This window comes from Brachypodium distachyon, chromosome 2 (genome assembly GCF_000005505.3).
Source record: "Brachypodium distachyon strain Bd21 chromosome 2, Brachypodium_distachyon_v3.0, whole genome shotgun sequence".
Lineage (NCBI taxonomy): Eukaryota > Viridiplantae > Streptophyta > Magnoliopsida > Poales > Poaceae > Brachypodium > Brachypodium distachyon.
The window spans coordinates 4,532,203-4,602,922 of NC_016132.3; the positions used below are offsets into that span (position 1 = coordinate 4,532,203).

Consider the following 70,720-nt stretch of genomic DNA (forward strand, 5'->3'; position numbering starts at 1 on the left):
GCGCCGGCCGGCCGGAGAGGATTCCCCGTCGCATCCCATCAAACTAAAGCTTTGTTGCTAGCTAGTACGCGACGCGCGCGCCGGCCGGTGCAGGTAGAGAAAGGCGTCGTGTACGTGATTCAACCCGTTCGTACTTAAATTTGGGGATGCATCGCTCGATCCATGCGCAGATGAAATTTGGAGGTCGGCCGGCTGTACGTGTACGATGATGATGCAACCATGCATGTGTGTGCTACCCAACGTAATACAGTACGAAAGAGAAAGTGGTTTGATGCCATCGGCGAAATGGGGTCATCGATCTCTTCTTTACATATATGCCACGTGCGTGGATGCAACACCACCTATATATATACTGTTGGTCGGGAAAAGTGCTACACTGTGCTAGTATGAGCTACGTTGGCCTAGGCTATTCTAACTCTACTCTCTACTGTAGTTCATATTGTATTTATGCGCTTGTTTATGTTACAAGAGTTTTTTTTCATCTTAAACTCTTATACCGTGTCGCTCCAATTAATTAATGAGGCCCGCTTCGGTGTGTCCCCAAATTCAAATGGGTATTATAGATTTTTTACGTTGGTAAAAAATTAGAAAAATAGTTTTTTCTGATCTTCCACCAGCGCTGCCCTCGCCACGCCTCCGGCTCCCTCTTTGCCGCGACACCGCCGCCTCCCTCATTAGCCACGGGCACTCTTGGGAAAAATTTTAAAAAAGTTTTTTCTCATCTCGCTCTCCTCTTGAATCACAATGTTGTTCAATATTGGTATAAGTACGCCTTAATTTCTTACGAACTGGACTATGTCCGTCGCTAGACCGCTGCAGTCAATTCAACTATTCTCTCCGATCCATATTAATTGTCGAAATATACATGTATCTAGACGTATATTTTTTAGACATAGATACATCCATTTTTGACAAATTTGAGACAATTAATATGGATTGGAGGAGTAGATCCTTTCTCAGATTCGCTCGAGTCGGATCGATTTTAATTTGTCTACTCCCTCCGTCCAATAAAAGATGTCTCAAAACTTTGATTAAATTTGAATGTATCTATACACTAAATCATGTCTAGATACATTCAAATTTTGACAAACTTGAGACATCTTCTGTCGGACGGAGTCACAGTTAATTACATTTCTTTCTGTCGATGAAGCAAACCAAGTATGTAGTAGTACCCTAAATATGCACCGGTCGTCCTCGATCTTGCCCGAATCTTATCACCCTGACCATTTTGGCACACCAGTCGATAGAGACTCTGCCACTCTGGCTAGCTAGCCAGTGACCCAGAGGTCAACGTACGTGTCAACAATCAAGTGGCTTCTCTAGCTAAGATGATATGCATGCATCGTCTCGATCAGGTTGCAGAGCTGGTATATATACACATATACACATGTACACATATCCAAGATCTGGACGAAATCTCCATGCAGATCGACCGACGTGAGCGGACGTCCGATTGCTTCATCGATCGATCAGTTCGTGAGATCTTCATGAGATCATGCACGAATGAATCTTGATACATATAGAAATGTAGGCCAGCATGGTGAGGATTCTGATGACGATTGGTGATCTCTTTTGCACTCTTTCCGCTCCGACCTCCGAGCATTATAAGTTTACATGTATCTGGGTCGAACAGCAAGTCTCTCACAAGTCTTAATCAAATACCAATTCTAGGGTCCATGCACATGCCGCGCAGGTGTGTGATCTCAAAGGATCTTTGGAACTTGACTCAAGGTTGAGGAGTATGTATATATTATACATCCATTGGATTTAACACGACACCAGTGACAACATGCAGCACTAGTCTTGGTCTAAAGCCAGCTGCTGCCTATGCAGGAGATCGGCATCAGATATGTCAGGATCTTCAAGCAAGCTAAGGTAATTAAGCCCCAGTCCATCAGTCAAGTCCTCGTGATATCTCAAGGAGATCATGCATGCGTCTCGATGAGATGAAATCTCTGTCAAAAGGCAAATTAACCACTGCATGCTCGATACGTTCTAGATGGGGACCGACCGTCCGCTACAATAAAAATTGGGAGAAAAACGGGACCATGTACCCGGCCTAGCGCTAGCTACACCACTGGTGTAACACCAGGGGACATTGCACCTGGGCGTGGAGGGCAAAACATGCATCCACGCTATCGATACGTTCCTTAATTTCCTTTCCTCCCTGTCTGCTGTCTGTCAACGTTACGTCTTCAGCTGGGTCGCGATCGAGCAGCAGCAGTCCAGCAAATGCAGGTGAATCTAAGCTAACCATAAGTCCACAACTAACCAACTTGACTTGACGCGGCCTTATATAATACGGCGACGGCGACCGGTTGGTTCAATTTCATCAAATCCGTGAGATTCCGTGCGTGCCATTCTATCTCCTGTGGATGAGATCCCATGCATGACAGGATCAAGATCCCGGGAGATCTGTAGCAGATCACGCAGGATCTCTGGTGTGTTCTTCTCCCTTCTCCCAGCTGATCGATCACCATCTCCGGTGACTGAGTGTTTCTTTTCTTTGCCTCAGACTAACTGCGCAGTACAAGTGACTTTTGATGAGAAAAATATATTTTTCGTTTCTCAACTTGTCGAAAATTACACGAATGGTCTCTCAATTTCTTTTCGTCCTCCAACTGTTGAAATCAGACATCAATGGTCTCTCACCCCATTCTAAAACGGTTTTGGTGCCAACTTGTCATTGTTTTCTCTCACCAAATTGCCATGTTCGCATTAGGTCTCCTTTTAGCACCGAACTCATTTATTTTTGTCTCAAAATCCAAGAAAAGACTCAAGTAGGCATCTTCGGTTAGCTTTCCAAGATTCAGATCCAACCAAATAGTTAACCACGCCAACGTGGCATGCTGACATGGCAAGTCTGGCAGGCAAAACCATGACACCTTGGCACCGAAACCGCTTCAGACGTGGTGAGGGACCAGTGATGTCCGGTTTCGAAAGTTGAGGGACTAAAAATATACGAAAAAAAGTTAAGGCACTATAATTTGTATACTTTTCAACAAGTTGAGAGATGAAAAATATACTTTGATCGCAACTGCGTTCTTTTCAGTTTCTACGATATATATCAGCTTCTCCGAGAAGCTGCGTGCCTTCCCCATCATGGCTAATCGGAGAGCTTCTTGTGGTTAATGGACTATTTGTATTAGTTCTCAACAAGTAGAGAAAATTGCTATGAGGTGGAAATATATAGGGTGACTCAGAAAACCACACTTCTTGTGGTTAGGTAGAACGAGGTTCCCTACCGAGCATGGCTGATTAGAGGCTTCGGACTGAGTCAAGCTCCTCCTGGGAGGAGGCATACGATCTGCCAACACCAGAAAATTGGTATGAGATGGGAATATCTAGGGTGATGCAACGTATAAAACACATCTAGATAGTAGCAGATGTTTGGCAAACCAAACATCCCGAAGGTAAATAGCCGATGGATCACTCATTTAGACTGATATGTGGCAATTATCTTTACTACTCTCACAGAACCATAGTTTTTGGGACAAACTTTCTCAGAAACCCCAAATCTCACTGATTAGTTCGTTTGACAGGAACCCCAATATGCGGAATTAGTTTGTTTGACAGGAATCGTAGTATGTGGGACCCACATGTCATAAGACGGGTCGGGCGGGTTGAACCGTTTTTTTTTTGCCACATCTTAACTGGTCGGGATACATGGTAACGAAACAGTTCAACCCGTCCGACATGCAGGCCCTTTCGAAAATAACGTCAAACGTCATGATCTGCCTGATTTGGGTCCTATGAGAAAGATTGTCCAAAAGTTACGGTTTTGTAAGACTATAATGTTAATTCACTCAACTGTGGCTCGTTAAAATTATGGCTTGTTAAAAATCATAACCAAATAAGAAGTGTGCTTTTATGAAATTTGCTATATATATATATGGTTTTCCGAACAAACCGTCTAAAATGATAATATAGTAAAAACGTCTCTGATGTATCCATACAATTCGGTTTTCTAGAACAGTCTTGAGGTTTCTATACGTGCCCAGAGGTGATCAGTAATAAAGTTCTGTTTCCGTAGCGAAAAGAAAAATACCAGCAGTTGTCCCACCTGTCAGTCCTTCACTCTCGGATTGAAGGAGTATAGCACCAACAAATCCAGCATTGACGTACAGGAGCCGACCGAGAAAAGATAAGAAACTCGATGTCTAGCTGCGTCGTACTAGCTGCGAAGAGAAAGATTCGATCGGGCCGCAGATCAGCACGTCTAGCTAGCTGCAGGCCGGTGCCGCGCGGTATTGAACAGTTGATGTACGCGAGTTCAACTTGTATTTGTCCTGTTCCTTTCCCGGCCGGCCTCGCAGTACAACACTTTTGCGGACCCGTCCCGGATCTAGCTAGCCAGCTACCGTATCCGTAATTGAACAGTGAGAGATCGGACTATTCTGTGCAAGTGTGCCTACTGGAATATTGGTAGATGCAGGACCGATCTACATGCACAGGTTAATTAGTAGGTTAATTATCATACCTTGCGTGCATGCATAAAACTGTACGGCAAAGTTTTTTCGAAACAAAAAGTTAAAGCTTTTCTTTAAGAAAAAATGCAAGGCTGGACGACCAGATCGACCATATATCGACCATATAGCCACCTTGAGAGTTGAGACAAGCTAGTTAGCTGGCAACGTTACGCAGGGCGGGTATGCACAGGCTGACAGCAGGCACATACCGCAAGGCTAGCTAATTTTTTTAAGAAAAACGGGCAGAAGACCGGATTCGGAATACATAGTTTACCCACGCATTTAAAAAAAAATGCAAGGCTAGCTAAATAGCTTCGCGCCTGGCCGGTCTCTTGATTTGGATCAGCTAGCAAAGCTGGCTGGCTACAGTTCGTCCTGTTGCTTTCAGAGGTGACACGCGAGATCTTGGTGGGATCCAGCGATATCCATCGATCGAGCAAACTGACAAGCGATGGCAGTACAGTGGCCAGTGGCTGTCGCATGAACGGTTCGATCCTTTGTCCGAACTACGTCAACTCGACATCCCAACGTACGCACGCACAATTAATTCCAGGACGATCCATGCCTGCGTCCTTTCAGACGTTATTTTAGGATCGATCGAGCTGTTTTAATTTCTTTTGCCTTTCCTGACAATTTGGTACTGTACCGTGTAGAATCAAATTTGAGCGTACGTCGATCCCATCTTGCTTGCACAAGCTAGCGCACCGGCGGGTTGTGCGTGTATAAAAAGTAACCACGTTGACGCTTCAAACGTATAGCATCGACCGATCGAGGACAATGATTATTCTATATTTGCATGCATGGTCCAGCGGTACAGTAGTACTGTAACTTTAAATACAACGTACGTACAAGAAAATCACTTTAATTCGATCCTTGCCAAGACGATATGTCCCCATATATATCTATATGTGGACGGACTGCATCTATATCGATCCTCCGACGGGCCCATGTATGCATGCACCCCTAGCTAGCTAGCTAGGGAGAATATGGATCAAGCCAGCGGGGACGTGAAAATTCTCTGGCCACGGGACAGGATGGCCTTGGGGTCATACTGACGCTTCCTCTCCACGAACCTTGCCCACCTGGCCGGACCGAAGTGCTTCTTCTCCCACCCGTCCTGCCCGGCGTAGTACGACAGGTACTGCACGCAGGGTATCCCGGCCGCCTCGCAGAACCGCATGATCTCTTCGTTCTGCTCCTCCATGCGCCGCAGCTCGTCGCCACCATCGGTCGACGTCGCTGGCGGCGCCGACGGGAGGATCCCCACCGTGTAGAACACCTCCTCCTCTTCCGGGAACACCGCCGACATCTTTTCGTCCCACTTGTCCCGGTTCATGGGGTAGATGAGCACGGGGCCTCCAGCGCCGGTGATGTGGTTGTCGTTGTCACGTCGGAGGATGCCGTGGAAGACGCCGGCAGCGAAGTCGAGGATGTGGGAGCGCGGGAGGAAGAGGTTGAGCCACGGGTGCGGCACGTCCCAGAGCCCCTTGGCTCGGAGACTGAGCTCGCCGCTGTGGACACGGTCCAGGAACCCCGAGTACGGCACGTCATGCACAAACGCGAACCCCCGCTCGTACCGCAGCTCACGAAGAAGCACCTCCAGCCTCTGCAAATTAAGAATAGTTCACCACACTTGAAAATTGAGTGAATTCGATCATGACACTTTGGCACACAAATTTGCACGATTTTATTTCCTTTATTGGCTGAAAAATATGTGCTCGTAAGTGACTGAAGTAATCATTGGGACCTTTTCAGCGATCTGTATTTCACAAAGAGACCAGGACAAAGTCACAAAGGCTTGTAGGGCTAGCTAGGCCAGTACAACTGAGGAAAGGTGACCGAAGCTAGCTAGTTGCTTTTCCGACAAGTGGCGGGCACGATGACGTGTGTGTATACACGGAACTAGTATAGCGTAGGCCAGGGGAGGGATCGGAGTGTTTGGCTGCTTGCATGCATGAAATTAATTAAGACCGGCCGCTCTCCGACAAAAACTTGGCTGTACTGCTAACATCAGATCTTGTTGGTGTGCTAGCTAGGTACTACTGCTAGATTGTACCGACCGACTGGCCGGACTGGCTGCGAACAAAACCATATTTCTCGAGTGTTGCTTTCCTGCCTGCGTGCAGGATGACTTAACTCGAGAAAGTCATAGTTTCCAGATTTGTAAGCCTTATAAGGCCGGTCATAGCGAGAGTAACAAAAGTGGTTACATAAGTGACAACTAAACAAATTTGGTGACGTGGCATGTTATTAATGAGGAAAGGAAGGTTTGTGGTAACTAGATATGTTACCATAACATCACACAAACCAAAGCAAAATGAGTCTACAACCTAATAAATAACACAATGCATAACACCATATATATGTACTACCCACTGTGAAGGTAGTAACTTAGAGTAGTAACAAAGATATGTTACTGCTCTAAATTACCATGCGCTATGACCAGCCTAAGGTAATATACCGTATGATCCATTATGGGACTGTTCAAATTAAATTGATTTAATTCAATCGCCTACTCGATCCCTCGTCCCTAAGTACTTGTAAGTACTCTACGTATTAATTTCCGCAACCTATGCGGTTCTATCAGTGCATGCTTTCCTTTACAATTCTACTTCGTAGGAGATTTTACTCTTTATTAGGACTTGTATGAATTTCCCCCCTTTTTTTCTAACAGCGTAGGAGATTTTGTTTTACTCCACTCCGAACTGATTTTTTTTCAAATGATTCCACTTTATTGAGCTTCATGATCGACCTGCTGGACTCAATTGGTGACCACTAACAAAATCTAGTGAAAAATAATTATTTTCCCGGGAAGGAAGAAAAATGAAAGAGTGGCGTGCAGTTAGGTGGGCAACAGGGGGAGAGAGATGAGAGCTGCATCTCGGGGTCAGACAAGGCTATCAGGGCCAAGTACGACGTTGACGCTTTTGCACGATCTGTCTCGCTCGAGCTTTCCATCATTTTGGAGCCATGCATGCATGCAGCAACGCACGCATCCTCCGCGTCTGATCGAGGCCGCCAAAACTCGCGATCTCACTGGGCCCCGGGCCCACGCACGCTGGATTAATTAAAACCAGCAGCGCGCGGCTACACGACAAACGCACGTACGGCCGGCTGCATGCACCGACAATTCAACCCCAAGTTAATTAAGCAGGTTTTACACTTGATTACCTTGGCAACGTCGGACTCGCCGTCGGCGGAGGCGCCGCCGTAGTAGAGCGCGCCCTCGAGGCAGTAGAGCACGCCGCCGGCCTCCCGTGCGAGCGCCTGGACGCGGGCCCCGCTGTCAGCGTCGGAGGAGAAGGACGACCCCGGCGAGCGCCAGCTCCCGGCAAGCTGGTCCGCGAGGAGCACGGAGCCCTCGACGTAGTCCAAGAGCCCCGACACGCCGCCACCGTCGGCGATGAGCCGCTCCTGGTCGCCCGTCAGGGACGCGGCTGTCGTGTAGAGCAGGCGCACCCAGCGCGCCCTGGCCGGCGCCGGTGCCAGGCGGATGCGCGCCCGCGTGATCACCCCGAACTGCCCCAGCCCGCCCAGCACCGCCTCGAACAGGTCCGCGCGCTCCTCCTTCGAACACGTCACCATCTCCCCCACCCCTACGTAAACACGACAAAAATTTAGGAACGAAACGAGTACCTGACATAACGTTTGTACTACTCAGTATTCCCTCCGTTCCTGATTAAATACTTATCACTGTTTTGCACTAAAACAGCGACAAGTATTTAGGAACGGAGGAAGTAGGTACGAGCAGCTCTGCACGTTTTTATGTACCGGTGATGACGTCGAGCTGTAGGACGTTGGAGATCTGGGGGCCGTGGCGGAAGGCCTGGCCGCTGATGCCGGCGTTGGAGAGCGTGCCGCCGACGGTGAGGTGCAGGTAGTCGGTCCAGGAGCGCGGGGTGAGCCCGTGCGCCAGGGCCGCGTGCAGCACGTCCACCCACAGCTGCTCGCCCCCGGCGTCCACGTACCCGCCGTCCGCGGACACGGACAGCCGCTCGGCGGTTCCGCCGGGGCCGCGGCCGAGCGAGGGCATGTCCACGACGACGCCGCCGGGCGCCGCGGCCTGGCCCCGGGTCGAGTGGCCGCGGCCCCGGGCGGACACCGGGAACGGGGATGCCGGCGCGCGCGCCCAGGACGCGCGCACCAGCGCCGCGATGTCGCCCGGGCTCGACGGGTACAGCACGGCTTGAGGCGCCGCGAACACGGGCGAAGACACGTTGCCGAAGTCGGCGGACGCGCGCGCCGTGGCCTCGGCGTCGTCCCGGAGGACGAGTGCCGGCGCGTCGTCGCCCAGGGCGTCGCGGAGCTCGTCAAGGAAGGAGGAGCCTCCTCCTGCTGCTGCTTCTGGGATGGCCGACTTCGTGAGAAAACTGCTAAGCAGGAAGACAGCAACCATCGTCACTAGCGCTTGTGCTTCGACTGCCATGGCGATGTGTTAGCGAGCTTATCGAGTGATCTATTTGGCTACGTCTTTGTTGGGAGTGTCTTCGAGCGGAGAGCGGCCTATAAATAAGCAAGCCCGGGGCTAGCTAGCTTGCCATTGCCTTGCATGTTTTAGGTCTGGTCCGTATGCCAGGCGCGCATGCAGGCACACAGTGACATGTACAGCTGCAAACCGTACGTCGACGACTTGGGAGTCTTTGCATGAGATCTCGGCTAGATTCTTTGGTTGATTTTGCCGTACGTGTTTCGTGATCATGGCATGTACGCGCGGTACAGTGAGAGCACGAACAGTGGGGAAAAAAAAGGGGGCACAAGGTACGTGCGTATCACAGAGATCTTGCGGTCTGTTGTGATATATCGATTGAAACCTTTCGTACGTAAATGGAATCGAACGACCAGGTGCATATCGCCGGCAAGAGCTAGCTGTACGTGTACGTTCGCAGCCTTGCATTAATGGGCGTGCGGCCAATGCCAATACTAGTTCTAGCTGGCCCATCCGTCCGCTTCTCTGCATGCGCGCTCCCACTACTACGGCAGCCGGCCGCACTGGTCGAATCAGCAGAGGATTTTTGCAGGATTTTTATTCTAACATAAGTTTTTGCCTCTCAAAAGTTTCTTTCGAATTCTCGTCTTCCCCGAACATTCTGGAGGCTTTGCTCAAAACTTCTCCGGGACAAAACATACGTACCGTTAGGCTCTAATGTAGAAAATTGGACTTTTATCATTTCTAAATCGTTTTAGAAGCTGTTATTTCTCGGCCAAACATGTTGCACATCGATCGTATAGCAAGCCTAACAGTGCGGTTGCATTTCTCTAGAGCTAAAATTACGCATAATTTACAGTATATGCATGAGACTACTCAATTAGCAGTTCCATTAGAAAATTCACAAAATTTGGGCCACACGTCAATTTCCATAACTCTGTCGCTCCACCACCAATTGGCGGTTCTGTACTTTCAATGGGAACGAACGCCAAAACTTCGGTGCAATTATCTGTTCGACAACGAACACCAATTTAAGTAGAGACGGCTCGACCGTATCGGGCAGCATAATGAATGAGGCGGACAGAGCCAAACGAGAATCATGATGAAGTAGCGGCACGAACGATCGATATGATACGCGTATGCATGTACGTATTTGGGCCACGTTGATGGGGATGCCGACGACTTCACGACACAAACCGCATGCATGTGTACTGCAGATTTGAATGCATTAAGTGTGAACCGCAAGATCAACGACTTCCATTGAGAATCCTACGAATGATGGAACAGAGGTGAGCCCAACCCTAATCGCAATAAAAAAGCTAGCACCCCCACCTCAATAGACCCATCTGTCGGCTTGTGTTGGCTTGGTTAAACCTAGATTTCTTTTGTTCCAGTTTAAATGCCATGCATATTTGAGCTATGTATATCCCAATTCAATTTTTTATTATATATACCTTAGTAAACAGAAAGGACTGTAGGGAGTATGTATCAGCAAAGCTAGTAGCGGAAGTATATCGGAAATAAGGACATCTCTAAGGGTGAGCTTCCATTTGTCCATTTGAGAGGGTTTTGGACAAATGTGGGTGTGAAAAATATCAAGTTGTCCAATGGTAACCACCATTTATCTCTTCATGGGCCAGAAAGACAAGTGGACAAGATTTCATGTGTTTTGCACAAATAGGGAGTCTCCATACTCTCCCTAAATTTGGGAAAAAATGGGGGTGTGGACCATTTTTGGACAAATGATGGTTCTCATTAGGTTGTGTATTTTGCTCATGAATCTCCGTATGAACAGATTTGGACAAATGAAAATGATTTGAGGGTTTCCTGCCCTGGGATACATAGGCGGTCTCGCATGGTTTTAGTACTCCCTAACTTTTTAGGAAAAATGGTGGTAGCATTTTGTCGCATGCTTGTAAATTAAAAGGATGGAATAATTCCAAGAAAGACGGCACGGGCGTACTACGATGGAGGACGGAAGTGACCACCGGCGCCGGTGACAGAAATGGAACGCACGTACCAGTACATTACAATTTACAGATCGAGGCCGGCCGGCCGGATTCCCCCGTCGCATCAAATCTCACCCCTCCAATTAATCCAGGCCCAAGGCTGGCTAGCTTTAGCTAGCTGCCGCTCGTTGCTACGCGCCGACGAAATTCGGTGGTTCGACCCCGTGTGCGTTCGTACTTGGGCGTGCATGCGTCCCTGTACATGCACATACGTGAGCAGATGGAATTTCGTGGTTCGTACGACGATGCAATGATGGATGTGTGATTAGTGCGAAAGAGAACGCGCGCGGTAGATCGACGGCCGGCGCCCGATGTGCCACCGGAGGGGGCTAACTTATGACATAACTAAATTTTTTGCTAGATCACATGAAATTTGCTATAGCAAAAGCATGTAATAATAGGCCCAAACACCATTTTAGTCTCTAAAGAAATAAAAAACATTTTTCTTAGATAAATATCATTCAAAAAGTCTTGGATTGAACCTTTTGTTCTAAATTAAACTTACCAAACTGTAAGCACTTGAATATATTCTAAGTAGGTCTCAACACCGACCGATCATGGATCACTCAAAATTAAGAAAGAATTTTAAATAACACAAACCAAAATTAGGGCCAAGCTGTGCGAAAACGGACAATCGGCGATCGCCGAGAGTCGAGTAGAATTAGGTTATCCGCGTCCGTCAGCGTACCGCGAGCGGTACCGCCAGGTGCCAATCGATGTGGTGTGTGGAGAATTTATATTTTTCTCGGACCTACCGATCAAGCTATAGCTAGGGTTTTGGGTGGCGTCCGATCTGTAACCTGCTCGTTATCAACTTTTTTTTTGAGAGCATGTTCGTTAACAAAAGTTTTTTTGAGAGGATGTTCGTTAACCAGACGAACTACCCGCGTGACTCAGCATCGATGAATACGCGTAGGCGGCTGACCGACCGAGACACCGAGCCGACACCGAGCCAGGCCCGTCGACGGGCAGGAGCAAGGTGCACGACCGCTCAGGACCGCCAAAAACGTTAGGCCCCGTGCCGCTAGTTAGTTAGGAAAGATAACGTGAAAAAAGGGAAATTAATCGCTAACAGTGCGGGCTGACGGGCGCACACCTGCGGGATATGTGCACGTACGACCCCTCGATTTCCTGTTCGACACCTCACGAGGACTCCACCCAAACCCAATCGCCTGCCGCCCGTCGACGATCGATTGCTTTTAATCGGCTACTCAGCCTCGGACTGAATTATCGACGACGCCCTCCAGCCTCCGCTCCGTCCGTTCGCGTCAGGACTGCACGCCTCCGGCTCTGTGCGCCCTGGTGCTGCTGGCCGCTACTCCTAATCAATCATGATTGATCACTGCTCTTCATTGAGGTTAATATTGTAACATATTCTTCATTGAGTAAAAACTTTTAGGATTATAAGTGCATCCCAAGTTCTTGGATCAAATAGCTGCTAGTCAAGCTATTGAGGTATACTTTTGGCATTAGTTTTTGCATAAATAAAACTACTCTATCAGTCCTATAATTCTTGTCGTTTGTTTTAGTACAAATTTGAACTAAAACAACAACACTAATTATGGGACTGAAGGAGTATACTTTAGTTATACGAAGTTATCCAAATTTTAGAAAAAAAGTTATAATTTTGCTCAGGGGCCTCCCATTCTTAGAGACGGCCTTGCACCGAGCAATCATGATTCACTATTTCAAAGCGATGGTGCTGGCCGGCTGGGATGGCTGGGCCTTGGGGGGCTGCCGGGCTAGGCTTCTCATACATGCTGTGTTCTTCGCTCGGGCCGGACCCGTGCTACAGCCCGGGTAGCACGGGCCGTAGGCCCGCCCCTGGCTCAGGGATTTACAGGTTGTGGCCAGATGTATGTTATGTTAGAGCATCTCTAGCATATCCTATGAAAACCCTGCCTTCCAAAACATATAAGTTACACCCCTATTCCGTATTAATTTGCACGGCTTTAGTACGAGTTGTATTAAATTCGTGCCGGTTAATGTGGCACATTGGGAGTGGATCTTAAAATTGTTTTAAGTTATCGTTTTGGGTCGTCCAAAATAGATCTTAAAATTCGTGCCGATTAATATGGAACAGAGGGGAGTATTACGGTACCATGCGGGTTGACCGGATTTGCTGGTGGCCCACACATGAGGGAGGCGGAAGAAATGAGGAGTTGTGTCCTTAAACGGTTGCAGAGCGCTAGATGTAGTGTGCGACGAAAGTTCTTACGGCAACCCATAAAAGTTTTTGCATGACGGCTGTTTTAAGGAGCCATTCAAATGGTCTGGACTGTATAAGGGATCTGCTAGAGATGCTCTTACCCATTCAACACCCTTGAGCTCTCGCGGTCCCATTCGTCTTCGTTTCACTATCTTTCTTTTTCTTCGTCCTTCTTCCTGGCGCGCATGCTTACCATACTTTTTGTTCCTCAATTGTTGAAAATCGGACATCGGACAACAATGGTCCCTCTCTCCATTCGAAGTGGTATTAGTGGGGATAGAACGAAAATTGATGCCTATTTGACAGGGTAATATGACAATTATTGGGCCAAAACTATGATATGATGACACTAGCTAGTACCGTTTTGGAGGAGCGAGGGACCTTTGGTGTCCGGTTTTTCACCATTAGAGGACGAAAAATATACGGAATTTTTTTTGAGAAACCATTTACTTATTTCTCGACAAGTTGAGGATGAAAAAAATTTAATTTTATCAATGCCAAATGGGATGGATCAGATCAAGGGCGAAATAAGATGCCAAATGTGGTGCAGTGCGTGATTTGGTGGTCACAATATATATCCCCGCCCAGTTAATCTCTAGACTCTAGGTACGTACGCACAGTGTTGTTCAATAGTGTGGTATGCACTACGTTTTAGTTTCTCTTCCTATGAAACACATCCGGCCGTCTGCTAGACCCGCTACGCGGCTACAGTCAAGTCAATTCAACTGCTAGCGCCTTTCCTAGATTCGCCCGTACGTGTCAGATCGATCTTAATTAATTTGTCTACCACAATTACGTTTCTCTCCGTCGATCACATGCATCATCGTCGTCGCGAGATCTTGCCCGGATCTATATCTCCCGGGGATACAGGCAAGTTAGTAGCCTCTAGCTACTTCTTGGAGACTCCAGCCGGATCTAATTGGCTACTAAATTCTCCCCGGCCAATTTTGCACACTAGCAACTTCTCTAGCTCTATCTAGTCTCTCTCTATATGCATATGCATGCATGCATACATGGTGTCTCGTCTCGATCAGATTGGGGATCTAGCTAGCTAGTTGGTACGCATTTATCCAAGATCCGGACGAAAGCCGCAGAGACCCTTCGATCGACGTGAACAAGATCGATGTACAATTTTCTTCACCACTTCGGTCGTGAGATCTCCATGAGATCATGCATGGATATGAATGTTGATATTGATATGAATGTAGACCAGCTTCATCTCGAGGATCCTGACATCGTATGCTCTTCCCTCTCGATCGATATATCGGACCATGACATGAACTTTACAATAAACATGCAGGTCAAGCAGAAGTCTCTATCAAATACCAATTCTTGGATCCATGCACATCGATCGATCCTGAGCAGATATGATCTCAAAGGATCTTTGGAATGTAGACTTAAGGAGCACTCCTACATATATACACTTCTTTCTATTGGATTTAACACGACAGCACATGCAGCTGTCTTGGCGTAAAGCTAGCTCATGTATGCAGTAGATCGAATCAGATATGTCAGGACGGAGGATCTTCGAGCGAGCTAAGCTAGTCCATCAGTCACGTCTCGACGTCTCGTCATATCCCTCGTCAAGATCATGAGACGAAATCTCCGTCAAAAAGGCAAAACAACTGTGTACTCGAAGTGGAGACGGACTGTCAGGTGGTTGTGTGCGTCTGGGACAGGACGCAGGTCCCTGTGTGGACAGATTATCAGGAAGATGAAGTCATGGGTTTCCTCCTTCCAGGGTTTTAGATTACGCTTTTCTAGAAAAGCTGCTAATCGGGCCGCACATTGTTGTGCTCGTGCCGCTCTTTCGTTTGATACTTCTCATATTTATTTTGCTAATATTCCTGTTTTTTTGATTGAGCATGTTCAATCGGATTTGTTCGATGGAATAAGCCTCGAGCGATGTTCTAATTTTTTTTTTCTATGTTCCGTACTAATCAACTGAACTGTTTGGTTCGTGCTTGCAGAGTTTTTATTTAATTTTCTGTGGTTACTGCGCACGACACACACACACGAGGAATTTTGAAAATCTACGAAAATTGAACCGTTCATTCCTGTAAAATAATACTCCTACTGCCACGAGTAAGTATATTCCAGGGAGACATGGCACGTGGGTGTGGAAGCAGAATTAGCATGCATGCGTCAAGACTCTGGATATATACGTTCACACGCGCGCATATAGCCATATATCCACTCCCGATTCCTCAGAGCGTATCCATGTGAATCTAGCGCTGTCTGTCGACGTTTACGTGTTCAGCTGAGCAGCTAGCGGCGCAAGTGAATCTGTCTACCGAAAAGAGCCGAGTCACACACGGGCACGGCACTGAGCTTTCCTTGTCTAACCATAACTAACCAAGTTGATTTGACGCGCGCGGCCAACAGATTTATTGTTTATTACTACTCCGTACTACTATTACCATATGTGTGTGTTGCCGCCTAAAAACACGTGGATGCAGGTGTCGAAAAACAGCGGCGGCGGCGGCCGGTTCCATCCATCCGTCCGTGATCCCATCCGTTGTTCCTGGCCGTGGTCTGGGATAGATCCCGTGAGGATCCCGGGAGATCTGTAGCAGATCCACGCAGGATCTCCAGTGTTCTTGTATGTCTCCCTCGTCCAATATATGATGGATCGATCCCTGGTGATGTTCTTTTCTCAGTGGAACTGTCAGCTGATAGCTCGATCGGTTGCATGCGTGTCAAATGGTGGGCTTGGATTGCAGTGTTGCGTGTCATGCGCAAAAAGATTGGGAATGCAGACTTATCTGGCGCGGACCGGGACCGGCCGTCCGGTAGAGACTCAAGTTAGATGTGCAGCAGGAAACTTATCCTGGTGGAGAACACTAATTTTGAGTTCCCAATTGTTTTGAGTTCTAGTTGTTTTATGTATTTGTACATTTTCGTTTTTTGAAAATGATCGTTTTTTGGGACCATAGAAAAGAGTTAAGTGCTTTAAAAAAGTGGTCTAGATCACTGAAAATTGTTTTTATTTGCTGAGGGCACTAAAAAGTAATTACAAACCATATACTCCCCCGATCCATAATAAGCGGTGCTTATTTATTTCAACTTACAACTTTGTACGAAAATCAGTGACGCTTATTATGCATTGGAGGTAGTTGAAGACTAACTTCTCATTTTTATTTACCGTTCATCCTTAGCATGTGCCCTAGGCGCCGTGTCGTCTTTATCGTTGCATTCGTTCTTGTTTTTCCAGTCAGTTAAGGTTTTTTTTTATGGAATCGGTTCAGTCTTGTTGGAGGGAAACGTGCTCAGCAGGGCCGAGGAGTTCTCGCCTAACTTCGCATTCCTTTTCCTCGTGTGAGGTAAAATATGGGACACATTTGGCTCAATACCGTGGGTAATTTCTTTTCATTTCTCCCTGAACCCAAACCGGCAACACATACACCGGCTTATTACAGTCTCTCCGAAAATAGGTTACCGTCCGATTTCATGACAAACGGAAGCATAAAATCCACATTTTAAGTTCATTATCAGGATGGCCTCCGTAGTAACGAGATAGTTAAACTAAACAGCAAGTCACCCTAATAAATAAAGAGTACTATCTCCTATCTTAAATTGTTGACAAAATATTACATGTATCTAAACGCTTTTTGAGAATAGATTCGTTCATATTTGGACAAATTTGAGACAAGAATTTAGAATCGGAAGGAAGTACATAGTAGTGAGAGAACGAATGCACTGGAATACTGGATTGCGATTAAATAGCGGTTCGGAACCTTATACAGATGATACACAGTGAATTCGCAGCTCCGGTTACAACTTTACAAGTGCTAACTGCGAACGCACCGTAGTAAGTACATGCATCAACAGGCACTTCGAGGGCTTTACATAACCCGCTTGAAGCAGGTATAGCCTACAGTTAACTCATCAACTTAAATGTCCTCCTAATACTACTGTCACAATAGATACCTACTTATCCTACAACATGTAGACATTAGCTGCTACCTGCGGCGTTTCGTAAGAAGATTCTGAGCAACCGGCAACGGGACAAGCACCTTGTCGCCCTCGCTCCCGAGGGAATAGAAATGGCATAGTGCACGCCCAGCAACATTCCACACAAAGGCACAACTCCCGGCTTTTTTAGTAGCCTGCACCCTCTTATACACGATTTGGTAAATCACGCAGGCTTCATCGAACACATCATTAAGGTCCCTTGGGCTTTGTTCAAATTCAGCGGCATGGTACAGCACCTGCAGGACAACAGGTCGTTTCAGAATGTTGGTAGGAGCCTCGATCAGGTATACACTGCTTATCCGCAGAAAATTGGGACTTACATGCTTGTACTTTTGGTACAGTTCTTGAAACTTTAAGTCCTTGTCCTGTACGTCAATGAGCATCCCGCTTTCTGTCAAGTATTCCTGGTAAAGGCATGCCCAGAATTGCTCGAGTTCTGAAGCTATTGCTCTCTCCATGAAACACTGATCCAACTGTATTTCTGATCATAAGAAAAGGAAAATAGAAACAAGAAAACAAACAATTGTTTCAAGTACTGTCATGTCATATTATTAACGGAAATATGCTGCCCAACTATCGACAAAATAAAAAGTGGGAGCTGCATGCTAATGAACCAAATATTGTTGTGTAAGATAGCAAAAATAGACACATTATCAGTTGATCCATTTATCTAATTTGTTTTGGTGTAGAACAGTTGAGTAAACTAAATGATGTCCCGCATGTTGTTGCGGAATTTTTTTAGTTAACATAAAGAGTATTCAAAATTGAAAACATATAATAAAATTGTACATTTTTCACTTAGTGGGAATTACTTGATGGAAGTAACATGCATGCATGTGCAAAAGTAGTTTTCCACTAAATAGATGTGAACAAATTAATTATGTGATGATGTGGCATGCTTGCATGTTTAAAGAAATCAAGTAGTGGGTTGCTTCTACTTAGATATAGAAAATTCTTTTATTAATTCAGTGGGATAATACATTCGCTAAACCTGATATTGCGTGGTACAGCATTTGACTATAGGTAAAAAGGTACTGTTCCTAATTAACCAGTCGAGGCAGTCAGCTTCCCTCTATGTGGATTGGATGAGACCCAATTTGGCCGGTGGGTTAGGGTACGGCAGGCCAAAACAAAGGGTTTGTTCCGAGTATTCTTTGTCCAACAGCACTATCCCCGGATTTTCTCTCACTCCGGCTCTGCCTCACCAAGTCCACATCAGAGTCTCCATGCACCATAGTTTCTCCTACATGCTGCACGTTCCCACATGTGCACCCAAGATAATGTGAAAAAGACTGCATTTAGCACTCATGTTGGGCATTATGAATTTGTGGTAATGACATTTGGTTTAACCAGTGCCCCTGCTACCTTCCAGTCATTAATGAACAACTTGCTAGCTCCACTGATGAGGAAGTTTGGGTTGGTCTTCTTTGATGATATACTAGTTTACAGTAAGAACATGGCAGAACATGTGTTACATCTGAAACATATTGAATATCTGGGACATGTGATAAGCAGAGAAGGTTTGGCTATAGACCCTGGAAAAATATAAGCTATGCTTTTTTTTTTGGGTGAAGAATAGAAGCTATGATTAAGTGGCCTGAGCCTGTCAATGTGACTAAATTAAGGGGGTTTCTGGGATCGACAGGAGGTTCATACAAAATTATGGACTGATATGTAAGCCATTGTTCAATGCACTGAAGAAGAATGGTTTTTGTTGGGCCAACGAGCAGCAAGAGGCTCTTGAGAAACTGAAATATATTGGGTTAACTTTTTTATACCAGCAAATATGTTTACTTTAGATTTAGTAACCACTAACCACTTTAAAGCCATCGGGGTTTGGGCTCTGAACTGGGTACATAATAGATGAACTCTGAACTAGGTCCAATCTTGCAGAAAGCACATTGACCATTGGTAGAGGCCTAAGCCCGTTTCGGTTTTATGCCCGAACCTTCGGTGCACAGACATTCAATTGTTCTCTAAATGAACTAGAGTTGATACTTATGTTAAATAAAGATTTATTTTTTTGTGTTAAAGGAGACTTTTATTTGTTCCTTGGTCCAGTGGTCCACATGAATATTTGCATGGATTGTATTATAACGAATATGTCTTGTATATGAAATCATTTTTATTTGTGTAGTGAAATTGTTTTATCGGGCGAGAAATGTAAGGTGCATGATGTGTAAATAAGGTTAGACTCTTCCCTGCCTCGGCATTGTGCACACATTTTCAAGTGATAGTGTGTTTGATTTATTTTTTTATGTTTGTTCGTTGTAACACTCCGTCTCTAGATGGCTGTCAGATTGATATCTAATGTGTGTTTGTTGTTTTTCCGATTGTTATTATGTTTGTCCGCAGTGAGCTGTTTGTAGTCAAGAAACGCAAGTGTTCCATACGTTGGAAATATTATGATATTTTCATCAATGTTTTTGTGGATGAGTTTGTCGATCTATAACCACGCATGCGCACATGTGAAAGTGAAAAGAAAAAAGCCGTGGCAAGGCACGGACATTATACTGGTAGATGTATAATAATAAGTAAAAGTACCGGACGAAGTAGAAGGAGGAAAACAGTTTGAGGACGAAGCGGCAAAAGGCAATGCACGATTACGTCGATCCTTTCTCGAACTGTATTTGCTACCCAACACGTCACATGATCTCCTCGCAGAAAGGGAAACACGTCACACAGCCAAGTTCCAGCCAACACGTCACAGACCCCCTCGCAGCCGCCCGATCAGCGGAGCGGACGGCCCAGATCGCCTCGCCAGCGTGTCGCCACGGCAGCTGCCGGACCTGAAGTCCTGAACGGACACAGCATCGGGCAGAACACCGCCTTCGATTCGCCCACGCGACGTCATCGGTGCTACCTTGCTTGCCGCGATAAATAGCCGCGTCTTCCGCCTCGTCCTGCCTCGATCGATCGTCAACTAGTTGCACACACAAACAACGACGACAACAACTTCGATAAACTAGCAGGCAAAAGCAGCTAGTTTCGACGGCATGGCCCGAGGGACGTCGACGACGGCGTTGCTTCTGGGGCTGTTCCTCGTGGGGTTTCTGGTGGCTCCGTCGGCCGCGGCGGCGGACTCGAAGGGGGATCAGCAGCCGGCGAACAAGGCGTCTGGCGGTCCGGTGATCGGCATCGACCTGGGCACGACCTACTCGTGCGTGGGCGTGTACCGGAACGGCCACGTGGAGATCATTGCCAACGACCAAGGCAACCGCATCACCCCCTCCTGGGTCGCCTTCACCGACTCCGGCGAGCGCCTCATCGGCGAGGCCGCCAAGAACCAGGCCGCCTCCAACCCCCTCCGCACCATCTACGACGCCAAGCGCCTCATCGGCCGACAGTACGGCGACGCGGAGGTGCACAAGGACATGAAGCACCTGCCGTACAAGATCGTGGAGAAGCGCGGGAAGCCGCACATGGAGGTTGAGGTGAAGGACGGCGACGTGCGGACGCTGAGCCCGGAGGAGGTGAGCGCCATGGTGCTGACGCGGATGAAGGAGACGGCGGAGGCGTTCCTGGGGGAACCGGTGAAGGACGCCGTGATCACCATCCCGGCCTACTTCAACGACGCGCAGCGCCAGGCCACCAAGGACGCCGGCGCCATCGCCGGCCTCAACGTCGTCCGCCTCATCAACGAGCCCACCGCCGCCGCCATCGCCTACGGCCTCGACAACAAGGCCAAGGACGCCAAGGAGGAGAGGAACGTGCTCGTCTTCGACCTCGGCGGCGGCACCTTCGACGTCAGCGTGCTCACCATCGACAACGGCGTCTTCGAGGTGCTGGCCACCAACGGCGACACCCACCTCGGCGGCGAGGACTTCGACCACCGCCTCATGGACTACCTCGTCAAGCTTGTCAAGCGCAAGCACGGCAAGGACGTCTCCCACGACGCCCGCGCGCTGGGGAAGCTCCGGCGCGAGTGCGAGCGCGCCAAGCGCGCGCTCAGCAGCCAGCACCAGGTCCGGGTGGAGATCGAGTCGCTCTTCGACGGCGTCGACCTGTCGGAGCCGCTCACCAGGGCCCGGTTCGAGGAGCTCAACTCGGACCTCTTCCGCAAGACGATGACCCCCGTCAAGAAGGCCATGGCGGACGCCGGGCTCGCCAAGGGCGACATCCACGAGGTCGTGTTAGTCGGCGGCAGCACCCGGATCCCCAAGATCCAGCAGTTCCTCAAGGACTACTTCGACGGCAAGGAGCCCAGCAAAGGCGTCAACCCTGACGAGGCCGTGGCGTACGGCGCGGCCGTGCAGGGGAGCATCGTGCGTGGGGACAACGCCGAGAAGCTCGTGGTGCTCGACGTGACGCCGCTCACGCTCGGCATCGAGACGGCCGGCGGCGTCATGACGCCCCTGATCCCGCGCGGCACGGTGATCCCCACGAGGAAGACCAAGACGTTCACCACGTACCAGGACCGGCAGACCACGGTGAGCGTCGTGGTGTTCGAGGGCGAGCGGAGCATGACCAAGGACAACAAGCAGCTCGGCAAGTTCGACCTGACCGGCATCGCGCCGGCGCCCCGGGGCACGCCGCAGATCGAGGTCACCTTCGAGGTGGACGTCAATGGCATCCTCCATGTTAAGGCGGCGGACAAGGGCACGGGTAAGTCGGAGAAGATCCAGATCACGAGCGCCGCCGACCGCCGGATCACGCAGGAGGAGATCGACCGGATGGTGCGCGAGGCGGAGGAGTTCGCCGAGGAGGACAGGAAGGTGAGGGAGAGGGTCGACGCGAGGAACAGGATGGAGGCGTACGTGTACCACGTCCGGACCACGGTGGACGGCGAGGCTGGGCAAGGGATGGACGGCGGGGATAAGGAGAGGGTCCGGGAGGCGGCCAGGGAGGCCAGCGAGTGGATCGACGAGAACCCGGAAGCGGATAAGGATGAGTACGTGGAGAAGCTCAAGGAGCTCGAGGACCTCTGCAACCCTGTCTTCGCCGCCGCGGACTCCCACAAGTCCGGTGGCGGGCATGACGAAGCCGAGGAAGACGACCACGACGAGCTTTAGTTTTTTTTCCCTGTTCTTATATATTTGTAGCTTAGTAATAACATTAGATTTGAATTACGTACTGGACTGACCAATGCCCAAGGTCACTCTTAGTGTCAAGTGTTTGGCTGCCTGACTTATATAGACGGTATTCATGCACACTACCTGGTATATCGCGTTGAACACGTCGAACCGGTTCTTCTGGCTCCCTTCGAGCTCCGCGGCGTCATACAGCATCCGCAACCACGTCAGAGTTTTCACGAGCCATCTCGTAGTAGGTGCTCGTGCTCGAGGAATCGGTGGAAGGCACTTGCGCTCTTCAGTTACTACTTCCTCCTCGGTGAAGCATGCTGCATGTCAAGGCAATCTGAAAAACTGAATGGAAGAAGAAAACAAGACGACCAGAATTTGTTCAAAGTTGCAAACCGTGACGCAGGAGTCCTATATTTTCCCTATCCCCGCAATTTCAGAATTTTACGTTCTGGGTCTCTGAATTGGAACAGGTGGCAGGAGAGTACGCCTAACAATTCCTGAAATTTCGCCTCTGATTCTACTGCAAAGAGCAAGTTCCGGGCGCCCCTTCGAGTCATCTGCAATAAGTATCAGTATTTTGTCGTCTGAACCTCGCAGTGTCGAATTGGGTGTGTTCTGCTAGCTTAGAGGCACGTTCATGTAAAATTTACAGAGCGAAGTACACGTTGTAAATGAAAGTATTGTTCCGAAAATTTCAATCCAGCGGCAACAGTTGCATAAACAGCGAAATCAGCACAATGTTCCGGAGCCAATACTGTTCCAGTCTTGTACTACAATACTGTGATACTTTTTCTCAAGGAACAGACTAAAACTTCATAGAGATGACAGTTAATGAAATACAATTTTACCTTTACAACATTACACTATGATAATTTATACACAACATAACCACAGCAACAAAGCACAAGGCTTCTTAATCTTGGTACATCCTCTTTCGTCACAGGTTACCTTTGGTTAGTTATGGTAAGTAAATTAGTATTGTTCGCATTTCAAAATTCCCCTTGTCATCGGCGGTTCATATTAGTAGATCTTACCAAGAACCAAATCACAAAAACAGGCTTCATGAAACTGCTCTTCCATAGCAGATGGATGCTAGGTAAAGATTTTTTGACCATTTTTCCTGCAAATAGATTCCAGCTGTAAGAAACATGCATCCCTTATCTGGAGTTTAGACTTTACATAATAAGTAGCAAAGGTCGAGTCACCTTCACATGCTGGCTTGGGAAAGCAGATGTTCTTAGGGTCTCCTGAGTTTCATCGTTAGGCTTTCGTCTAGGGATGCTCAAGATAAACGCTGCCTGGTCCAATGTGGCGGCTGTTGCAGTGATGCGATAACCATTATCCCAACGATGATGGATACCCTCGCTCGGATATAAGAAATCAAGCTCCACTACCTGCAAAAAAAAAGGTTTATTTAGATTCTCATAACTCGTGGTTATGTTCATAAAGAAATTCTTTCCCGATGTGCCACTAGAAATATCTCCCCAAATTTACTTCACAACCACATCTGCCTCTAAAATTCATTGCAACTTAAAGTCTTGGGAACACTAAGAATAAAATGACACACATACCTGATCAGAGAAACCAGCATTTCGGGACATGACGATTGCCCATCGACTTCCAGCTGTAGCCATGGCGGTGACATAGAAGCCCTCCTTCCACTTTTTGTTTATCCATTTGAAGGGAAAAGAATCACTTACTTTGTAGGATTGCTGTGCATACTGTGTTCCTGGAGATATACTTGAAAATTAGCTCTTGCCCATAGATACAAACAGACATTATTCCAAGATTCAAATCCAAAAACATACGAAGTTTCTTGTAGATCTCACTAGATGTAGTGAGCTAAAATCTAAAAATAGGTGTAGCTCCTCCTGAATGCCTAAATGCATCAATATAGGCACATCTCAGCTCAACTAGCATTGATTTGGGCAGAAAGGGGCGCTAAAAGGTATATTTATCCAAATGTGTGTAGAGCATTGTTTTAGCTTGTTATGGTTAAAAGATTAAATTTGTAATGAAACCTGGCATCGATTTATCCCCGCACGCCCCCATGTCGCCTTCCCAGGGCGGCTCGGGCGGTGTTCCCGGCCCACCGGCTAGCTCCTCCCCTCGGCGGCAGCAGGGCCAGGGACAGCGCTTCGGGCGGCGGCCATGGGTGCGAGGCGGCAGTGAGGCTGCCAGGTCACGGCGGAGGTGTTCCGGGCCGCATCTGGGCCCGATGAGGGCTGATCTGGCACGATTGGGGCGGCGGCCGCATTTCAAGGCCGCGTGGGTTCATGCGGGCGAGGCGGCGGCCATGCGGGAGTGAAGCAGGCTGGATCTGGGCTGTGCTGTGGTGAGATCTGTGCGACTTGCTGTCCTGAGCTGGTGGCAGGATGCGAGCTGTCCGAGGTGCGGTGGCGGGCGCGTGGTGGTGCTCTGGTGTCCTCTTTGGATGGCTGGATGTGGTCTGTGGTGAGCTATGCGGCAAGCTGCTCGTGAGCAGGTCAGGAGACTTGTTTGAGGGTGTGTTGTGGCATCGACGGCGGTGGCGAGTGGAGTGGGGTCATGGCTTGTCTTTGTCGTTGATCGCCTGTCGATCTTATGGGTTTGTCCGTGCAGTGTTTTTGCCGTTTAGCAGTATGGTCGGTGCAACCGAGTTGCGAGGCCTTTTCGGTGTCTGTTGTGGAGTTGCCGGTCCGGTGGACTGTTTGTCGATGACGATGCCACCGTGGTAGACGTGATGGGTGCCTCTTGTGACGAGGCGGCGATGGTGCCTCCTGAAAGGTGGTGCTGGTGTCCGGCGATCTCCAGTTCAAGGCTCGCTACTCTTTCTTGTGATACACTGATACTTGTCACCAATTCCGATGTTGTCTTTCCTCGGCGTGTTGGCTGACTGTTAGGGATTGACCGGTGCGTGTTTCATGCGGCTGTTGTTGCGGCAGCGTCGTTGTTGGCTGATTGCAGGGAAGTCAGAGTCGCCGGCTCGAGGAGTGATGTGTGTGATGACGATGCCTTTGGCGGTCAACCGCGACGACGGTCTTCCCCTCAACGGTCTGTGTGGAGTGTGTGTGGGTAGCCAGGTCGGCTAGCGGCGTGCCGGTGGTTATCGTGTTCAGCAATGGCCCATGGAGTCTTGTAATGGTTTTTGCCCGGTTCGCCGCTAATTAACCGGCTATCAATCTTCTACTTAATTAATGAGATGGGGCAAAGCTTTTGCCTCCATTTCGAAGCAAAAAAGCTTAAATTTGTAGGAAATTTCTAAATGTATTGCCACATAACCAATGTGACACTGATTCAGGGTATTCACCATGCTTCGGGCAAAAGCACATAGGTGGGGAAAATTGCCAAAATATATCTTCAGAATACATATCTGAGATGAATCTTGGCAGTTAATACCAGGTCATACAATGATGATCTGGAGACAAGTGGCAGTCCAACCATCAAATTGAAGTATTCCTCCGTCCAACAAAGGATGTCTCAACTTTGACTAAATATCTATACACTAAGTCATGTCTAGATACATGGAACGGGGGGGGGGGGGGGGGGTAATAAGATTACCTCTTGACATGATAACTAAGGAATTTCCACTATTTGCACCGGCCAACGCGGTGATATAGTAATTTCTCTCCCACTGCTCCAGTATCCATTCCTAACATAGAACTAGCAAGTTAACAGCCATAATAACAGAAAACAGTACAATGCAAATGACAACAGAATATAATTGAGAATGCCTAATTGGTAAAGTATTGCTACTCAATCATAAACAGAGAAAGGTATATTCTGGAAAGTAGAATGGTCCGAACTAATTGCTCACCTTGTGAAGGAAGTGATGAGAGATTTCATGTACTTGAGAAGTAAAACCAGTGCCAGCATCCATTATTAAAGCCCACAGATTTGAGGAAGAGGAAACTGAACTTATGAACAAGCCATCTTCATTTCCTTTCAGAATATGTTGCACTAATCTATCATCTGCAACATTGTAGTGGTACCTGAAAATTATATATGTAGTAAGACAGCGAAAAATTATCTTTAGTATTTAATATTTACTATTCTGAGCCATGCATGCCTCTGCTTCATAGGCCGCCGGGCACTATAAACACTGATCCACTGAGTTGCCGGCATTCCCATTCTAATCTTCTTCTTAGGTTGCTCATCATCTTCCTGCACTAAGATGCGGCCTCGTTTCTGACCAACCTGGTATATGAGCTGGTAGCAATCCAACAAAGCATTAGGCAGCTGAGTAAACAGGTGGTTTACATAAAAACAACAGAGAAACTATAAATATAAAATATGGGATTCGTTGCTGAACTGTTAGAGTTCAATATTCTCCATTGCATAACACATTTCAAGAGGAATGCAGCTGCTCCTACAGTCCTACTCTAAAACACCATACTGTGGTCTACAATGGCACAATATGGTGTTTTAGGGCCATGTACATTATATTCTATATTTGGCATTTTATGGAGTGAAAATTATGAGATAGCAAATAGTACAGTAGGAGATCTAAAACTGAGTTCACCCAATAATACAAAATCACAAGGTTACCCAATAAACTGAACAATAACAATCAACTGAAATTTAGCAATTATATTTCATAGAAGCTATAGCTCTACAGGCCAATGGTGGAATCTAAAATTACTTGGTGACTGACATGGTCATGAGCCCTTAAAGTTAATGAAAACGGTGAAAAGAAACAAAGTTTAGAAAGAAATAAAATGTACCTTCTGAGCGCCATCAGTGTGTATTGGTCTGATGTCTGGATTTGGACCAACAATACCATCAAAAAGAGAGATGCACTTTGCATAATTGGGTTCTTCGTCAAACTTCAAATTCACGACGTACTCAACAAATTGTCGAAAAGATTGTGGACAAATGGCACACAGAGATTCTGGAGAGGTTGCCATCTTTTTCTTGCTGACAAGAAAACCTTTGTTCTCTCCCTAAATTGATTATAAAGACAAACATAAACATAAAAACAGAAACAGGAATAAGAAGAAAACAAATTCAAACATCAAACAAAATTAACCTGGAGTCCTTGCCAAGGTAGACGGCCACGTAGAAGAAAAATAAGTGTGTACGCTAGGGATTCAAGGTCATCTCTCCTACTTCCAGTTCTTCCCAAGTGAGCATGCACACTAGCGTAGCGAACAGTCCCCCTGTTTACAGGAAAAACATAAATGACGAGAGCAGGTCAACTACATATAATGCGCAAAATGAACAGCATCATCAATATATTTCCATCCGAACCTAAATACATCAGGTCTCTGGTCATATCCAATGTGCTGCCCATTTCCAGCCTCCTTCCATTTTGTAGCTGTGATGGTACAAAATGATTGGTCATAGGTCCATGGAAGTAACATAAATATTTTATACCAAGTAGACACAATATAAGGATGAGATCTTATTATGAATTACCCAGCCCAAGGTCAACGAGAAAAAGTTTCTTCTCTTCCAGGGTACCACACAGACCAAGCAGAAAGTTCTCAGGTTTCACATCACCATGGACATACCTGCCATATAAAAAATCTTGTTACCTACAAACTCACGAGCACCATCCAAGACATTCCTAGGACTCTATCTGAAGAACAGAATATCAAATTACCCTTTCGAGTGCATCTTCTCAAGTATGGAGATGGCTTCTATAGCTATACAAGCAACCATCTCAACAGACATCCTGTAAAAAATACCACAACTTCATATAATCGAAGAGGTTGCATATGAACTGTAAACAATAATTATAGGCAACGAGCAAGTGCTCACGAATGGGAATTATTATTCCAAACATCCCACAGGCTTGGTCCCAACATATCCATAACCTGCATGAACACCGAACATAATTGATTAAAAGTTACCAAACAAATTATGGGAATGTTCGGAACACAGAAACTTTCTAGGAACCCATACAAAGCAGGGACACATATTCACGCGTACAATTAAATAACTTATTTGGTAATGCATTTTTCATATATAGAAAAAAGTGAAAAACCCATTACCATAATGTAAAAGTCGCCCTGCTTTCCTTTGTAGTGTACCCGTGGGACACCATGATTTCCACTAAGAGTGCTGCCAGAGGGTGGTTTAACATAAGCAACGAAGGTAACATACAAGAGAAACCAAACTAAAAACCAATTACTCACTTGTAAACCTGCCATTCAGATGGAGCTCCATAATGGCAACCTTTGCTGGTTCGATGCTCAAATTTTAGTGCAACCTGACAGATAAATAAGCATGAGTACCATGATGGCCTCAGTTCTAGGCGTCTAGCAATACTTCAAATCTTTTAAGAGATATAATGACCTCCAAAGCATTTGCACCAGGGTTCCTGTCACCAAGACTAGGAGATGAAGTACGTCGACCAACATATACTTGTCCAAACCCCCCCTTGCCAAGCTTTCTTCCAAGTTTATAGGTTGGTGAATTCCCAATTTGGACCTGTTCCAAGCACAACCAATAAATAAGTAGAGGATAGTAATCAAGTAATGCAGCCATAAACACAACATATGAAGGTGTTGCACCCTATATACCGGGTATAAGGCAAGCTCCTCAGAACATGATTTAAAATGAAATGGAGATGCATAAAAGGAGTTTAGTGAACCATTTCATCCTTGGAACGCCGAAATCATGTACTCCCTCCTAGTGAAATCACGAGTTGCAGAAACAACCACTAGGAAAACTTATTATGCTACAAGCATATTATCTCACCAAATTACGGGCCTGCGATCCACGAGTTTCAGCGCTTAATCAAGAAATAGAACCCTAAACGCCACCCAATTTCCACCATCTAAAATTACGCAGCGGCAGCCTAGGAGATATTTCAAACCCCGCTACCCCCACTTTCCTAGGAGATATCTCGCGCTTACCGTATCAGGGAACGGCGCAGCGCTCCCGTCGTCGCCAGGTGCGGGGCCGGGGCCGGGGCCAGCGACTCCCTTATCGCCGCTGTCGAGCTCGTCCATCCGTCCGCCTCGTGGTTCAACTGCTCCGGATACCTCGTGGCTCAGCTTCCGGGATTCTGCAGTTCCCCTCTGCTTTCCACGGCCTCGGCACGCACCGCCGCGGGGCACTGACGCTCCCTGGGGAAAACGAGATCGGACTGGTGGACTGCGTCGCAGTTTCCCTGTGCTAGGGTTTTGTATACGGCGGCCGATGAGGTGGTCAGCGGCGACGGCCGGGACGGAGGAGGCGATGGTCTCTCGGGCTCGCTCTCGGCTAGAGCAAGGGGGAGGAACGGCACGGAAAGATCCTAGAGCAGGACGAACAGTCCAACTGTTCCTCGGCTTGCTACTCTGAAACACATTCCGCCTACGCTGAAAGGTCGCGCAGTTCCTATTTTCGTCTTTAATGTCGACATACGATCTGCATGGGATAAGGTATTCCAAATTTCCACGAGCTGCTCTCGGTACTGCGGGAAACTTAAAAGGATATTTCGTAAAGATCACGTTTCCGAACAGATTGATTCCGTCCGTGCACATCCCGAACCTGATGTTTCTGGGCTCTACGTCGAAGTCTGGAAACTCCTTGTTCAGGGTCCTCCATTGAGCCGCATCGGTGGGGTGTCTAAGTACACCATCGTCGTTACGGTACACCCCATCAAGACCGATATCCTTTTGAGTCGCGTCGTGGAAGATGAACCACCTGGCTTCCTTCTCGTTTTGAAACCAACGCTCCAGCCGGCTACCACACGGGAGATACCATACCGTCTTCGTCGCTGGACCATGAGTCACTTCTTCCTCCGGAAGGCCCTCAGGATTGGAATTTTTCTTCCTGTATCAGGATGTTTTGCATACTGGACAGCTGTGCATGTCTTTGTAGTTACCCTTATATATGATGCAGTCCAACGGACAACCATGGTATCTGACAACCTCTAACCCGAGGGGACATGCAACTTTCTTCGCTCCGTACGTGCTCTTAGGCAACATGTTGCCCGCAGGAAGAACTGTAGAAAGGTAACTCAAAATATCCGTGAATTCCGAGTCCACGATGTTATATTTTGCCTTCATTCGGAGAAGTTCGAGCGTTACTTCCAGCACAGTTTTGTCCGGCCCTGCATTTTCATACAACGGTTTCTCTGCATCCTCCCTCAGCTTCTGGAATTTACGGGACACTAACTCATCGTCAGCGTCATCTAACTGTTTACGCAGGTGCACATCATCTAGCATTTCGGCCACCCTGCCTTGCGGAACTTCTTGATCTTCGCCACGGCATGGTTCGTCGGATGGATCATCATGCTCCATGTTCTCCATTTCTGGGTCGCGTTCAACTTCAATGGCATCCTCGCCGTGACAAGTCCAACGTGAATCACCCAACACAAATCCGTGTAGGAGCAAGTGCAACTCCACATCGCTTGGCAGAAGCATCATTGTGTTACGACAATTGCTTGGACAACATGTCATGTCGTCCCCTTTTCTCAGCATATGTTCCGTGGCGACATCAGTGAAGTCCTTCAGTTTTCTTATCCACTTTTTGCAATTTCTTGTCTCCTCGTACATCCAAGCATGGCTCATCGAGTTAAAACACGATAAACAAACATAAATCAAGTTACATATAGTATCACACAAAATTTCGGCATGACCTTTGCTATAAAATTTACAAATTTTGCAAAAAAAAATGCCAAATAAACACCCACCCACACCCACATGTGAACACAAACAGCACGATGGCCCGTATACATGTACAAACAAAAATATTCACAAACACGGCATGATGGACGCGGAACATGCACATTCAACACATATTTTATTGAGAGAGAGCAGCTTAATTAATCACAGAGGGGAGCAGAGAGAGAGAGAGGGGGGACCAGAGAGACAGAGGGGAGGGGGCGCGCGCACAGCAACCAGAGAGACGACAGAGGGGAGGGAGAAACGGAGCTAGGGGAAGAGTGGGGGACCTCCCAAGCAAGGGGGCCGGCCGGGACAGCTCCTGGAGAGAGATTGAGCTCTCCCGGCCGCCGGCGCCATTTCAGCCACATCGAGGAAGAAGAGAAGAGAGGAAGGAGCTAGAGGAAAGGAGAGGGAGAGGAGGAAGAAGGAGAGGGAAAGGGAGCAACCTTCCGGCCGCCGGCGCCATGGAATTTTGGCAGAGCTTCGCCGTCGCCTGTGTGTTCAAGGGCCACAATTGGTCCAGAGACGCGCGAGCTGAGGAAGATAAGCCACAATAACTTTGCTTTATAGATAACTTACCAGTGGCGGTTCAAAGAATCTGCCCGCCACTGGTAAACGGGATGGGAATCTCTGAGGAGCACTAGTGGCGGGTAACTGATGCGGCCACTGGTACTAGGAGCACTAGTGGCGGTGAAAGCCGCATGAGTGCTGGCACCGCTACTAGTGCTCCACTAACAGCGGCGGTGGAAGCTAACCGCCATTGGTACTCGTTTCAGATTCTTCCAACGACTTACCAATGGCGGTTTGTTTTTTCGACCACTTTAACCGCCACTAGTGCTCGTGCGCCGGTGACTACTAAGGAGCTCCAGTGGTGGTGAATGACCACCGCCACGGGTGCTAGAGCACCGGTGGTGGTGCTGGTCGTGCGAGTGTTTTCACCGCCACCGGTGCTCCACTAGCAGTGGCGGTTTGTTTTGGATTCCTCCAACGACGGCCAGTGGCGGTGAATGTTTTGGACCAGTTGTACCGCCACTGGAGCTCGTGCGCCAGTAACCCATTCTGGCGTAGTGTGCAACTGGGTTTTCAGTAACTATGTTTGTTGCCGACTGGCTTCTTAATTTATAAATGATCAGTGCTATTTGGATTAGTAAAAATGGTTGGTTACTGATGGTGAATGCTCTACCAATTTTCAAACTTGCAGCACTACCAGCGGGAATCCTCCAAACCGCGCCAGCAAATTAGTAGCCTGCAGAACTCAAACAGGTAAACATCTATCAAATCATATCATGATGTATATGAGATTTCACCAATAGTTATGTTTTTGCAGTCTAACTTGTCTGAAATATTTCGGTAGGTCCTTAGTGAAGGATTCTGTCAGCACCATGACCCTCAGGGATCTCAAGCAGCTCGAAGGCAGACCGGAGAAAGGCATAGCCAAGATAAGAGATAGAAAGGTATGCCGCAAAACTGTACTCCATGCTAGACTGAATAAATTAATAGCTTTAATTTCATAAAAGAAAAAATTCTGAATAATAGATTTGGCAAAAATATAAATAAATCGAATTAAAAATTATCCATAAATATTGTTTTTAGAAAATAATCACCGCATGACGTCACGTTCATTTGTGACGTTAATCTGTGATGTTTGTAAAAGGGCCTGGAGCTGACGTGGCAGAATTCAGTGACGTTCTAGCGTCATGGAAAATAGTGTTTTGTGACATATTGGTAGGTAATGTGTGACGTAACTAGGCGTCATTGAATAGGCTCATCGATGACGTTTTAAGGAACGTAACAGAAAATCATGTATCAATGACGGTGCCTGAACTTCGCGTCACTAGGATGAATCCATGACGGTGATTCAGTGACGATGCTAGTGATGCTCCGTAAACGTCACTGTGGGTTTTTCCGTGACGTTTTCAGCTATTCAGTGACGTTTACATTTCGTCACATGAAGTCTGATCTGTTGTAGTGAATTCTTTAGCAGATGAGACTTCAACAGCAATAGAGGTTCACCTTCACTTCCTATCACATTAACTTCAGTGCTAGTCCTTTTAATGCCTCTCCATCTTTTACTTATCCTAGAGCTATTGATAGGATGCCTGCATTGCTACCGGCTAAAGGATTTGTGACGAGGCGGCGGCAGCGGCGGCAAGGGCGGGGGGAGGCAGAGAGCTGGTTTGGGGGGAGGGGGAAGGTGAAAGAGGAAAGAGAAACCGGCTGGGCCCACATGTCATTGTTATCTTTGTCCCAACATGTAATTAGCTCCATCGGTCCCACATGTAAGGAGTATACTCGTCCCACTTGTAAGTTCTTAACTCGGCCTCTCCTGCCATCCCTTCCGTCGACCCCACCTGTCAACGCACCCCTCGGCCCCACTTGTTGTAGCGCTCCAAGGGCTCTCGGCCAACCTGAGAACGTGGCCCCACCAGTTAGTAGATGACGGTCAAAGAGGTTGACCCAACGGCAGAGCTTTGTTTGGGCACTTGTGAGGCTTTGCAGAAGAACGAGGACAAAAGTGAGCAGAGTTTGAAGCGTGGGACAAAAGTGAGCAAGACCAAGGAAGGTGGGGCATGAAAATAAAAATCCCAATCCCATTCTTATTAGCTTCGCAACATATGGTGACACAAAAGGTAAAAATAACAATTACTCCCTGCGATCCATAATAAGTGTCTCAGATTTAGTACTACTTTGTATTCCCTACGATCCATAATAAGTGTGGGGGAGTTAGTGCAAATTTGTACTAACGTTAGTACAAATTCCCGACACTTATTATGGATCGGAGGGAGTACTAAGTTAGTACAAAATCCGACACACTTCTTATGGATCAGAAGTAGCAGATCATACTTACACTTGCCATTTATGACGTCTCATAGCGGAGCATAGGTCTGGGTTTTTTTAGGGATCACAAAAGAGACATATACACTTACACACCATTGCAAGCATGCATCCATGCAAGCGTGTACCTTAACTCTGAACTCTCTAAGAAATAATAGATACCTAGGTCCATATATCTCACTATTTTGTTGATAAGTTTTGAATTTAATTAATCCCTCCGGTCCATAATAAGTGTTGTTTACATAGCACTCACATGTGTGTGAATGTCATTTGTTGCTACCACCATAATAGGTGTCGCTGATGTGTAAAATCAACGACACTTATTGTAGATCGAAGGAAGTACCAAAATATGCATGGGACGGTCCATCAATCTCACTAAATTCCCATATATAGCACTGACATGTGTGTAAATCCCATTTCTTGCTACCACCAATGTTATTGATAGGTCGGACAAGGAACCTAGGAAGCCCAATGATCTGGGACTTCTGGCTATGGGGGTTTGTTTAGGGTCTTTCTTAAGTTTGTTTCATTTCATCTTTGGGAAACTGAACTCTCTGCGAAGCTGCTTCAGGGTATCTCTTTGACGAGTTCTGAGGTGGCACGAGTGTGAAAGGATAGAGTGAGCATGTTTTTATTTTTGGGAGTACTTGTTTCATTTCAATTATTATAGTCGGATATATATCAAAAAATAAAATGTTTGAGAAGTATACCCAATTGTGTCGGTCGAGTTCATTGTTTCAAAATCCCAGTGAGCAGTCACCATGGTGCCCCATTTGGGCACACACTATTTTTCAAAGTGCAAGTAAGAAATGCCAGATACTAATACAAACATGGTTTAGTCCCAAATATAGAGTGATCTAAGTAGCTAAAATATCGAAAATGAATATGAACATGTCTGGTAATTTGTACAGTATATTTCACACATTTAGGGTCATAGTGAGTAAGAATTTGACATGTATACGACAAATTTTACACAATTTATACTAGATGTAACATAATATTATTAATACGAACACTAATTCAATTTTAATAATGATTATTTAGTCTTCTTTCGGCAAATGTTAGATTATATCCATAAACTAATCAAATTTTTGATTGATTTAAGAAAAATGTAGAAGTCTCTTACCAAGCTACAAGGGTGAATGCCGCCGAGGAAAAACAGAGTTACATGCTGATATTCTGCAAGTACACCAACTCGAGGTAGATGTCATCGGACTCACACCAACTAAGAGGAGATACGGATGTGAGCGTGCCCATGGCAGTGGGAGGAGATGCGGATCGACGCTCCTTGTTTGGTGGTGTGAGCGTGGACACCGTGAAGAAGAATGCAACGGAAGAAATGGTGAGGAGAAGAAACTGAATATTCGCCGCTTGTCCAAAGGTCCATGAGGGCGGGCGAGGTAGGGCAAATTCGTATATAATACATATAACATTAAATGTTTATTTTATGATTGCAGAAATGTATTCTAATGTGTTTATTTTCTATATTTTAATAATTCTTATAATGTTTTGTATTTTACATTCAATATTTGTATGGGTGGATTTTCTTTGTTTTTTTGGATCCACTTTAATATTGAACTAATTTTACAATCAATATTTGTAGTATCCGAACTCATATAAGTATAGATTGTCAAATGTGTAATAATCTTAATGCTATATATATCTTTCTAATAATCCAATGTTTCACGGAATGATAGAACACATGGAGATGGATTATCAAATCAGTTTTTTATAAGAGTAAATATATATTTATATTTTTTTTGTTTCCAGAAACATCTCCATACTTATATACTTAAAAACAAGATATTCGGGTTTGCTGTATCTAAATCACATGACTATAGTTAGGGATAAATTGATTGTTCAGCCGTTGGATGTACATTGTTTGTTAAGATTCATAACAAAAGAGAAGGTAGTGGCTCTGATACTATCGACTAAGAAGAAAACATGTTGCTTAAAAAATCAGTCACTTGAGATATGGGCACACCCATAGATATTTGGCACCCTAGTCACCAAGTCGAGCGAACGGGGAGGGGTCAGGCCCGAGGGGATCAGTGAAGACTCCGAGACCTCAGACGGTCTTTGCTGACGGCGCCTTCTACCTCCTCCTCTACTTGCTGGCACACCACACATTGAGATGGAGGGACATGCTGGGAGAGGTGACTGTCGACAACGGCAGTTGCTGGCAGCAGCCACACTAGTAGAGAGGGAGAGAGATGTGAGGTTCATGGAGGGAAAAGGAACGACGTTGGCCCGTGGTTGCTGGCAGCGGCGGCACTAGAGGGGAGAGGAACATGGCCAGCGAGAGAACTGTCGCCACATAGATGATTTGGGGTGGGTGTGGGGAATAGTCATGGCCATTAGGCCGAGTTTTTTCGGGCCGGCCCGAGGCACGTGAAAAAAGCACGGCCCGGGCCAAATCGTGCCGGGCCAGGCACGAAGCCGACCACGTGCCAGGCTTTTTTAGGGATTCCAGCCCATGGGCTGGCACGAGCACGGCACGCAAATCACCGGAACGAGCCCGGCACGAAAAGCACGACACGAAAACAAGCCAATTTTAATTTTTTACAATATTTTTTATGTGTTTTCAAGTGTTTTTTCAACTTTTACAGAATTTTTCCTTTAAAAATGCCCCGAACGGGCCAAAACATCCCGAACGTACACAACTCGGGCCTTCGTGCTTTCAAGCCTTTGGGCTAGGCCCGAAATGACTGCATGCCAGGCCTTTTTTCTAGATCAACCTCGTGGGCCAAACTGGCACGGCACGACTTCATTTCGTGCTCGGGCCGTGACGGGTCGGTCCGTTGGCTAGGATCAGTGGGGAACAAGGCGTGAAATGGGAAAAGAAGAGGATAACGTGGAATTCGTCGGACGAGGTCGGACAGACTTGGAAACATGAACCTCATCACTTGTCTTCGTCTTCGAGCGAGCGCCGCCACCCCTCCCTTCCCGTCCCGCTGCCGAGCAACGCCCCAGCCCCCTCGCTCCGTCTCTCGTCTTCCTCCTCGTGCGAGCGCCTCCACCGCAAGTATCTATCTTCCTCCTCGTGCGAATCGGCTAGGAGAATTGACTACAGGCTGGTAGGAACATAAGGAAATGGCTCTTGCCTTTCATCTGAATTAGAAGATGATATTGGTATACCAACTTAATTTCATCTGAAATTTTGGCGTGCAAATATGGACACCCGGAGGAGATTTAAGAAGAGAAATTGCCGAGGAGAGATAGATACAACTGAAGAAAATACATCACAAGAAAGAAAAGAATTCCCTATGGCAGTAGAAGCTTTGGTCTGTTTGATCATTTCCATAGCTCCTCCATTGGAAGACCGCGCTCTGCGGCGACATCTGAGAACTGTCTCATCATCTGGGTCGCCTTGACGGTAGCTCTTGCGTTGTTGAGGGGGTTCTTGCTTCGCAGCTGCTTCCCCAGAGCATTTTCAACTCCAGCCATTTCCAGCACAATCCTCACAGCTCCACCTGCAGTGACACCAGATCCAGGACAAGCAGGCCGCAACATGACCTTCGCTGCTCCATAGTCTGCACTAGCTCTGTCACACAAAGAGAAAACAGTTCTCAGAATTGTAACAAATGCTTACCGTATGTACAGTAGTTGTCCAGTAAGGGAGGAGAAATTGATTCATAATACCATAATAATACAGCACATGTTTACAACCATATGTTTATAAACAGCTAGCGAGACTATAGGACCTACATAAATTTAAATGCTAAAATTTAACACACCATCAGACGAAAGAAGAATTGCTAGGAAAAAAAATCAGCGTTTATTTGGCAGGGCTTGATTACAACAGCGTAGATTAATCAAATGGAGTATATACTATATGATACATGTGTTACGTGTATGACACATACAATTTATAGATGTTAGATATGTATAGTGAACAAAACTATATTTCCAAATATAACATTATATATATGGTCTAGCAGTTAGTTGCACAATGTCACAATATCTGAGATATTCGATTGAACAGAACTCATGACTTCATGGTATGGAGCAATCACATACAAAATATTTGCATTGTGTCTACAGAACTATCAATATGAAACATGTTCTGGCCTATAAATACGATAATGGTACATAGAAGAGAAACTATGTGCCGATGCAAGGAAAGCTTAAATTACTTGAACAGGCAATCTATACTCCAATTGGCACTTATTGTACAACTTCTCTATTTGTTATTACCAAGGGTGAACTTTAAGCAGAACAAATCAATCATCATCAGATGGTAGTCTACAAAGTTGCACATGCTAATTGGCAACTTACAATGAAAACGAGAAGCAGAAAAATGATATATTATAAGATAGTATTCCATAAAAAATAAATAGTTAACATCCTAAGCGTGGTACATCGAAATGTAGGCTGCAGCTTTCAAGGTTCATGGCTTTCTGAGGAAAATTCAGGAGGACATCAATTGACATGTTATTTTTCAAGTATAAAGGCACGCATATAACTAAATTCTGATAAATGTTAAGAATCTCTAGCCATATCTGAAGAGCACAAACATACCAAGTATCGTTTGTTTTGACTTTCAACTAAAACACATAGACTAATGTACAGAGAGTACAGTACTAAAGACACATAATGAATTTTCAAAACCACAGCTGCACAAATGCCACAAACCTTAAAATAATACAAAAACTATATTGCAAACATTCCACAAATATTAATTGTGCCAAAGAATTCAGGAGCGAACAAGGAGTAAACTTTGACGGAAAATTACCAAGATATTGACCAAAGTGATATTACCGAAAATGGCTATAGAACAGGAAACGGATGTGGTTTCATAAAGGGAAAGTTATATCCCTAGAACAGGAAACAGACCACAAATTTAAATCAGCAAAATATTGCAACATTATTTTCACAAATTTTGAGCAGAAGTTCCAAGTTGATTTCTGCACTTACACTAGTGCATATCAACAAACAAGTTCCATGGTCTATAATAAACATCAGAATGATCCAGTGACCTATAATATTATTAATATAACAATATACTTGAAGCCTTCCAAGTCCTATTTTTTCATCCTAAGCTTTGGGTGTGTCATTCTGTCCTCATGATAGATACAATTTTCTTTAATATTTGTCGGACTCTCCTGCATCGATTTGGTCATTGCAGAACTAGCACCAATTCTTCTCCATGCTCAAGTATTAAAGGGGAGAAATAAGTTACAGCTCCGGTGCCATCTAGTGTTGCATTAGAAGAGACCTTCATCGCGCTTGCCCAATGCGGTGGAAAGCTGCATGTCCTATTTTCGTTACCCATATAAGATGAGGCATGTCCTGTTCTCAGTATCCTTATTACGTGAGATGCTTAGTGAGTAGTAATACATCGCTGGTGGTGACCGGAAACGTGGTGCAGATCTACCGAATTTAGAGAAAGCACATGCGTGAGAGCAGAGTTAGACTCGTAGAGGAGCAGGGTGAAGGAAGTGGGAAAAGTACACCTAGATTGTCTTCTTGCTGGTGAGGATGAAGAAGGAAATGTCCAGCAAGAGAGCAGGATTTATGGTGGTCATAGTGGAGGCAGAAACAGGAGAAAGACAACGACATTTCTCCTGACAGCTGTCAAAAACCGTATTGAACTATCCCTTGATCAATGTCCGTATATTACATTTTTGTTCTGTGGCAACACATGGGTAGGCTGGAAGTAGATAATATAAGTTAGTCGGAAGCCTATGAATACCATTTAACTTTTGCTGTGTCTCCAATAAGTGGATTTCGGAGGTCCTTAAGTTCTGTTTTCACTTTGGAAGTTCCAAAGTTAGTCCATAAACCATTGCATGTGTGGTACCCAAAAGAAATACCTTTCAACTTGTAAGGTTTGACTGGTATACGTGGCAGTCTGTATATTGGATTGAGGCCACTAAATCAGTAACAAGTACCAGGAACACAGGCCAAATGGGGTTCCAGGATGTGGTCAGAGGGGGTAGTGTTCTTCAGGGTGATAGTTCAGGATACAGGACATGATACTAGCAAATCGAGGTTGATAACCAAATTTTTTTTTGAAGTTAAACTGTAAGAGCTACGCGATTGTAATCCGACAGTATATAGATATATAATTTTACAAAGTGAGACACCAAAGTGCGACCTTCGAGGATCGAACTCTGGTGGGCTGCTAGCATACCTCGCTGGCTGACCACCCAAGCATAGCTTGGTTCTCGGTTGATAACCAAAATTACAAAGCTATTTGATGCACTGTGGTAATCTAAATATATTAGAGGAAAGAAAGGAAAGAAAATGGACAGATTGGCTCCAGAGAAGATGCAGGTCGAGTAAACCGCCCTCACTCTATCTCACTATCTGTCTCTCCATCCTGACCCTAACCAAACTGCCATCACGCTCTCCCCATGCTCCTGCCCTGTAGATTTGGCTACATTGCCCAAATATCAATGACGATAGAGGCGAAAATGCTGGAACTGCATATGTATCTCTTGCCTACATCTTTGTTCTCCATAGATGAAGTCACATCCTAAAGATTCAGCTCATCTTCAGTATTTCGGAATTGGGACTTCAAATTTATTGCATGAAATTTTCTAAATCATCAAACTATTGATCAGTGCAAGATGACATTTTTTTTCTTTTCAAAACAAGCTTTCAATGATGACCCACGAAAGGCAGCTTTAGGGAAAAAAAACACGGCATCAATATTCAATAGGAACCAGGAGTAATCCTCAGCAACACCACAGCTCATGATAGAACAGAGAATTTAAAATAAGCTATTGAAGGTTTGTTATTGCTGCATCCAAACAAAAGGAACATTGAAAAGCCAAATATAGTACACTGGGACAGAAGTAATAGACTCAAGACTGAGTTTGACTTCAATATTTAGCACATTTGAACTTATATAATGCGAAGAAAATAGACACTATTGAGTGTAACCATTAAATTTGAGCAAAGAGCAGTGACAGAATAAATTACTACCATTAGCTCTTTAACAGAAAATGAAACCATTTAGGCACAGTTCCCAGAATCCATGTCAGCTTTGAGATTGCTGAATTGGTCCAAGAATTACAACCATTTATTGCAGGCAACTAGTTTTATTATTGAAAAGGAGGGAGTCGCCCCGACCTCTGCATCAATCGATGTACACAGCCATCCACTATTAGTGTGTTTCATGTTAATACAGTAGTTCAGAAATACTATAAAAAACACGATACAACTCAAGCATCACATAATATATTACTAGCAGTAGGAAACTAGCACTCCCTCCGATCCTAAATTCTTGTCATTGTTTTAGTTCAAATTTGAATTGATCCGTGGTATGTGGAGAATTTAGAGCATGTTACATTTTCCGTGACCCCACTCTATGAATGTGCGGGTACTCGGTTCCCACACTGAGTTTGCCACACCACAATTTCTTCGATATGTGTTGGCTGATCAGCACAGTTGTTGGCCTAAGCTAAGTCATAGTGAAGTTAACCTTGAACAAACAGGCTTTATAGTTTAAATGGAGCAGGCCGAGGCGCCGAGCATATTAATAAAGCTCAAGTAGTGTTAGCTAGCAATGTCACTCACCTGTGCGGGAAGGTGTTATACTTGGTAAGTGGGACTGTGACGAGATTGCGGCGGCCGTTCATGCCAGCCTTGGTGATGGCCTCCGTGACTTCTTTGGCCTTGCCGACGCCCACACCAACATGTCCCTTCATGTCGCCGACGACGACGATGGCGCGGTAGGAGAGCTGCCTCCCGCCCTTGACGACCTTGGTGACTCGGTTAACCTGCACGACGCGCTCGGTGAAGTCGTCGTTGGGGCGCTGGTCCCGGTCCACGTCAACGGGGTCCACGACCTTGACCTCGAACACGTTGTTCCCCATCAGCGACACGCCGCTGAAGGCCGGCCCGTAGAGCGCCTCGTACGCCGCCGTCACGTCATCCGGTGATTCCGGCGGCAGCTCGTCGAAGGGCGCCGGCTCGACGTAGCCCTCCGGCGGTGCCGCGAACTGGAACTCCGAGGAGGACACCGGCTCCGCCAGCGGCTTCTTGTCGCCGTCCTCGTCCTCCTCCGCATCTTCCCCGGAGACGGCTTCCGCCTCGCTTTCTACATCCTCTTGGTCGGAGGCGGCGCCGTCCCAGGAGGAGGACTTGGGGACCGGAAGCACAAGGCGGCGGGAGGTGGAGAGGAGGGGTTTGGGGCAGAAGCGGAGGCGCTGTGGGAGGGAGGAGAACAATGCGGTAACAACTGGGGCAGCAGGGGGCGCGGTGGCCGTCGCCATGGCGGTGGCGGTGGCGGTGGCAGCCATTTTTGCTCTGGCGAGGCAAGGCCGCGAGGCGGAGGAGCGGAGAAGTGCGGTGGGATTGCCCGGCTTATCCCCTTTTGTTTATTTTTGAGCTTATCCCCTTGTGTATTGTGTTATCTGGTCAGGGCTCGGGCCTCGGTTGCAGACTTGGGACGAATCGGCCGGTCTGGCTTTCTGGGCTATATTTGCAGGCCGAGAATATGTCACGGTGTTCACCAGGAACAGGAAGTTCCTCCGTGAGTTGGATGAAAAAGCGAGCATGGATTGCAGCGATTTATCCTTTATCAAACTTTTGGTTATGTTATTTTGGTCTTTATTCGATTGATTCTCAATTTTTGGTTGAGAATGAAATCTTGTCAACCAATTCAAATCTCTATTCATAAGTGGTGTCAACTTTTTTATCAACGATGGAAAAAAATCTTTACTAATCTTATGTCTAGCTAATGGTCGATAAAAATTGATAGGACACAGTAGATGGATAAAAACAAACATATCATTTTTTTAGGCAATCAACAGTGGTAAAGTGTCCCCACCTAAATATATTACTTCAAGCCTTATGAATTATAGAATCACGTCACGAGCCGGCGGCTACTTCAGGTCATTGTTCTTCGGTTACATTGCACAGAATTAAAGAAAAGAGGTTGCAGACAACATTCATATCGCGTCTAATTTTAGCAAAGCAATGATGTTTGTCTTCACCATGTTTAGGTATGAAGGAAGAGATAGAAATTACAATACTCCATTGTCATTTTACTCGTATCTCGAATCAGTGGCCTGCATTGAGGAGTAGTATGAAGGCCATCGTTTTGCTCGTAGTGCCACTTCTGTAGTTGTCAGTTGCCACCACTGCTGTGCAATAAAGTTCTCCTTTTCCCCTCCAAAAATATATTATTGTTGAGATCTTTATTGTCATCTAATGGAGTAATCACGAACATTAAGTAGCGTTGAATTACAGCATTTCCCACCACAGACGGTGTAAAATACTAGGGTCTAGGTCTAATTTCATACTACCACGTACTAGATCTGATCAAAAGTTACTACAATTTGAATTCTCATCTACTCCCAGCGCAACAACTTCCCCGGTTGCCAAGTTGTTCTCCCAAAAGGTCTAAACACAGATAATTCGTTTAACTTTAACCACGTTAATCACGTACTTGTCGTATTGACAGCGATAAGCAGCAGTTAGTTATGCACTCAATTGACTCTTGCGCCTGTCTGAAAGCAAAGGTGAAAAAGCCTGAGCGCTCGTGCGATGCGAGGCTACCCGGGCTGGAAGCTGAGGAGGGTCGCGTTCATGGGCCAGTTCTGTCGAGCCCGATTGGCCCGGGCGGACGACTATTAGTCGAGACATAAAGCCATCACCAGCTTAACAAAAGCCATTTTTGTAAAGCGGACCAACCAACCGCTGCCTTTTTCTCGGCCCCTTTCCCCGTTTCCATGGTCCGAAAGGCGTTCGTGCGTGCCCAGCAGCAAATAAAGCCAGCGGCGTTCGCCGGGAAGCAGCAGCAGCAGCATCAACGCTCGTGCCGTGCCGTGCTGGTCTCGTGCCAGAATCGCAGCTAGAGCCACCGCATTCCACAGCACGAACACGACCGATGAAAAAGAAAACGGAAGAAAGTCGAAGCTATCAAAAGGAGAGTTGCTCGTCACCATGAGTCCATGATCGGCTTAGCCCGTGCTGAATTACTGGGATTTCGTGGGGCTCGCGCGGCCGTGTCGTCGGACCATGAGATGAGACGGTGGTACATACACGGGAAGAGTACGACGTGATATATGTTGGAATTTTGCCTAATATTGGTCCAGCCTATTTAATTTAATCAACAATTCTTGAAATCCTAGAGGCCCGTGTGACCCATTTACATGTCATGGGGTGGGACAAATGTTTAGTCCCACATTTAAGGGGAGTTTCACCATTTTATAAGGCGAGCTCTTCCACCACTTTGTAGAAGGAGAAGGAGAGAGTTCCACACGCGCGCTCCTCCTCCTCCTCGGAATCTCGCCGAGCCAAGTTCTTTTTGTCATGCATGACTGGTATATATGCACAGAAGCTGAAACGTTTTGCGCTAGTGGACTTTGAATACGAACTGAGTGGTTGTTCGGTTGTGGCCGGCGCCTGTTCGGTTCACCTCCTGACTCTTCGTTTCGCCTCCCATCGCTGCCTGTTCGCCTTCGTGCCTGTAAGAGAGAGAGGTCGCTCCTCTCCTCAAACGCACTTGGACACAACCACTTCCAGAGCACTGTGCTGCCTCAGATCATCCCCATCCCGTCTTGCGGCGTACACCGCGAGCCGGGACAGTAGGCCTCCGGAACCCTGCCTCTTCGAGTCATGTACGGGAGAAGGACGATAAGGTTTTTGGGGAACGCTATCGACGCGACTACGGACTCCTTCACGGACTCCGACGACCGCTTCCCCAACGACGACTTCTTCCCTGCAGTCGAGGACCTCTTCCTCGACGACATGGCTGACCCCGACGCCAACGCCAACGTCAACGTTGTTGTACTACTGTATGCTATATTCCTATCCTTTCTTCAGTTTGTTCACATCATGTCTCTGTTCATATGTTCTGCAATTATTTGTGATACTTGATTGACTGTTTATCTGCTAGATTGCATGATTAGTTTATTTCTATTCATGCTTTATCTACTGTTTATTTTGGGTACTACACTTGGTAAATTGCTCATGTTCTCAACAATATATACGTGCTACGGTACAGGCAGGCGAGGACACGGCCGGCTTGGCTGGAATGATAGGATGGATATAGATGGATGGCGCGCGATAGATGTGGTGTGTAGCAGCTAGCTGTACTGTGCAGGGAGGATCGGGCAAGCAAAAAGGAGGAGGGCACGTTTGCTTAGCATGGGAGGCAATCGCGTTGCCCCCCTTGTGTGCTCTTCTATCACCTGCCGCGGTGCATGTTTGGCATCAATCAGCTTGTGCCCATCGCGGCCTCGATCGGCCCGTTTGTCCCTTCACGAATCAATCATGGCACCAAGGTCAGGTGGCCGCGCTTGGTAGCCGGTCGAACAAAAGCTAGCTTGGCAATTTCCACCTTCTCTGACGAGCCCAGTATATATATTTTTCACATGCCCCGCCTGTCAGGTGACGAAGATATGCAAACCATAATTCCAAGGGAAAAGAAATCAGCACGACGTGTCTACGTGCCGTGTGTTTCGTTAGTGCGGTTAATTATTTCTTCCGTGATGTACCCACCGAGACACATACATACACGACAACTTCGCCAAACTCCAAGCTCCTACTGGACCTGGACGTGAGTACGTGTGCGTGCGCGTCTACGAGTTTTACTTTGTGCGAGGGAAATGGTCCATGTGTACTCATGGAATGTAAGTATCTGGTCTCGTCGCACGTAGTACTCCGTACATTAACCAGGGAACGGCTGTCCGAGTCCTAAAAAATTCGAAGGCTATCAGCGCTAACACAAACGGCACAACTGTCACTCAAATGTTGGACCATGACGTGTCGGCAATTAGCGTAGGTTAAGTTGTCCATCGCACTAAAATCCGCCCAGCTCACGTGTCCAACCAAAGAGATTTTACATGTCACTCATTGATGATATGTGCATACTGCATACGTGACCACTAAATTCGAGATAATATACAAAACCGGTAGATATATCTGGTTGTGATCCAAGGATATTCTCACGATGTTTCCGCACCAGACAGAGTCACTATCACTTTCAAGGCTAGATCAAAGAACATACCAAAAGTATAATGTACTCAAAGATTCAACACTAGTGATGTAATCGTTGTTTGAAACTTTGGAATTAAAGGCAGACTTATGATTTGCTGATTATTTGTTCTTTTTTTGCCGCAATCAATTTTTTGAAATAAAAGTTTAGCTGATTCTTTATCCAAATTCGAAGGTCATATAGTCTGCATACAAGTAAAACAGCAGAAACGCATATAGGACGAGTGTACGCACGTAATTAATCTCATATCTCAAGCATCCATATACGGAGTTAATTGGCACTCCTTTATGTAAGAATCTCTCACTGAACAAAGCACCTCGAAACAATTTTTAGGCGACATCAAGCTAAACAATTTCATCGCAAAAAAGTGTGTGCAACCATATATTGACAGAATCTAAAAAGAGTGAAAAAAAAAACTTATAGCGAAATATATAGATTGAAGTTGGATCCATGGGAATGTGCAAAATCCATCACTTTCATCTCATATGCATGCATGATATCAATCATCAGATTCAATTCAGATACAAGTTGGGGGAGGGGGGAGGGCTTCATCAAGCCGCGCCCCCCTTTTTTATGGTCTCTCGTCTCCTCGCTCTCTATCGAGAGATTATCACAAACGAGGAAAATTACAGGCAGCATACATGCAGGTCCAAAAACTCGAGACCCACATGCATGACAGCGAAACAAGCGGCCGATGCCACGTATTTATACCTTACTTGGCATGCACTCACAATATGCGAGCGCGCATGCCGGCCGGAGCCGGAGATGCAAGCTATATGAAGCTTAGCCACGGCGGCGGGCGCAGTTGTCGGGCGTGGCGTTGGACTGCTGCAGGCGGAGCTGCTCGTAGAACCTCCTGATGAAGCTGTCGGCCTCGGCGTCCACGCGCTCGTCCACGCCCTCGGGCTCCACGGGGAACGGCGAGTCCGTCACCCGCAGCTGCCGCGCCCCCGCCGGCCTCCGCCCAAGGCTCAGCGCCAGCATCGGCGACGCCACCGGCGTCTCACTGGTCCCGCTGCCCGAGGCCACGACGTGCGCGTTGTTCATCATCTCGAACGCCGCGGCCACGGTGGCCGCGTCCAGCCCGCCGTAGTTGCCGTTCCCGTTCCGGCCGCGGCCGCCGAGCTTGAAGGGCGCGTGGCCGTAGATGGGCGTCGTGTTGCAGCTGAACTCCACGTCCCGCGGGTTGTGCGCGTAGAAGGCGAGCGCGGACGGGGATGCCGAAGCCGAAGCCATGGCGCCGTGGTGGTGGCTGTGGGCGTGGAGGAGGCCGCGGAGCGCGCGGCCGGCGATCTTGCCGCGGCCCAGCAGCAGGTGGAGGTCCATCATGAGGCGCTTGCGGCAGAGGCCCCGGCGCAGCATGTGGTACACGGTGCGCAGCACGTGCAGCAGCCGCTTCCCGAGGCCCCCTTCCGGCGGCTCCATCCCCGCCGCTGCCCCTCCTCCTCCTATGCCGCCTGCTGCCGGCTGGATTCTCTTGTCGCTCGCCATCGTATCGTCACCGCAAGATCAGACTAGAACAATGCAGAACAAGATCGATCTCTCCCTGGCTGCAGGCGTCGCGTCACGGAGATCGGGGAGCTAGCTGCTGGGTACGGAGTCGCGATCGCTTTGCCTTTGCTTTGCGGTGCTTTGCTTTGGGGTCGCCCACTAAGTATGGAAGGAAGCGACACCTTTTGCTTATGGCTTCTTGGCTGCTTTGGCCTTTGCTTGGCTAGGTGGTGGATGGAACGAATGGGAAGCGGTGGCCGGGGCCGGATTTATAGGCGGCCGGCGGGGGGGGGGGGGGGGGGGGGGGGGCTCCGCTCCCCGCTGCTGCGTGGGTGGGGCCTGCGGGCGGATGGGACTTAAGAATTAAGGAAAGAGGTTTGAGCGTAACGTTGGGCTGTGTGTGTGGCTAAGCTAAAGGCTCTCTTCTCCTAAAGCGGAGACTTGAACCGCCATTGTCCCGTAGTGAACGATCGATCTGCCTAGCTAACCAACCCCAGCCGCAAAACAAATATCAAGCCTCTTCTTCGTGTCTAAGAAACTCGAGCTGATCGGCTCGCATGCCGGTGTGCTGTAACATCGCACGGCAGCACCGTGAGTTTTTGACACAAATAACGGTGTGGGGAGTACTTTGTAATTGTTCGCGTGGACCGTACATGGTGGTTAAATTACATATTTATATGTGCCAATTATATGGAAAAGTGGAGTAGGGAAATGCCTACACTACGGTGGACTACATGGAAAGCTAGCTCTTAATTAGTGCCAATTATTAACGGGGAGAAAGCGAAGTGAGAAGGGATTATTATGTTACTGGTAAACAGTGTTTGAGCTGCCTTCCACGAAGCTTCCGGACAAACAGTGTACTATGCACGTACGCGAAGCTTTGCAAGTTGCAGACTTACTTTGGTCCCGTGGTTTCGTTCCACGCAAGCTCAGAGAGAATATGCAAAAATATGCATTGCATCATGCGGGCGCCCATGGAATTTGAGGATTCTGATGAGTCACCTGTTTTGGGCGGATGGTACGGAATTGGTTGAAGGTTCAGATCGACCGCAGAGATCACCCCTCTGGGAGCAGAGAGCCTCGGCACACCAGTACAAAGCAATTGAACCTTTTCATGTTACGATTACAAACTCTTACAGTCCGTTTGGCAACCATCGTTTCATTTCATTTGGTAGAAATGAAATGAAATTCAATTTTTGATAGGATTTTATTTGGTTGAATCTGAATTTCTTGTTAAAAAATGATGTTTGTCTACCACATGGATGCGACAGGTCAATGCATGGAGAAATTAAGCAGAGGATGAAGCTGCTTCACCGGGGAAAATACACCCAATGCTGAAGAAAGCAGATAAAGCTACCACTAATGCATTATGCATGCTAAGAAGAAGAAGAACACCAGAAGATTAGCGTGCCTGCTTTGGCTTGGCCAGCTCAAAAAGCGCTTTGTTGATACGGTGCCAAATTACCACCGGGATACGGCGTTTTATTTAGTTCCAACACATGCATGGTAAAGAAAAAAGAAGAGGCCATTGCATGCGTCTCGGCCACGAAAGAGCCAGGCACGCTACGGATGCATAAAGTTGGTAACACACATGTGAATTGATTAATCGGGTAAATAGCATAGCATAGCTGGAGTATGTGTGGTTAATTAGTATAATGTGATATTTTTGTGCAAGTACAGCTGCATGCACAATCGCGATAAGACCAAAGATACACGCGATGCCACAGTGGATCGTACGTACAAAAGCGTATAGAGATACACGGAGGATTGGATGCTGAATTGAATACATGTATGCTACTTTATGAAAGCAAAAGATGCAAGGACTGGGGGGGAAAGGGAATTGATTATTATGCCAGGGCACAGATAGAGTTAAGCTTGGGTTGGTGCACGTTGATACACGAACAGGCTGCGGAAAATGGAAAAAGAAGAAAGAGGAATTCTCGCCACTGTGGTGTGAAAAACCGGGTTTTAGGGAAGCTTCCCATGCAGGAACATTATATGTATAGCTTGGATATACGATTTTTTTTAGCTACTACTCCGTACTTATTTATGTTTCCTTTTTCGATTCGAGCTTGTACGAGCTTAATCATCTCTAAATTAAAAGTGATGGCAATGCACATCTTGCATACATTTTCGGTTCGCCTCTTCCTGACAAATTAATAAATACGGAGTGCCATATAGAATATTAAGCGAATATCATCCCCTAAGAGAAACATAATCATGGACGATCGCTCACGAGAGCTTGCACAGCACATCCCTTTTTTGGTCTAGTTCCCGGATGAAAAGAAAGGAGGAGGCATAATTCCCGGGCCGGAGAAAAGCTAGATATATGTCATGAATTCCTTGGTGTGCAAGTGAGGAATTTAACCCTTTCAGAAAGAAAAAAAGTGAGGAATTTAACAAACTCTTCTTCTTCGTCTCCCCCTCCTTTGGCTAAAGCGCGGCTGCTCACGAGTCATGACTCATGAGCTCGGAGCTCAAAGATGGAGTATTCTGCTTGTGCTGCCCTTCTTTTCCGGTTGGGGTGTTCAGGGGATTCACGCACCGACTTTTTCTGCCCAAGGGAGCCCACTGGTCGGTTGAAGTGGATGCTAAGAAATGCATGCTTCCTTTCTTTTCCTTCTATAAACCACAAATAAATGAGAAATATGATGTAAACCACAAAACTAGGCTTTTCCCTAAAAAATACACAAACAATACTAGGTTTAGCAAGAGAACTAACACTGAACAGAAATTCGCATGATCATTGTTTCTTGCACAGTTAAGTACCACATTTATTTATTTTCTGGTAAAGAGATATTGGAGATTATTGCTGCAAGTTGTCCAATTAGACGTAGGGCATGCAGCACGGGCCCGGTGCGCAAGCAAGTGGGATGGTGCTCACCAACATGTGTCCCCTCTGGTGGAGGTAGAAACGAAGGGAAAAGGGATCTCCATCAAAGACACGAACAAAAGCAACACTAGTTTACGCACTTTGGGCCCTTGGCCGAACCTTTTCTTCCCTTGATGCGCCTTTGATTTTGATTTTGATTGATCGATATTGGTAGTGCGCTGTAGAGCGTCATAGTATTACCTGGTACCAGTAGTACCTAGCTAGCTTATATTTCATAATCCATGTAGCCAAAGGCAATGATTTGTACTAAAACTCGTTTTCTTTTTTGGACTTTATTACATTTGTTCCAAAAAAAGTTCCACAACCTTATGAAATTTGACTATAGGTTTTTGTTATTTCTCTGGGGGATTTTTTTTTCAGTCATCAACCGTTGAGAACCGTCTAATTTGACCTCTAGGATTCATGAAAGAACAAGGCAGTGAGAAGATCTTGATCAATAGCAACTCCTGTGTGACAATCCTTGCAGTTGTGCGAACCTGAAATGATAGAAGAAAATTGACAGAGCAATTTTGATGACGGCCATAATATTTGAGCTAGCACAATGCTCTTGTCATAGATTCACAATGCTCTTTCCATACACCGTTTAATTTATTACGACGACACATCATTTGATCTGGTCACACCTACATCATTCCGTAACTAACAAAGTGTGTCACTCCTCCCTTTTCGCATCATTTTCTCGAGCATGCATGGATCGTCAACGGTAAGACATTTTCCTCTGCAGTCACACCTTCCTAAAAAAAAGTTGGTCCAAGAAACGGCGCGAAGCACAGGTCGATGGAGCCGACGTCTTTTTTCCTTCGGACAGGCTTACCATTTCATGGAAAACAACAAGAGCTAGCACAAGCTTTTGTCCTCCTCTCTCCATTTAACAATACACAAAAGAACACGACCACGCATGCCGAAACCGGTAGCTTCACTGCTAAGAATGCCCTTGCGTGCGTGTTAGGCCGAGCAAGCGGCCTATTATATGAGCCCAATGTGCTGCTGAAACTGCCTTGTTTGGCTTAGAAAAGAGCATGGAAAATGGGAGAAAAATAAACAGTCGTGCGATCACTCCTGTGACCTATCCGTTGCAACGTGCCCTTTATTAGGAGTACGTAGAATATATGGCCAGCTAGCTAAGCTTTGATCTTTTCTGAGTACTCGATCTTTTGTAGTATGCGTGCAAGTATATTAGTGCACTTTGCTTTCTGTCTCGCTTTGCCCCATTTGATAGTAAACTAGTCCCATGAAATCAGCCCGAGATGTATATATGTCGATCTCCTGCAGTGTTTGCTTTGATCGATCTCTTAGCTTATCATCGATCATTTTGCCTTAATAAATAAATAAATCATCATCCTATATGCTCAAAGATTCTGCAGCTTGACCCGGTAATTACTGTTAGTTCCGGCTCAACACTTGAGGTCATACTTGTCATGTCGTCAAACGAGAGATCACATGTTAATTATTCTTGGCTTGAACTCGGTGATATACACGATATATATACTCTGACCAAGCTAGTCTGAAACGTGAAATTAATCTGTTACTGTAACTTACTAAACTCGTCGTCGTCTGATGGCCCCCAGCGAATCAAGTGGGAATCAAACGTGGTGCTCCGCCTGCCTAATCATCGTTTCCGTCCGTAGTCCTTGCAGGCTTGCAGCGTCAGCCAGAGAAAACGGAAAGGAGCCCGGCCAGAGGAAGAGGAAAAGAGCAAGGCGACACCAGAAAACGTCCTGAGGAAAGGCAGAGAAATTAAAGCTACGCCCCGCCCGGCCATGGCTGTCCAGTCCAGCTTTGTTAACCCAGCTGCGGCTCCGTCCAATAATGGAGGCGGTTCCATTCAGATCTCGCGCGCGACTGCAACGCAACGCCGTCTTTCACGTGCGCGTACGGCGTACGCGTTTCGCCTTGGCACCACGGAAATGTTAAAAGAAGAAGACGAATTGAAGAAGAAAGGAGAGGATCGCCGAGACGGGGAAAGCGGGGTGTCCGGCTGGGTACCACGCGTGTTCTTTCTTCTGCTTCTTCGTACGTCTTTCCTCGCATCTCGACAAGACAGGAGAAGGCCTTGTCACGTCTCAAGGCTCTTCGCCGTGCTGTGCCTGTACGACGGGCGGTATCTTCTCTGGTTTCGAGGAATATTCTCTTCCTCATCCGTCGACCGGTCCTGCATTAAGCAAACACAGGTGAAATCTCTGGAAGCAAGAGGGGATTTTCTTTTCTTTTCTTTTCGTGGGAGTTTTTTTTTCCTTCGTAAACGGGTAACGAGATGGCAGCGTTTTGGGCTGTGATTCTACGCGCCATGCCACATGAGGGTGTCCTCGCGAAGAAACTTTTGTCTTTACACTTATAAAGTTCTGATTTGTTGTTGGTCGTGAATTCATTCTAACAAGACTACTTTTTAAAAGGCTATGTAATTATCTTATGGACATCTAATTGCCACTCATTCTATACGTATCACGATTTTTTGACTATGCTTGATTGGTTTCCATGTCTTTCAAGAGTAATTATATTTTTCAAAAATAATTTTTTGACATAATTCTTATTTATCAGAAATTTTATAAATATAAGCTACACATATTTAAACAACTAATGCATAACACAAATTCTTAATTTCGTAGCAGAGCATGGACATTTAGCTAGTCCATAGATAAAGACTATGCCCATGTCTAAACCTGATTGGAACAGTATAAACTATAAACCCCGCAACACTTCCAAGAGAAAGCTCGGATGGAACCTGAGCTGCCACCATCACACTCGCTCTGTCTCTTTGCATCCTCCCTCATCGTCACCGTAGAGGGACCCTGCACGGCAAAAATGTGAAATCATAGGTGATGTGTAACATTGGCAAGTGTTTTAGATGAAACATTGATGTTGATACTTTGGATAATATGGATATTTATGTGATGGCATGTATCTTGTTTGGACTTAGTGCTTTGCTAGTGGTGTGTTGATCCATTAGTTTCTTATGTGAAAACATGGCGTGAGTTGTGTGGAACTTACCCTGAGTCAAGTTGTGGACTTGTGCTTGTACTGGTTATTTGTGTGTTCGCTTTCAGGTGTTGCCGGAGCTAAAGAAACGTGGTCGATGACGGGATCGAGGGACGAAGCTTGGGAGAAGCTGAGGTCGAGGATCAAGGTCATGTGGGACGCTCGTGCGAAGGAACAATGGAAGTAAAAGCTACGAGGATCCGGGAGGGCACCGGTTTGTCGTACGTTGTTTATACCGGAGATGTACGGTATTGGAGATATTCGATACGTGATGGTCGAGTTTTGAAGACATCACAAGAAGAGTTGATGGCATGGAGTGGCATCGACGTGAAGTTATGTAGGTCCAGCCGTGGCTGGATGAGAGCTGTTTAAAGATTAAACAGTAGTGTCATCAAGATGTCATCGGATGAAAAAGTGGTCAACATGAAAGTTGTGCGCGTCGTCGAGACGAACAACTTTGCTTTTGGAGTCGTCTCAATCCGAGGTCGTCTGTGGGCCCCACGGGCAGAATAACGACCGGGACAGAGGAGTTCGTGTTGGATTCGGACTCGGTTTAGGGTCGCGAATTTTCCCTTATCAATAGAGAGCATCCTAGTTAGGGTTTTAGCAAGGACGTGAGGGAACTCAGAGTTTTGGATCTAGATCAATTCTTGGAGAGTTATTGGATGTATGGTTGCATCTTTTGTAATCGATCGACATCGTTGCAATAAAGAGATTCATTGGCGGTGTCATCTATGTTCTTCTCAGATCTTCGTGGATTCTTCGTGCTAGATCTTTCTAACACTTTGCTGCAGGTTTATCACGAGTTCATAATACTTTTCTGCAGGTTTACCACGAGATCAAGGAAGATCGCGATTACTTCATCTTTCTTGTTATTCCTCGAAATCGATTATAGATTAATTCTCGTAACTTTCTGTCAGCTGTTACTAATTTGATCATATCTTTTGATTGGTAAGTCCAATTGAGCTGATTCTTCTTGCGTTGGTTAGATCATTTCAATACCTTTATTTTGCATACTCATAAGTATTTTTTTTGTTCATCCAATCAAAAGTTACGGCTGTTTTACTATCACGGCCAGAAAGATGATTTAGGATTTGAACTTTCGGGAAAAGTTTTAGTTTGCTTCCGCGCAATCATTCACACTACCTCTGATTGCCTATCTCGATCTCACAAAAACCTCTGTGGAGGGTGGTGGTGCAACAGGGTCATCCCCTTCACTTCATGGCGGCGAGCTTTTCCCTTCGCTGGTGAGGTTGTTCGGATCAAGCGGGCGTGAGCATTGTGTGTGTTTGCCACTGCTGATGTTGCGGTATATATATAAGAAACTGGGCCGTCGGTATGGCCATGTCGTCTTGCGGTATGTATATAAGAAATAGGGCGACGGCGGTGTCTCTAGTGTGGCTCCTCCACGATGTCCCTGATCTAGGAAATTCGTTGGTTGGGTGGACCATGCATCCGACATAAACAAGTCGAAATCTCCTAAGCTTGGGTCCATGGTATGTGCATGCCTGGTTAACTGGCTTTTGTGGCCGTCTTCTTCCTTGATCAGATTGACAGATTGGGCCGTCGGTATGGCCATGTCGTCTTGGTTATACGTTGGCTTGGTTGACGAACTTCGACGACTCATGGAAGCTATGGTGAAAGCTATAGGTCCGGCCTTTATTGGTTGTACTTGGCAATAATAGTGATGTTCGTGTATCACTTCCTTGTTGAATGCACTATTCGAAGAATGCATGAACCTTCTCTTTCAGGGCGAAATCCATGATCTCTGGCCTTGCGTGCTCAGATTCAGCGATGACGACGCACAAGTGTCATTCCCCTTTCTTGTATTACCATTGGATAGCATTTCACGGTGCCTAGTGTTGCTACGGACGATGTTTTTTTTTAGAATAAGGACGATGGTTGATATGGCTACTCATGCAATTTATCGTTTCGGCATGACATTTTGGTGTCATATTTCCTTTTTATTTTCGTTAATTTTATCATGTATATGCTCATTGTTTTGACTTGTACAATGATGCTTGAAATAGAAAAGGACCTCGAAAAATGAATTACACAACAACCCAACATAGTAAGAGGTTAGTGATTTAGTACTAGAGAGACTAGGATTATATATACAAATGATAGCTCACATGTCAAAAAAAAATTGCGAACAGCTCAGATGTCATACGGAAGGTAATGTAACTAATTACCTCACGATGGACTCATGGGTACGAAATTGTGCTATCCACGTTGGACGTGTGACTAATCGGTCGGTTACCCAAACCTTTTGGGGGAAGACCATCTCTAAATGCGACTTGATTATTAGGGCCATTTTTCTGGTAGCATGGTCCTGGGCTCCTTGCCGGGCCTGTAAACTAGACGCCGGATTCCTGGTCTCTGGCCCAATGGTCACGAGCCAGAGCTTCTCCGAGATTCCCGTATGTCTACTTGTCTAGCCTTTCCTCTATTTGGGCCTCAGCCCTCGGAGCAGCAAATCGGTGTTCGCGTTCTTCCATATCTCGGCCGTGTTAGCCACTTTGCCGGCCATTGTGTAGTGCTCAACTGACTAACTGTTGTGACACGAAAAAATTAGATGAGAATTAACTTTTTTTAAGGCAGCTGAGAATAACTTTTACTATATGACCCAAAACGACTCCATGGAGAGTCGACCCAAGTCGAATTACAAATCCTCTTGTGCACGTATTAGCTAGTATCACGAAGGTTCGTGCATACATGACATGTAGTAGAACAGTTGGACCGACATGTTCAGATGAAAGCTACTGTAGCAGCAGTACTGAATATCGATCAAGCGACTGCAGCGGCCGGTTTCGACAGAGTACCGAGTAAGATCCAACGACGGAGACCTCATCCACAGTAGCACAGTACACACAGTACGCCCTTCCTCCCTCCCTGTCCCGCAACGATTGATTTGGACGTTGAAGGCGATATGGTTTTTTTTTCCTTTTCCATCGTGAGAGTCACGTCATCTTTGTTCCTGATGGTAGCCGCCTGGCCGGGCCCCCGGGACCCGGACGATGGGAGTGTGTACCCGCACCTTGATCACCTAGATCACTCTGATCACAGTTACGGTGTTGTACTTAAGCTGTGAGGTAACTATACTACAAGATCACAATGTGCCATTATCTCTTACGTCGATACACCAAGCACCCGCCCCTTCGAGTTTGGTAAGACGATGCAACCTATGTCGTGCTTCTCTAGAAGTGCAAACTTTACCTTGAGCCGTGCCCGTACGTATGTATGTGAGGTAAGTGCACCCTGCAAATTTTCATGCTTAACTAGAAAAGCAGAAACCCTCCATTTGTACCCCCCCCCCCCTCCCGGCTCTTGGTGGCTTTGGCTGACATAGAGTGGCTCCTATGGCCTATGCGCCTATTTTTCTTGTTGGCATTGTCCATGTGGATAAACATCTCCGAGGCAACATTTCCTAAACTTAACTTGATGGGGAAAAAATGATAGAGTACTCCTAAGCAAGAGTAAATCTTAATGGCCAAGCTTTATTTTCAAACATTTAGATAGATATTCGATAACTCCACACCAAATATATTTATTTCTAATCATCAAGTCGATAGGCGCGGTCTGATGTGATTTGTCTACACCAGACACCACAAGTGGGTACGTGTCTCGGTTTTCGTAGAAAGGGGCGTCGCAACGAGACAATCGATCTATCCGATCAACTCGCATGTATTGCCAAGCCCTGTCGTCGCTGGCTCGTAGTAAGAAGATAATTAGTCCAGTACTCTTTTATGTGGTGAAACCAACGTACACTTAAGGGCCGGCCGGTATGTTCCATCATGAGCATGGGCGCGCGGCGCCACTGGCTGACCGGTGAACGTAACGTTGCACGGCAGATACTATATACTTACCTGTGCTGAAAGGAGAAGCTCAACCGATCGACGTCACCCCGTAACGTCATGGATTCATGGGTAGTGTACTCTGTAGTCTGTACATGTATATATGGTTACGCCGTACGTACCAAGTTTAGCTTTGCCCGAGGACAGTCGTACGTGTAGGTACGTCCTCGATCAATCAATCGACTTTCGTACCGAGACTGGTGAACCGCTTAATCTTGGCTTTGTTTGGGCCGTCGTTGATGGGTTCCGTTACTTCCGCGGGCGCAGGAGCAAACGGAGCGATCACCGGGGAAGAAAGAAAGGGGCAGCGACGTTTCAAGGCAGGCAGACACACAGTCACTTGCTAGCTAGCTAGCCCAGCCAGTGGTTAATGACAAATCAAATCAAATCATCCACCGATCCACACAGAGCCACAGTATACGTTGCAAATTGCAATGCAAGCACCGGCCGTCCACGTGACGGTGCCCGCATCCCCACCCAACACGCATACGACGACGCGAGCGCGCACGTACCCTCATCGTCTCCGACGCCGGCGTCGCTATCACGCGCCACCGGCTCCAAGTGTAAAATGTCGCAGTGCAGGAGAAGTGGAGCGTACATGTCTTCTAGGAGTAAGTTCTAAACCGTGTACATATTCGGCGTACGTCCACGCATATACGTACCGAACGAAAAGGAAGGTGCGAGATCTCGGATATACTAAACCGTGTGGAGTCAGGAGCAGCAGTGCAGATCGATCTTGCACTGTGGCGCCGGCGCGGGGGGGTTTGTTTTCTCGTGGGTTGTTTTGTTTCAGCTGGAGCCTGGGTACGTACGTGCTGCCGGGCGGACACGTTGACCCTACGCGCGCGTGGCCGCGCACTTCGGTGGGGGCGTCGCCGCGTCAGCAGCAATCACGAGCGGCGGTGGCGTCCATTCAAGACGGCGCAGGCTGCTGATGCGGGCCTGTATCCGTTTCGTTCCCTTGCTCACTTAGGTGTTAGCTAGTAGCTAGCTCAGCTAGCCACAGCTGAGCTTAGCTCGCCTTGTCACTATGCAATTGGTTAGTTGGTTTAGGCCGGCAAAAGTCAGGTGCTAGTCGTTTGGTTGATTTATTTTTGAGGGCAAGCCCAACTACTAGCAACGGATTAGCTCAGCTCAGCTTAAGCAACCAGCTCGTTTGAATGCGTACACAATTAAATTATAAATAGCTACACAATAGATAATCACTCATATGAAACATTGCAACTGCAGGACAATTAATTTGAGACATTGGTAAATCATAATTTGAATAACAAACTTATTATTCAAGAATAAATAAATGTGTCACGTTATTACATACATGACACGATGCTGAAATAAATACTTTATCTCAAAAGTTTTAACTAAAATGAATCACATGTTAGTACGCACGCAAGAAGGATAGTTATCCGCGACCCATCGCCGCACCCACTCTTTGATAGAATGCATTGGACGCCCCTTCAACATGGAAGCCACTTGTTCATTCGTGGCCAGAGATGTCTGTAATGCAAGTAGAATGTAGAGAGGGTATTCTTCCATGTCATCTATTATTTTGTATAAGTTCTCATTTGGATTAGTCACGTGTGTGAAACGCATGATTTCAGACATATCACGCAGAGAATGTGTCATGTCTGTAATTACGCTGTCATCACACTTGACCCTCTTACCTTTGTCACGGCTACCACCTCTAGGGCGCTTTGAAGAAGAGCTTTTACTGTTGGTGTCTTCGGGAAGACAATCCGAATCATATTGCGTTGCAGGATCAACATCGGCATCACTCACATTCTTGTCGCCAACAAAATCCTTGTCACGAGAAGAAACATGGTCATAGGGAGTTTGCAGGATTGAGAACTCTCCCGTAGCATGCTTATCTTGAAATACGTACTCCATATCATCAAATGAAGCAATGGGCACATTGATATACTTTGCCCTTTTGTCTTTGTTCTGGACAATGGAAGGAAAATCAAAATGTTAGTGTACTAAAGAAAAGACATAATAATGAATGGAAATATAAGTTAACATAGTAGTGCTCACATTCTTCATCCGAACAACCTCTGTCTCTTCATATAAAATTATCTTGTTGACATCATCAAAATTGGCACCACTTAAGTTCTTCGCCTCTAAAATAACCTTCCACTGGGCTTTCAGTTTGTGGAACTTGTGACAAACTTGCCTCTGTGTGAAAACAGTGCCAAACTTTGCGTTGATTTGTTTTGCACACTCCTCGTGATGCAACTCTTTGAAAATAAATTGTTTCCCCTCAGACTGAAGTTTCTCTTTGTAATAGCGTAGCATTTTTTTGACAACTTGGGGTTGCCACACCACGTTGTTGCCCGCCATATATCTCTGTAACACAATCTAAGTTTTAGAATACTTAGACAGAATAAAACCCCTAAGATGCATATATACATATCTATATATGACATTATATATGTATCAAGGAGAGAAAAAATATTTATAGAAAGCACGATCACAAGTTAACTTCACAGAAAAACAATCACAAGTCATTACTGAAAGTGTTAACACAACATAGTATCAACAAATTCATACATAGAGCTTAAGCAACAGAAATTAACCATTCCTAACATTATGTCTATTTCTCCACATATTGGCTGCCATGTTATCCCTGTCTCCAAGTACCTCCCTCTGTTCTTGACGCAAATCTCGTTGGACACGGCCCGCTGATCTTGGATAATGTTCAAACCAGTTCTGCTCACCATAGACTAGTTCATCAGGTCCCCCATTTAGCAATATCTAGTTGTGAAGGATGCAACATGCTATGACGACTCGTACTTGCGAAGGAAAGGGATAAGAAGGTCTACTTGTGAGAACTTTGAACCGATTCTTTAAAGTCCCAAATGCTCTCTCAACAGTAGTACGAAGGGATGAGTGCCTTAAGTTGAATAACTCATTTGGGGTGCGTGGTTTATTATTACCCCTCCATTCCCGCAAATGATATCGAGTTTGACGAAATGGTGGTAGGAATCCTCTCCTAGCTGCATACCCAGCATCTGCAAGATAGTACTTACCTAACATGACATTACAAAGAAAATTAATCTTTTTATATGTTATATGTCCATATATATATGTGTGTACTAAATGGCAGGGACCTACCTTCAGGGACTCTTAGGCCATTAGGATGCTCAAGAGAATGCCTTAAAACAGTTGAATCGTGTGCTGAACCCTCCCAGCCCGCACTAACATATGTGAACAACAAATCAAAATCGACCGCAACAAGAACATTTTGGGTAGGGAAAGGTTTCCTGCCACGAAATCTGTCTACTATCCGAGCTGGAACATTGCATGGAATATGGGTTCCATCAACGGCACCAATGCAGTCCTAAACATCACATTAGCAATAAGTAATTAGTAAATACAACTACCACATTATGAAGCTATTTTTTAGTTTTTTTGAAACAAGGTGGAGTACTGTACTATATACCTTAAAATAGGGATCAAATCGCCGGTTGCCTTGAATTTTGGATGGAATATCAAGTGATCGATGCCTAAGCATTTCTGGTCCAAGTTCCCCAATTGCAAATAATACTTTATTGAAGTAACGACTCACCGTCTCTCTTGACCTTGTGAAATGAAAACTAATATCGATATTTTTCTTATGATGACCTACTGTTGTGAGGAACATGGCTACTTGTTCCTCTACAGTACAGTGCCATGTATCTCTAAGTGATCCGATACTCCGTAACTTACGACAAAGTTTGAAGAAAACGGTTTTCCCCATGCGCAATTCCCCAATACAATGTTTCTCCTCACCACAATACAGTTTCCGTAGATATGCCGTCCTTTCCTTATTTTTCTCTAGCAATGAATATCGTCTAGGACCTATCGATTCGCTTACATATATAAGCAGTGTACAATATGCGAGTACAAAAGCACTGAAGAAGGCAATCTGTCTGTTGATTTGTGCGCTGTCATCCATCTATAAGACAATCAAAGAAGACTGAAAATTAATTACTTACACAACAAGTTGTCATCACTCACGAGTGCGTAGGAAGTGCAGGAAAATTGTAGAGAAAGCTATGCTGAGACAATCAATAGAAATTAAAAGAAACCTTATAATCCCATGAGTCAATTTAGTTTAGTCCAATCAGGTGCGGGTACTTGACACTAACAAATAGATACTTCATAGTTCATACTATAGTACTTATTATTTATTTCATAGGACTCTCTCCCCTAGCAGCACATTACCGAATCCTACATTTGCCCTTAGGAGATGCAAGACACAAGCAGAGGAGGCTCTGCTCCTTACGAGAAAAATCACAAGCAGAGAGTTACCTAACTTGTGTACTGCCAAGAAAATTCAAACATGCAAGAGAAGGAAGTATCAGATACGCACTCATAACAAAGTTGATCTATGCATACCTTGCCTCAAGCATATGCGCACAATCAACCAAGTAGGAGTACTAGTTAACACGTATGGTTAGTTTTAGATGTAGGCTACTACAGCCAACATTACATAAATAAAGAGAGCAAATACACTAGATTCTCGATAGTCTTTACCAATCACAAATCACATCGGCACCTGAACAGAACATATGGACCGGTGGCCATCTAACTCAATCACAGTAAATAGGGAAAAAGAACCCAGGGATATGTGAATGCGAACCTGAAGGATTGGGGTGCTAAACGAAGCTTGCCTTGCGGAAGATCGCGGACGGGCAAGAATTGGCCGATTTGTGTCTTTCTTTGACTCCAGCAGCAACCTTGGCGATGAATCAGAGGAGCGGCGATGGCCTTTATTTAAAGGGGGAGAAAGAGGACCGAGTCCATGTGAGGAAGGAGGAGATCCGTGGAAGAGGAGGAATCAAGATGGAGGAGAAGAATCGAAGATCTAGGCAAGCGGGAACGGAGGAATCAAGATGGAAGAGAAGAATCGAGCAGAAGAGCAGGAATCGGGATGAGTTGTTGAGCGGACAAGGTCGTGGTTTCCGTCAGGAGCGGAGTATTTTTTTTTTGCGAGCCGGTCTCGCTCTCCTTCGTGGGCAAAGATTTTCTGGCCTGTTCGGGCTAGCTCGCTCCCAAAAACCAGGAAAATTTGACGGTACCAAATGCCAAGCCTAGCCCAGCAATGCTAGTTTAGTTTTTGCCTGAGAACCAAACGGACCCATACTTATACTATCCGTCACTCCTCGTCGGCAAACCAGGGGTCTCTTCTGTTTTTAACCAAACGGACCCATACTTATACTATCCGTCACTCCTTGTTGGCAAACCAGGGGTCTCTTCTGTTTTTTTGTTTTTTTGTTTTTTCCCGTTCCGTGCATGCATTTTTCCATACGCACGCTCTGTTACAACCATGCCTCAGCCCTCAGGCCAAAACAGCTAGCTAAGCCATACCAAGGTATACCAGGAAAAACGCTCCAGTAAAAGTTCTGCTCTGCACCTTGCTACTGTAGTTGCCACACGGCCTACACGATAAAATGAAATATGACAATGCCATACCTCATTTACGATGATGGTTTTCAGTTTGATAAAAAAGATATGTTTTAGTCGAATTAATGATTTATGAATAAATGTTCGCATTATAAACGCAAGTGGGCGGATAACGCATATCAGAGCGCATTGCTTGCGATTTTCTTGGAGACACTAAACATCATTCTTTTTTGTTATTTTTTTTTGTCTTTTACACATCTTTTTCACTCTTCTGTTCGATGTCTCGTTTGACTGATTTTCCGCAGCAACTTCTGGGACATTTTCTACCATGCGCCCTCCTGCTAAACATGAGATGTTCTGTCTAGTTTAACCAAGTTTACGAAAAAAATGCACCAACATCTATGAATCTCGTAACTAACATTGGCAATATCAATAAATTAATATATTACGAAGATGTATATAATAAATAAAAATAAATTCTGTTTGTATATGCCGGTAGATGTTTTTATAAATTTGGCCAAACTTCAATTCTTTTGTGAACTCAGGACACAGTTCGAACATCATTTAGTATTTTACGAACGGAGTTAGTAATAGTAATACTTGTCTCTGGTTGCACTAAAACAGCGACAAGTATTTAGTAACGGAGAGAGTAGCAAAGTAGAAACAGCCATTTACATAAGTGAACAGTGAACTAGGCACCGATCCGTACAAGTGGGCGAATCGTGGCCGCCCGGCCAATCCGGGCGACCTGAACCCCAAAACCCCAAGCCCGAGCGAGCTATAAAACCGCCTTGATCGAACACTCACTCCATCGAAACCGTAAGCACTCCTGCACACGCACGCCCCGCATCCGGAGAGCACCGAGAAAGCAACAAAGCCGCCAAAGGGCTGTGCACAACTGCACATGGGGATGGCAGCCGAAACGCCGTCGACGGACGCCGTACCGCCGCGGCCTGCTGGCAAGGCGTGGGAGTGGGAAGGGCGGGTGGTCTCGCCAGTGCCGGCGGCGACTGCGGACGAGGCGTGGGCGCTGCTTTCCGACTTCCTGGCGTTCCACCGCTGGCACCCGCGCGTGGCCGTCTGCCGCCTCGCTGCGCAGCCGGACGCGCCCTCGTCCGGCGGCTCCGGCACCGGCGGGCGCGTGGTGCGGTACTGCGAGGGCACCCCGCGCGACGACGGGCTGCCGGCCGACTGGGCGCACGAGACGCTCCTGGAGCACGACGCGGCCAGGCGATTCTTCCGCTACGAGATGAACGACAACAACATGGGCTTCGGCATCTTCTTCGCCGCCTTCCGCGTCGTCGCTCTCGGCGCGGCCGCTGACGGCGCCGGGACCGCGGGGTGCGAGCTAAGGTGGGAGTTCGAGTGCGAGCCCGTGCGCGGCACGGCGAGGGAGGCGCTCGTGGCCAGGCTGCAGGCCGGGCTCGACGGCATGGCCGCGCGCGTGCAGGAGCACGTCATGTCCGCGCGCGCCGCCGCCGCCGTGGAGGCTGCCCCCACGACGTCCCTGCAGCAGGCGGCTTCTGGTCTGGAGGCCGCCGATGGGCTCAAGCTCGACAACTCCATCGCCGTCTGAAGTGAACCTAACCCTCGCTCGTTGCCTCCATGTATGCCTGATCGTCTCGTTTCTTCCTCGCACTCAAGTTGCATCTTCTCCCCCCGCAAAAACAAAAGTTTAATGTTCTCGATCGATGAATCGGAGATATTTCCTTCTGGGCTTATTATCAAGCATGTGTACGTACGTAGCCGTGTGCAGGCGCGGTCGGGTTGTACACCGTCCGGTGCTGTACCAGTTCCGGGAGTGAACGTACGGTGCCTGTAATATATGGAAGTCAGTGCATGGCCAGATTTGCCCCTTTTTAAAGACCGGTTAAGTCGATCTGCACCTGCATGTGCATGGCATATGCCATCTGATGTGCGCTGTTTTTCTGACGCTCTGCTGATCTGTCTTTCTTTTCGATCGGTGGACCGGTGAACAAGTGAAGTGGCCTTGTTAGAAAGTTACGGAGAGTAACACACACAAAGCGCGGTAAAATAGATCGTCGCCGTACGCCCAACTTTGCCGAGTTCAACCAAAACAGAACAGACATGGCCGGAATCCTTATCTCTGAAACATAGCTGCTTCAAAGTTTTAAGCCAACACATTCAACAAGAAGGCCATGCAAATGCGCCAACGTCTAGCCAAGATGTGAGGTAGTAGGAGTACATTAGTCGTCGAAGAATTCTTCCTAGCCATCTCTTGACGTAGAAGACACAGAAGACACTGCCGGCCCACTACTCGTAGCGACGGGTCCGGTCCTAGTCTGAAACACTTTGCCCTCTTATCCACACGAATAAAAGGTCGACCACCAGTTGCGGTCTCGTACCACTTATCTCGGAACAGCTGCCGTTTGTCGTGCCATCGGGCAGGAAGGGGCCACCTCTCAACACTCGTCGGTGCCGCGCTTGGCCCGAGATATATCACCACCGTAGAAAAATGCCTAGCAATTCAAAGAAAACCCAAACCCGAGCAAAAATCAAAGATTACAACCGGCCAACCGGGCGAACGGCCGCGGCCACACAGCCTCGACACGCCGCCGAGAGAACACATCCCCTGAAAGCAGCCAACAACTTCGTAGTAATCACCCAAAGATCGATGATATATCGGCCATGGTTATTTCTGAAAAACTAATAAAAACGACTGGCGAGAGAGCCGAGGGATAGATCATGCGGCACACACGTATTTCTGTCTGCCCGGGGTCCCAATCACGTCAAACTCGCTGGTTTCCGCGGTGCTAGAGCGCCCGCAGGTCAGATGGACGAGCCTCATCTCGTTCCGATCCGGGGCCGTCTTATCGCGCAAGCTTTTGCTGCCGATGCCATGCCACGGCACAGCTCACCTCCGGCTGCCACTCCTGCCTGCCAGTGGCGCTGGCTGGACCGGAACCGTGCATGTGCAGGGAAATTATTGCGCCCTGGCCTGCCACTGCACCTGCAGGTGTAAAGAGACATGGACGTAGACTCAGAAGTTTGTTTTCCGATCCACCCGATTTTTGTCCGTCTAGTGTAACGATGAACGTCCTTTGCCGTACATGTGATAGGCGTACGTACGCATGCGACTGCACGTGTTACTTGCTTCGTTCATAAATACTTGTCGTCATTAATGAGTTCTATTTTCTTGTTCCAATGTCGTATCGAATGTTGATCTTGTTGGTTTGTGTTCCAAATTCCCAGGGGACGGAAATTCCGGTCCAACTTCCGGCCGAACCGCCGGATGCTCTCTGTTACTTTTTAGGAAATTGCGGAACTTCCGGATATTCAAAAATATGGGGAACTTCCGGCCTCCAACCGGAACTTCCTGTGTGACCGTTACGGATCTGAGTTTTCCTAATGTTCCTACTATATATATCCCTTGTATGCCGCCGTTTTGGGCAGTGTTCGCACGAGTTGAGTTCGTGAAATCTTCCAGGCGTTGCAAACACTCCCATATAGTGAAGTTTCGTTGGATGGCGTCCGGGGTTTTTCCCTCTCGTTGTTTGAGAGGGTTTTCCACGTTAAATCCGTGTGTCTTTGTGCTGTGATTTCTTCTTCGTTCTTACTTGTCGCGTTCATAACAAGTGGTATCAGAGCCCCAGGTTCCGCCTAGAGTTTGCGACATGTCTACCTTGAAGTTCGATCTGCCGCAGCTGGACTACACCACACGATTCTCGTTGTGGCAAGTGAAGATGCGGGCGATTCTCGCCCAAACTTCAGATCTAGATGAAGCGCTTGATTCCTTCGGCAAGAAGGATGAAAAGGAGTGGACTGCCGAAGAGAAACGCAAATATCGTAAGGCTTTGTTTTTGATTCAACTTCAGTTGTCCAATATTATTTTGCAGGAAGTGTTGGAGGAGAAATCTGCATCAGCCCTGTGGCTGAAACTGGAATCGATCTGCATGTCTAAAGATCTAACCAGTAAGATGCATGTAAAGATGAAGTTGTTTACTCATAAGCTGCAAGAAGTTGGATCGATAATATCTCGTATAACTGTTTTTCGAGAGATAGTTTCTAACTTGCAAGTTTTGGAGGTTAAATATGATGATGAGGATTTAGCCATCTTACTCTTATGCTCGTTGCCTAGTTCCTATACAAATTTTCGCGATTCAATTCTTTATAGCCATGACTCTCTAACCCTTAATGAGGTTTTAAAAGCACTTATACAGGAAGAAAAGATGAAGTCTGTGGTGCAGACCGATGGGTTGTCGTCAAAGGCAGAAGCTCTGCAGGTTCGTGGCAGGACCGAGCAGACGAACAACAACTATGGCAACCGAGATAAGAGCCGGGACGGAAAAGCTCGTTCAAAGTCCCGTGGAAAAGATAAGTTCTGCAGTTATTGTAAGAAAAATAATCATGTCATTGAAGATTGTTATAAACTGCAGAACAAGGAGAAAAGGAACGGTACCTACAAACCGAAAGACAAGTCCGATGGTAATGGTAAGGCCTCTGTCGTTTCCACCGACAGCTCTGAAGGTGAATGCCTCGCTGTTCTTGCTGCTTGTATTTCCCGTGATGATGAATGGATTCTTGATACGGCATGTTCCTTTCATATTCGTCGTAACAAGGATTGGTTCAGTTCTTATGAGTCTGTGCAGACTGGAGATTTTGTGCATGTGGGCAATGACAATCCTTGTCATATTGTTGGCGTTGGGTCCGTTCAGATCAACACCCATGATGGCATGACACGCACATTGAAAGAGGTGAAGCACATACCAAACATGGCAAAAAATTTGATCTCGCTTAGTACCATGGATTGTGACGGTTACAAGTACGTCGGAGGGCGTAGACTTTTGAAGGTATCTAGAGGTTGTCTCATTCACATGATAGGTGATATGAATTCTGCCAAATTATATGTTCTTAGAGGTAGCACTTTGCCTGGTTTTGCTGTTGCCGTTACACCTAAAGATTCTGATGATTGTGCAAAAACGAATATGTGGCATATGCGTCTTGGGCATATGAGTGAACATGGGATGACAGAGTTGGTCAAGAGAGAGCTGATCGATGGCTGCAACTTGAGTAAGCTTGAGTTTTGTGAGCACTGCGTTTATGGTAAGCACAAGAGGGTTAAATTCGTTTCTTCCATTCATACCACCAACGACATATTAGATTATGTGCATGCTGATGTTTGGGGACCTTTCCGTAAGACTTTTATTGGTGGTGCTAATTACATGCTTACCATTATTGATGATTACTCAAGAAAAGTTTGCCCTTATTTTTTGAAACACAAGTCTGATGTTTTTGGTGCTTTTAAGAAGTGAAAAGCTATGGTAGAAAAGCAAACTGAAAGGAAGGTGAAAATTTTGCGTACTGATAATGGTGGTGAATTTTTTTCTGATGAGTTTGAAGAGTTTTGCAGCAATGATGGTGCGGTTAGGCACTACACGGTTGCCCGTACTCCACAGCAAAATGGCGTGGCTGAACGCATGAATAGAACCATCATATCAAGGGCCCATTGCATGCTGTCCAATGCAGGTTTGGGCAGGTGTTTTTGGGCTGAGGCAGCTTCCACCGCATGCTACCTCATAAACAGGTAACCTTTTATTCCACTTGACAAAAAAAACTCCCATTGAAGTATGGTCTGGTAAACCTGCTGATTATTCACGGTTGAGAGTTTTTGGTTGCACCGCTTATGCTCACGTTGATAATGGAAAGCTAGAGCCTAGAGCTGTTAAGTGCATTTTTCTTGGCTATGGTTCTGGAGTTAAAGCTTTCAGGTTGTGTAATCCTGAAACTAAAAAGATTTTGCTGAGCAGAAATGTTGTCTTTAATGAAAAAGTTATGTATCACGATACTTTGTGCACTGATGCCTCTCGCATTGAAGAGGAGAGACTTAAAGTGCAGGTGGAGCATGTTGATGAAGTTGTTGACAACGATGATGCTCAGGTTGATCATGGTAATGATGATGGGAACAATGATGATAATAATGATGATATTATTCCACCCTCACCACCTGTTTTGCAGCAACCCACACGGTCTATTGCAGCTGACCGTCCAAAGAGGAATAAAGATCCTCGCCCACGTTTAATTGAAGAGTGTGATCTTGTTTATTATGCTTTGAGTTGTGCAGAACATGTGGAGCATGATAGTGAACCGGCCACATATAATGAAGCTGTTGTTTCCGGCGACCGTGTGAAGTGGTTGTCTGCCATGCAAGAGGAGATGCAATCTCTTGAGAATAATGGCACATGGGATGTTGTGCCCTTGCCTAAACAAAAGAAGGCCGTTCGCTGCAAATGGATTTTCAAGAGAAAAGAGAGTTTGTCTCCTAATGAGCCTATGAGGTTTAGGGCAAGGTTAGTGGCAAAAGGTTTTAGTCAAATATCAGGTATTGATTACAATGATGTGTTCTCTCCAGTGGTAAAGCATAGTTTCATCCGTACTTTCTTTGGTATTGTTGCTATGCATGATCTTGAGCTTGAGCAGTTAGATGTGAAAACTGCATTTTTGCATGAAGAGCTTGGGGAGGAAATATACATGGACCAACCTGAAGGGTTCATAGTTCCTGGTAAAGAGGAGTTTGTGTGTAAGTTGAAGAAGTCACTTTATGATTTGAAGCAATCTCCTAGACAATGGTATAAAAGGTTTGATTCATTTATGATCTCACGTGGTTTTAGTAGATCTCAGTATGACAGTTGTGTCTATATTAAATTTGTTGATGGATCACCTATATACTTGCTGTTATATGTTGATGATATGTTAATTGCTGCCAAGAGCATGAAAGTAATCACTACTTTGAAGGCACAACTAAGTAGTGAATTTGAAATGAAGGATCTTGGTGCTATTAAGAAAATCCTAGGTATGGAAATTAAAAGGGACAGAAAATCTAAGTTGCTATTTCTTAGTCAGCAAAGTTACATTGAGAAAGTACTTCACCGTTTTAATATGCATGATGCAAAGTGTGTTAGTACTCCTATTGCTTATCATTTCAAGTTGTCAGCGTTGCAATGTTCTACTTCTGATGAAGATATTGAGTATATGTCACGAGTTCCCTATTCTAGTACTGTTGGTTCCTTGATGTATGGCATGGTTTGTTCATGTTCTTATTTATCATATGTTATGAGTTTGGTCAGTCGTTACATGGCTAATCTCGGTAAAGAACATTGGAAAGCTGTTCAGTGGATTTTTCAGATACCTCTGTGGCACATCCAATGCTTGCTTGAAGTTTGGCAAGACTGATGAGGGATTCGCTGGCTATGTGGGTTCAGATTTTGCTGCCGATTTGGATAAGAGGAGATCCCTCACAGGTTATGTGTTCACGGTAGGTGAATGTGCTGTGAGTTGGAAGGCAACACTGCAACCAGTTGTTGCTCAATCTACAATCAAAGCAGAATATATGGCTATTACTGAAGTTTGCAAAGAATCTGTTTGGTTGAAGGGTTTGTATGCCAAGCTTTGTTAAGATGTTTTTGCATTAACCTGTTTTGTGACAGTCAAAGTGCTTTTTACCTTACTAAGAATCAGATGCTCCATGAGAGAACCAAGCACATTGATGTCAAGTACCATTTTGTTCGTGACGTTGTTGCACAGGGCAAATTGAAGGTATGCAAGATCAGCACTCATGATAATCCTGCTGATACGATGACAAAGCCTGTTCCTTTTTTTAAGTTTGAGCTATGATCAAGCTTAGTTGGTATAACTGTTTAGCCCCTAGTGGCTGTTCACGCCGAAAGTGTTTTCTTTGTTTGTTTCAGAAGTTGTTGATGTTCATGTTACAAGGAGAAATTTGCTATATGAAGGAATTTGTCTCAAGGTGAAGTTTGTTGATTTGTGTTCCAAATTCCCAGGGGCTGGAAGTTCCGGCCCAACTTCTGGCCATTCCAGGCGCCGGAAGTTCTGGCCGAACCTCCGAATGCTCTCTGTTACTTTTCGGAAAGTTGCGGAACTTAATGCGGAACTTTCGGATATTCAAGAATATGCGGAACTTCCGGCCTTCAACCGGAACTTCTGGTGTGACCGTTACGGATCTGAGTTGCCATAATGTTCCTTCTATATATACCCTTTGTATGCCGCCGTTTTGGGCAATGTTCGCACGAGTTGAGTTCGTGAAATCTCCCAGGCGTTGTAAACACTCCCATACAGTGAAGTTTCGCTGTCTGGCGCCCGTGGTTTTCCCCCTCGTTGTTTGAGGGGGTTTTCACGTTAAATCCGTGTGTCCTTGTGGTATGATTTCTTTTTCGTTCTTAATTGTCGCGTTCATCACAATTACGTACATCCATCTGGAAAAAAAAAGTTTGTCATGTACATTGATGGGCCTGGCCTATAACACAGCACCTAAAACCTGGGTCGGGACAACACCACGGCCCAAAACAATTGGTTTTACATCATCTCGAGCGACGGCCCGGATAGCAATGTATTAAACGGAGCAGAAGGTACTAACAGCGACTTAAGATCGTGTCAATTGCGCTATGAGGTCCACACCTTCGGTTACGCCCAGCCGGAAGCCCGGAACCCTAGCCGTGCCAGCTGGTCCGGGAGGAAGAAGCGATGCCCCCACGGTTTCATGGGCCGCCCACGAAAAGAACCAACGGGCCAAACATCCAATTGAATAAAGTTGGCCTTTCCCCTTAAAAAAAAGCTTTTCGATCAGTTATTGATTAACGTCTTCAGAATACTACACTGGC

At 46.3% G+C, this 70,720-nt stretch overlaps 6 protein-coding genes across 6 annotated transcripts; 2 read left to right on the forward strand and 4 right to left on the reverse strand.

Annotated features, from left to right (window-relative positions):
- Window positions 1–5,239: 5,239 nt before the first annotated feature.
- Window positions 5,240–9,029, reverse strand: LOC100835621 (cytokinin dehydrogenase 2). Its single transcript, XM_003564942.4, has 3 exons — window positions 8,241–9,029; window positions 7,641–8,065; window positions 5,240–6,075 (listed from the first exon to the last, which is right to left on the reverse strand). Exons 1-3 carry the CDS (start codon window positions 8,893–8,895, stop codon window positions 5,461–5,463), a joined length of 1,695 nt encoding a protein of 564 aa, XP_003564990.3. The 5' UTR covers window positions 8,896–9,029; the 3' UTR covers window positions 5,240–5,460.
- Window positions 9,030–20,007: 10,978 nt separating this feature from the next.
- Window positions 20,008–22,238, forward strand: LOC100837975 (heat shock 70 kDa protein BIP5). Its single transcript, XM_003565413.3, has one exon. The coding sequence runs from the start codon at window positions 20,085–20,087 to the stop codon at window positions 22,098–22,100; it is 2,016 nt and encodes a 671-aa protein (XP_003565461.1). The 5' UTR covers window positions 20,008–20,084; the 3' UTR covers window positions 22,101–22,238.
- Window positions 22,239–22,784: 546 nt separating this feature from the next.
- Window positions 22,785–29,408, reverse strand: LOC100839189 (casein kinase 1-like protein HD16). The gene is made up of 16 exons (XM_003564955.4): window positions 28,955–29,408; window positions 28,392–28,526; window positions 28,232–28,305; window positions 28,088–28,157; window positions 27,855–27,910; window positions 27,697–27,768; window positions 27,510–27,604; window positions 27,342–27,408; window positions 27,121–27,250; window positions 26,816–27,034; window positions 26,161–26,300; window positions 25,909–26,083; window positions 25,653–25,743; window positions 23,684–23,841; window positions 23,318–23,506; window positions 22,785–23,232 (listed from the first exon to the last, which is right to left on the reverse strand). The coding sequence occupies exons 1-16, from the start codon at window positions 29,048–29,050 to the stop codon at window positions 23,173–23,175; spliced, it is 1,827 nt and encodes a 608-aa protein (XP_003565003.1). The 5' UTR covers window positions 29,051–29,408; the 3' UTR covers window positions 22,785–23,172.
- Window positions 29,409–36,615: 7,207 nt separating this feature from the next.
- LOC100841719 (30S ribosomal protein S5) lies at window positions 36,616–41,891 on the reverse strand. The gene is made up of 2 exons (XM_003564964.3): window positions 41,057–41,891; window positions 36,616–37,073 (listed from the first exon to the last, which is right to left on the reverse strand). The coding sequence occupies exons 1-2, from the start codon at window positions 41,779–41,781 to the stop codon at window positions 36,824–36,826; spliced, it is 975 nt and encodes a 324-aa protein (XP_003565012.1). The 5' UTR covers window positions 41,782–41,891; the 3' UTR covers window positions 36,616–36,823.
- A 4,051-nt stretch (window positions 41,892–45,942) lies between these two features.
- Window positions 45,943–47,240, reverse strand: LOC100838573. Its single transcript, XM_003565415.4, has one exon. The coding sequence runs from the start codon at window positions 46,974–46,976 to the stop codon at window positions 46,269–46,271; it is 708 nt and encodes a 235-aa protein (XP_003565463.2). The 5' UTR covers window positions 46,977–47,240; the 3' UTR covers window positions 45,943–46,268.
- A 15,611-nt stretch (window positions 47,241–62,851) lies between these two features.
- LOC100839497 (lachrymatory-factor synthase) lies at window positions 62,852–63,965 on the forward strand. Its single transcript, XM_014898325.2, has one exon. The coding sequence runs from the start codon at window positions 62,989–62,991 to the stop codon at window positions 63,658–63,660; it is 672 nt and encodes a 223-aa protein (XP_014753811.1). The 5' UTR covers window positions 62,852–62,988; the 3' UTR covers window positions 63,661–63,965.
- The last annotated feature ends 6,755 nt before the right edge of the window (window positions 63,966–70,720 follow it).

Bases quoted from the DNA above. Each gene is read 5' to 3' on its own strand.
- LOC100835621 (XM_003564942.4), bottom strand. From the start codon at position 8,895: ATGGCAGTCGAAGCACAAGCGCTAGTGACGATGGTTGCTGTCTTCCTG. The intron at 8,066-8,240 runs GTACATAAAAAC...GTGTTTACGTAG, and splicing joins ACAGCTCGACGTCATCACCG to GGGTGGGGGAGATGGTGACG. The intron at 6,076-7,640 runs GTAATCAAGTGT...CTTAATTTGCAG, and splicing joins GCGAGTCCGACGTTGCCAAG to AGGCTGGAGGTGCTTCTTCG.
- LOC100837975 (XM_003565413.3), top strand. From the start codon at position 20,085: ATGGCCCGAGGGACGTCGACGACGGCGTTGCTTCTGGGGCTGTTCCTC.
- LOC100839189 (XM_003564955.4), bottom strand. From the start codon at position 29,050: ATGGACGAGCTCGACAGCGGCGATAAGGGAGTCGCTGGCCCCGGCCCC. The intron at 28,306-28,391 runs GTCATTATATCT...TTTATCTGTCAG, and splicing joins CTGGTGCAAATGCTTTGGAG to GTTGCACTAAAATTTGAGCA. The intron at 23,507-23,683 runs GTATGTGTGTCA...TTTTTTTTGCAG, and splicing joins ATGCTGGTTTCTCTGATCAG to GTAGTGGAGCTTGATTTCTT.
- LOC100841719 (XM_003564964.3), bottom strand. From the start codon at position 41,781: ATGGCTGCCACCGCCACCGCCACCGCCATGGCGACGGCCACCGCGCCC. The intron at 37,074-41,056 runs GTGAGTGACATT...TTTGTGTGACAG, and splicing joins TATAACACCTTCCCGCACAG to AGCTAGTGCAGACTATGGAG.
- LOC100838573 (XM_003565415.4), bottom strand. From the start codon at position 46,976: ATGGCGAGCGACAAGAGAATCCAGCCGGCAGCAGGCGGCATAGGAGGA.
- LOC100839497 (XM_014898325.2), top strand. From the start codon at position 62,989: ATGGGGATGGCAGCCGAAACGCCGTCGACGGACGCCGTACCGCCGCGG.